Below are 72,089 nucleotides of genomic sequence, written 5' to 3'. Positions count from 1 at the left end.
GGTCGGGGTTTTAACATTACACACACCACCACAGTGGTTCACAACAAAAATTAATATCCTTCCAGACAGGGGCAACAGTCAGCCCCTGTGAGTCTAGTACTTCAGAGACTGGATTCCTTTAGCAGCTATGTCCACAAGGCAAGGTAAATGCCCTTAGAAACCACTTTACCTAAATGATATTTTCAAGTAGAAGTGCACATGAAGGCAGTGAGAGTTTCAAAGGGATAACAGCAGCCAGCAGCATGTAGTCCAAAACATCTGGAAACAACAGCTTAAAGCAATTTCTCAGTACTCCTCCCCTTTCTTCTACCATAGCATTGCCCTAAGCCTGGTCTGTTACAGCACAGATACATCCCACGAGATTTCTTTTCTCCCCTAGAGCTCCAGGATAGTTCAGAGATTTTCCTGTCCATGTAAGCAATAAAATTTGTGTTTAAGCAAGAATTTTCACATGGGAGAAGGGAAAAAAGCGGCCAGGTGGCAAGTGGTTCAGCAGTTCTAGGTACAGTCAAGGTATGCTGCTAGTCCTTCGGTTTCAGTTCACTTTTAATATTCAGATACCTATGTAGGGAGGGGTAGGTGAAGGCTCACACACAATAAGCAGAGATATAAAGCTTGGTGGCATAGTTTTATTGACAGTCTTCTCTGCAGCAAATCCAGCTTCAGCTATTCCTTCTTGTTCTAAGCATGCAGGCTGCAATTCTACCTGCCTTTAAGCCTCGATATGGCTTCGCACGCAGTCCTGCACGTGCCACCTCCAGTACACACTTGATTAGCAAATAAGCCAACTCACAGAGCTACTCCTTCCAAAAAACTGATCACTTTTTTTTCTTCCAGGTTAGTTTTTGGCAAGCGTAGTTCAAGCACCAGCATGGGACAGGGATGCACAGGAGAAGAGGGTAAAAGAGATTCGGGGAGCCCCAATTTAAACTGGCACAAGAAAGTATGGAATTGTATGTGAGCTTTCCATCTCTCTGCAATTCCAATGCAACTGTCCGTGGAACACATCATAAACTGGATCAAGGATACCAAGGATGTTTGCAGGGTACAAAGAGAGCTTACTCATTCAGTCTGGCCACAGGGAAGGTTGGAACAAATGCTGTCATTCTTCTTTCTGGATTTCAAATTTTCATGACAGAAAACATCATCTCATAGGAATAACTACAACACAAAGCTGACCCTGCAGGCAGCCTGCAATATTGATTTCAAAAGGACAGGGAAGCCACCTCCTCCAACACACACATATACACCTTATAGCCCCAGCCAGTGCAGAAGAGATAAAGAGGAGTCAGCAGGGGCTTGCACTGACTTGCACTACTTGCTAATAGTGACTGTCCATCACTACTAGCTAGGTCAAATAGACCAGGCTTTTGTTAACATCCTCTGGCTATAGGGAGAGCAGTTCACACTTCCCAGAGTTATTGTTTCAGGCACTCTGCCAGGCAGCCTCTTTACACCCTCCATTTTCAGAGATTTTCTTTGCAATGCTAATTGATAGAGACTTTGATTGTGAGTTTTGTTTTTAAGTGAGATTCCAGGAAAGAAGATGGCAATCTTTGCCTCCCCCTCCTCTTCCCCCTCTTCTGCTGGGACACATGGACTTGACCTAACGTAAGAGCTGATTTCTGCTACAGGTACAGTTTGACCATACACTAATCCAGGCAACAATACTGACCAGCCCTTGCTGCCCGTTTTCACTTGGTATCATCATGCTGTTGCATGTCAGTTCTAATCAAAACAACTGTTTGTGAGCTACTCAATCTTTTCTCTAAACTGTGTCAGTAAAATAGTATATATCCTCCCCCCCGCTCCCCCCGGTATTTTTTATTACTTTCACAAATACAGGAATGGGAAGAGTGTGGGGAAAGAAGCAGGAATACCCAAAGCAGCATGCTTAGCGAAACCAGCATCTCTTCAGTTCATAGATTGTCTTCAGGCTCCCACCAAAATCCATGGAATTTTGCTATACATTTCACTAGAGTTCAAATGTGGAAACCCACTGTGTCATCTGCCAATGCTCCTTTTATGCCAGAGTCGTGGTATAAGTGCATCTACAGAGGAATCCAAATCATATGTGGAATATGGTGAAGATAAAACAAAAATGAAAGATACGTATGTAAAGGACATTTAGGAGAGACAACACAATTGTTAGACAAGGACTAGCCACGGTGCTCTTTAAAATGGCTCTCAAATAAGGTTTGCATCTATCCTAGACCAGATCAGGGCATCGGGAGCTCCTCTCTCTCTCTCTAGAGCAGCCCTAATGTTAGGAGTTGCAAAGGTGACCCTAAAATCATGCTAGCATGAATGGGATGCCGAATTACCCAGTGCAGCATGGGCTCTGTCACCAGGCGCCTGCCTGGGGAGTATTAGGACAAGCGCAGCCCTTTAGAAACCCCTACGTCAAACATTTTCTAGGGCAGTACAATGCTACTGATGTTTAAGCAGAACTTTCATCCTGAAGGAGGCAAGATCAATTTCACTAGTTGGTCTTCAGACATTAACACCTCATAAAAAGGATGCTCATGCCCTGCTTATCTGGAGCGCATCTTTAATTTTCTTTTGGTACACATTTTGCAGCCCATTACTTACCAGTCAACACTGCTTTAATTATGGGCTTGGCAGTAAAAGGTGGCTCTTACATCACTGAAATAAAAATGCTACAAAGCAACCCTGGAGAATTGCAAAGAGATTTCATGTTCAAATGGAAAACTGTGGAATTCAGCAAAACAATGTGGATTCTCTTCCACAAAGATTTCTCCCTATGCACAGTAGTGTCATAGCCAGACCCGCCCAGGAACCCTCCAAAGAACATGAGCAGCCAAGTGATGGTTGTGCTCTCACCTGCTCTTCAGGGAAAGGAGCATTTACAGCAGCCTGTCTTGTTTTGAAAATAATTCAGTGGCCAGACATGCATGCTTCCATGATGTGTCAGGGCAAGCAGGATGGAGGCACGTTTTGCACCTTGAGCAAAAAGAGGGTGAAACTTATGATAATCCTTGCTTTCTAAGAGCATTCATTCCCCAGTCCAGAACCGGCTCTTGAGAGCTGTCACCTGCACCACTGAGCTTTCCCTTACAATAAATGCCTTTATGATGCCAAAGCATTGCTCTAGCCTTTTTCCCTACCTGAATGTTGTTTCTAACATTTGAAGGTGGAAGAAAAAAATATTGCTGAAAACACCACACACTTTTGAGACATACCAGTCTTGCTCTGACTCAGTTCCCATTAAAATCTATAGATTTCAAGGTGAAAAAGGCATCAGACCAGTTTCACATAACACTGAATAATCTCACACTTAGGTTTTTTCTCGTATTTAACCCTTAAAATAACTCATGGCACTGATTGTAACTATCTGAAATCTAGGGTAACTGTAAAAAAGGGTCATACTTGCTAAGACCAAATGCCTGTCCAGCCTGATATTTAACTCTTCAGCAATGGCCAAAAATGATACCTGTCTAAGGAAGGAAGGTATCTATAACTGGCTTAGTCAGCCACATACTGGTACTTTTACCTAGCAATGATGATGATGACCTCAGTCATTTTCAGTCCAGAGACCTCCTGATGTGGATAAGAGTTTCTAAGTATACAGAAAACACAACATGCGTCTATTTTGTGAATTTAGTCAGTCTTTTTCTCAACCTGTGTAAAATTTTAGCTTCCAAAGCATCCTCTGACTAGGACTTAACCATGTGTTACATGAAAGAAAGAACACTTTTATGTGTTCTTAACATGTTGCTTGCTAGAATCATTTGGTGCTTTCTGCCTCCCACACAAGAATGTGGAATGACCTTTGCTGGTTCCAGCGATTCATGCTGCCCATTTTTTCATCAAACCCCATCACTTTCCTCTTTCAGCCACCTCTTTTCCAGACTGAAGAATCCCATCTTACGGTAGCTGGTCCATGATTACTCGCCCTATGGTAACTGCTCCGTGCCTTTGATCATTCATGTTGCCCTCTTCAGAGCTTTGCCAGTTCTACTGTATCCCTTCTAGAGATAGGAAGACTAGAATGACTCTCAGAATTGAAGATGTAGAGGAATCACAGTGTTTTAAGTATTAAGATGATAATGGTTTTTTTTCTCCATTGCTTTCCTAATAGCTCCTAACATTTGCTTTGCTTTTTTGACCATCACTGAGCTTGCATTCTCACAGAACTATCTATCAAACTCCGAGTTCTCCTTTCTGAGTGTAACAGTAATCTATCACCTGAACCTGAAAATGGTTCCTTACTTCTATTGTCATTATGCTGCCTACTGGTAAGTTTTTGAGCCCTGTGACAATCTTGAAAGAAATTGTCATCCCTTTTAAAGAGAAGACTGCCTTAATTTTTAAAGGAAATAAGACCCCAGGTAAAACTGAAGCCAAAGTGTTTGCAAACTTTGTGTCTTTTATGAAATGGTAGCCCGATGGTGCCCAACACCATTCATTTTTCTTCTGGGCAGTAGAAAAAAAAGTCTTGGGAGATGGAAGTAGGATAGCACAGACTTGCTGGCAAGGTAGTGATTAGTGCTCCCGCTCTCATGCAATATGATGTCTCCTGCTCTGGTGGAGGGAAATTTCTCTTCTGTGGGACAGATCTGCCTCACACAGCCAGACAGAACACTGATCTAGAGTTTGGACAGGCTGAGCCTGAGCCTGTAAAGAGTTAGGATGACCACAGCGAAGGGCAAATCAGCAGAGCAGAGTCTGCACCAGTGCGGGAATGGGCTGGAGTAGGATTTCCACTTTTAATAAGCCTCATGCATAGATTGTCAGTATTCTTGACCCCTTTGAATGCCGAGTAGAAAAGCTGCACAGGAACCCATGCAGTAGCAAACCTGTGTTCACTAAAATCCTGTCTCAAGAAACAGCAAAAAATTGTGTATAAAACATCCTCCTGAAATCAAGCCTGGGCCTCCAGAGGATTACTGAGTGCAGCTCAGTCTGGCAAGCCCTTGCTTGTTCCAGCACCACTGAGACAAATACAATTCATTTAAATGTAGCAGTATTTTATGCCCAGTACGGTCAGGTTCCCAGTCTGCATTGCTTTATGGTAATCCTTTCCCTCGTACTCCCTCCTGCCTCCTTCCCTGTCTTCTTTCCTTTGTAAGAAAGTCTCCGTCATCATCCTCACCGGTGCCGTTTGTGTAACTGGCAGATGCCCCATGACTGATCAGCTCCAGAAACACTTGTGGACTCTCAGCACCTGAGAGGATCAGACCTCTGAACTGTAGATGTTTTCGGACAAGGACTATATCTTTTTCTTGTGCTGGCAGAATACAAACACACCCACATGATACTATAGAAATACAACAAATCGCAACATCATAGTCTGCCGAACTTGATTACGATAACTAGTCGCCTAAAGATGAGTGAATTTGGCCTTAAGGCTAGTCTGCTGGGACTGGAGACAAGTTGTCTGGAGTCTTCTCCTCCCTGTTCAAAGAACTATCACTCTAACCTCCCTTGTCAGTTCTATTCCTTCCCATCTCCCAAATAACATCCCCACCCATGTGGCTGTAATGAAATGTGCTTCCCACCCTTCTCACCCATCTGGTAGTGACCCCATTTCTTTGCTAGATATGCACTGGCTTTTTTGTACTGCAGCTAGCTTTTCCATCACAATATTCCTATTTCAGACATGTAGGAAAAAAAATACTCAGAGCTTGAAAACTGTGTCAATTGACATGACTTGTTCATTAACTGAGAAACACAATAAAGATGCATTAGCTGGTCCCAATAGACCCTCAAGAACAGTGAGCTAATTGGAAACCTTTCCTTTTTCCCAACACTGCACTTCTGTGTTTACTACCATGCATGTGAAGAACTTGGCAACCTAAGGCAGTGCCTTTCAAAACAGGAAGCAGAAATAAAGAGTTAGGAATTCCTTCAGAGAGAAACAAGAAGTGATACCAGATACTAAATACTATGTACTAAAATACACATGCACTGTCATCAAGTCGTTAAGGGACAGAACAAGGCATCAAAATGCTGATGGTTTGCTGGAGACTTACTCCTTCATCCTGTTTTAACCACTCAGTCTATAACGCTGTAAGATGCTGGTATGCAGAGTCATAGCCCCTTACCTTATGTAATACAGTTTTGAATAGTCTAAACTACTCAGGTTTTTCCATGACCAATATGAACAAGGCTGTCTGGTCACATGTAATTTTTCCCTGCAAGGTACGTTCAGTATTATTAAATAGCTTCCCCAAATGATGTAAAATATTTTTTCCCCACATACCTTTAAAGAAATCCTGCCAAATACCTGTAGCATATATCCAATTTTAAAAATTCCACCAAATACTTGTAGCATAAATCCAACCTTTATAAACTGAGATTTCAAACAGATGTTACTTGTTACTCTTTCATTTTTTTAAGCTACTTCACAATAAAAGAAAGCCATCAGAGATGTTCACAAAATATTTTTAGTAGGACTAAAGTTATTGACTTCCAGCAAACATCAGTAAAAACAAATACAAAACTGTAAAATGCACAACTGCGATCAAAACTGAAGCTCTCCGTGCAACCTGGACTTCAAACTGGTGAGCTTTGGCTGTCTATGTAGTAGGGCTTATTATTGCAATGTTGGCTGAAGCACATAACGATAAAAAAGTCTGTTTCATCCTTCTGTTCCTTTTTAGTAAGACAAAAAACCCACAGTGTTAGGATGAGCATATAGAAGTCTGACATAAATTTGTCTCAAATGCACAAACAGAATTTGTAGTAAAATCAGTGAGAAATTCATACCTTTATAGCTTATAGGTATTACTTCATTCTTAATCCTTGCAAAGAATAAAGTATTTGGCTGGGACCTTTATAGCTGACCATTTCCAAGACTTGAGTTATGCTCCTAATTGTGCTAAAAATGGGATAGAAGAGAATTCATTTTATCATACATCCAAGGAATCTATTTTCCTATGAGAAGGATACAGCAGAGATACGTGCAAAGGTTTATTTACTTCCAAGTCACAAAGGATATTCATTACAACAACGAGCAGAATTACTATACCCCATTGTTTCTTCTTATGCACATCTCATTACTCTTTAAATTGTTTTGTAAGTATGGGAATCTGCTGAAAATCTTGACCAATAACCTCAAAATTGTAATGCTTATCAAACTGCAACATGAAATATTTTTAAAGACCATACTTTTCCTTAGCTTCTCTAGTCTTAGAACTGAAAGATTAAAGTGATATAATTTTTAACTCCCCATTAAAAATGACAGAGGAACAGTCACATGTTAACTAGTTACATTAGGAATCAGACATTGCTTGCAGTAGTTTCATTACAGCATTGTGTCATTTAACCCTGATTAAAAAATGTTTTATTGATAATTTCATCTCCTTAGGTAACTTTCACTGAATGTATCTCATCTCTTTCATACCAGCTTCAAATCCAGTTTAGAGTTGGCTGCAGTTCATTTCCAAGTAACTTCCTAAAAGCAGCCCAATCCCTTAATCCTTACTTACACAGAAAGTTGCTGTTTACACAAGTCACATCACTGACTCCAGCAGGATGACTCATGCCATAAATGTTGGTCTGAATTTGACTAATCCCCCCTCCTTTTTTTTTTTATTTAAAGAATTTTAAAAGACACAGAAGAGCTAACATGTCTCTATCTAGTCTCTGGCATCTACCAAGAACACCAAACAAAAGAGGCAGACTACCTGGCAAATACCCTTTGTACTTCCCGATGAAAGTGAGATAGTCAATATCTCTAAGTTAGAGATAGCAAATGTTTTTAAACTGAAGGGGGAACAAGTTTTCTCCACTACTAGGTACAACAGAAACTTTAGTATTTGAAAAATCTAAGAGAGTGATTTACTGATAGAAAAAGTGTGTGAAATGAGCCAGCTATTCTCAGGGATTAGGCAGGAAGAATGCAGAGGTCTGTTTTATTGTTTTCAGCAGAACTAACCCATCTCAGTTTACATACCCAGTCACTATGGAGACCTCAGGACCCTATGGACACAACGTCAGTGAAAAAAACTTCTTTTTAAAACTAATGTAGTTGTCTTTGGAATCTCAAAGAGGATCATACATCCCATTTTCATGTTACTGTATGGTTAGTAACCTTACCTGTTGATCTTGTAACGAACATCTCTTTCAGTCTTAGATTCGTAAAAAGTACCTGTGGCTTTAATTATCAACCTAATCTGAAATCTAAACTAAGAGATGCAAGTGAAAGAAAAAATGTTTGCATGCAATTATGAGAGAATACACTTTTTTTCTTTCCAACTTATTTTTTAAGATTATGCTTTCTCTCTCTTTTCTATGGCCTTGACTACTATAAAAATAGACTAGTTTAGCAATCTGTGCAGCCTGAAGCAGGGTAAAGCTGGATTAGCTCATCTTTTTCAAATGCTTACAGAGCCCTGTCATCATGATGGCAGCTGTGCCGATTGCTAGCTACCAATATCTGTATGTTCTCTAGCATAGGAAAGGCCTGAGAAAGAACATGGAGCTGTGTTAATCCTGTCACAACAGAGATATGGGTTCCAAACTATAAATCTAAATTTGGCTTCTAGTAAGCGTGGCCAGAGCTGCCCAAGCTGGCTGTCTGCACTCTGCCTTGGTGATATTTTGGTGTGTAGTATGCTATTGAGAGCTGCCAACTTGTAACAGCATGCCAGGTCTTCATTTAGTCACTTTGTGGCACTGATTAATAGAAGAGGAAAGGAAAAAAGTAGAAATCTCAGCAGTTATGGTGAAGTAAAGCATGCAGAAGTAGTTTTATTTCCTGTACACTTGGCAAAGTAAATTGGTTCTGCATTTTTTCAATAATTAACATAACACTGTTGGGATTTGTGGTTTCTAATTTAGATTATACTTGTCAATAAATGCAATTCACTGACAAATAACATTTCCAGTGTTGAAGGTACAAAGGTAGCTAACCTGTTGGTCCAAAATATGAAGGCATAAATACAAACATTTTGCAAAACATGATAGAGCAAGCTTTTCAGCTAGAGTCTGGAAAATGACTCCCTCAAAATCAGTTGTTACGTACATACTAACAACACCTAAGAAACACAAGGAAGACTAACCGTTGAAAGGAGTGTTTTTTTCTGTCTTTTGACATCTTCGGAGTAAGAGAAAATACCCCTTGAAAAGTATGCTTTAAGTAAGCGCAAGTTACTGAGCTCAATTTGGAGAAGCAAGGTAATATTTAATGGCCTGTGCTGGCCAGACTAGATGGTGCTACAGGACTTCTGGCTTTAAATTATAAAACTGGAGCTATATTCAGCTTCTTAAATACTCCAAAGACTCCCCTCTTTGTCAAGAGAAACAGCCTTTTTTTGAAAAGTCAGGTCAAATACACTGCCCTGGATTAGAAAAGGAAGCGTGGAAAGTCCACCCCCACAAAAGGTCTGAGCAGGGAGTTGTCTTCATTAACTATTTCACTTTCCAAGTCCGAGGCTGTGGAGATGCCCAGGGCTGGTAGAGCTACCTGTGTCAACAAGGCTGGCAGCCAGCGGGGGCTGCTGCCACACATGAAGACCGACCCTTCTGGTGGGTGGCACGCCGGGCTAGCTGGTCTTGCGACCACGGTCTATCCAGGCCAGGAAGAATATCGCTTAATGTTAATAAAAAGGTAAATCGATTATCGTCGGTGAAAGAGGAGTAAGCCAGCTGCCCTCCCCTCTGCCCAAGATGACACAGCACGGGCAGTCTTCACTGGAGCGCGGCAGGAGGGATAACACGGCATCGTCTCCGACCTCACCTGGCTGCTTGTGGCCTCCAAGGCCAGTCTAAGAAGGCAGGCGTGCGCAGAGGCACACGAGCAGCCGAGGCGTGCGTCCCGCTCCAAGGCGCAGCGGGCAGGGGAAGGCTTTGACTCTCCGGGCCCAGCCGCGGGCCACTCGCCCCACGGCCGAGAGCAGCACCTTCCCTGCTCCTTCCACACCCCGCTGCCAGAGCGCAGCCCGGGTGCCCACAGCCCCTTCTTTCCCGTGTGCTGACTGCCCTCTCCAGTCAACCCGGCGCAGCAGCACACCCATCCTTTCCGCAAGTCGGTCGCTTTTTGCTTACGTTCTGACACAACTGCCTCGTCGTGCCCGCGGAAGGTCCTGGCGTGGGGGCAGAGCGCCTTGGGGGGGCAGTCCCAGGCACTTCCACCACAAAGCTCGGGCCATCTCAGGGTCTCAGGACAACCTTTGGACACGGATTTACAGGCAGGCAGAAGCGATTTGCGTAGAATGTTCTGAAGAGCAAGGAATTAAGTAACGGGCTACAAAAAAATGTGTTGAATTTTAGAAATTTCTGCCAGATGCCACGTCGTTGCAGGTGGAGCCACACACACACACACTTTTCTCCTGCATCAGCAAAAGCAACGCAGGCAGCTGTATCCTGCAGATGGTATTCCATGTAGCCAACCTCACAGGTTTTTTATAGATGGCCTCCCAGCAACTGTAGCAATTTCTTGCCAAACTGTCCGGTAATCTCCACAGAACACCCCAGCAAAAAAAAGCACAGTGCTTTGGGCAAGAATAGCTGGGAATGAAATACAGAGAGAGGGAAACAGAACGGTCTCAGGACAGAACAAAACTAACCCAAAGTCAATCCCCTTTTCTGCGGCACAGTGCTCATGCTGGGAAAATGTCAGGGCTTGCTGCATTAGTGAGTTGTTGAAGAAAACAGCTTTAGAGGCACATCATTAACACATAGTTAACAAAGCAGCTGTATTTAGCCTTCAGGCAAGGAGAGAGAACAGCACAGTCAACATTTCTCACTCTATTTATCCTCTACCCTGTCAAAGTCACTGTCAAGCAAACAGGTAGCAAAGCGCTAAGGAAAGCATGAGACACCTCCCCCCCCCATTTTTATCTGTGGGCGCCGCCCCCAAGGCCCTAGTGACTTCTACCGAGTCCAAAGTCCCCAAACGGCACAGAGTAGAAAATGCTGGATTTAATATGCTTTAAATCGGTAGTTTTTGAAAGGGAAGGTATTATGTATTATTCTAGGAGTGCCTCATAGATATACATATGTAATATAGGATTGCGTATATGCGTATTTTTTTTTTACTAGGAGTAGTTACAATCATTTATTTACTATAAAGCGTGGACCTCAACGTGCTTTATAACCAGTTAAATCTCACCAGCGCAGGAGAAATTAACTTAGACCCTTCTAGCACCTCTTTCAGTTTTGCCTTGAGGGTCATCCAAGGGCATGGCGCGTGCAGGCTGGGGCTTCCCCAGCTCAGCCCAGACCTTCCGGACCTCCAGGAAGCCTTCCCGGGGCTCCTCAGCCCTTTGGATTCCCTGTCCTCCCGAAGACCGAACCGCTCAGCGGCAGAAATGCCATCGCCTGTTTATTCCAGCCCAGCAGCGAGAACTACTGCTCATTTGCAATCCCCGGGTGGGCTGTGTCAGCGGTAGGGCGCACGCCTGCACCGGAGGCAGCGCTCCGCACCTCCCCTCGGAGTGCGCCTTTCAACCTCGCTTCCCCTCCCTTTGTCACCGCTCACCATTCGCGCCGCAAGAGAGCACTCTTGGCCTAACTGCGGCACCGCTCGCCTCCCGGCGGGGAAGGGGGGCGGCCTGGGGCGCTGCGCGCGGTTCAGGCGAGCGCCGAGGAACGAGCTCCGCGGCTGCCGGGGCGGGGGCGCCGCCCCGGAGCTGGAGCTGCGGAGCCGTTCACGGGCCGGAATGGGACCGCCGCGGGTTTGTTGGTACCGCAGCGCCGGCGGGGCTCGCAGGTAGCTCGGAAGCCGCAGGGGTTGCGGAATGGGCTTCCTTAATAGTCCCGGCGTCCACGGAAAAGCCACTTTCTGAAATAAACCGGGAGGAAAAGGGAACTAGAAAAGGCTGCTTTGGCTAGGTCAGCCTGCGAGGTAGCCGAAACAAATCCCTGAAGGAGGTTGAGAGAAAAAAATAAAGTACTTTAATTGGATTGCGAAGCGAAGCAAGGCTGCCGCACTGAAGGCGTACAGCGTCCCGGGTGTGATGACAGCAACCCAGGTGCTGTAGCTTGCGCGGGTTTGCGTTCCAGGTAGCTTGCGAAAGTGCCTTCGACACTGAGACCGCATTGTGCGTCCATAAAACTCGCGCTAGGACAGCTGTCAGTTATATCGATATAAGTAAGGCGCGTTTACGAGCGACGGCTTTAGTTACAGACTATATTAACTGGTAGTGCTGTTGGAAAACAGACTAGTTCAGTCACCATGTTGTCTTAATTTCTAAAAATGGACTTCAGCTAAAATAGGCCAGATTACTGGAGTGGGGAGATTAATGACAGGTTTGATATATCGGACAAGTTTATGAAGGTCGTCCATTGACTTCCACATGTTGTAGTCTTTCTTCTGTTTGCGCATAAGAACCACCGCTGAAAGAATGACGGTCAAGGCAGGCCAAACAGCTCACAAAACAGCTTTTGGACTGTTTCAAGAAACAAAATGAGCTTTAAGCAGATCCCCTGTTTAAATCCATCATCTTGCCACATCCCTGGCATAGGCAAATTTATATATAGTTAGAAACTGCAGCATTGATACCAGAGGAAAGATAAGCCAGTGTGAGCTTTGGCCCAGCTTAGTATTTACCTTACATCCCCAATGGACTCTGAAGTGTGCAGCTCGCTGACTCCCTGCTTCTCCTCTACAGTTTGTTAAAATAAAGGTAGACAGCGATAAGCACTGCAGACAACTCAGTGACAGGACAGATGCCTGAACACTGCGTGCATCTTTGGTCCTGGGCTTCGTGCTCAATTATCTTCTGTGCCCTGTTCAAAATAGAACAAAATCTGACATTCCCTTTTTTAAGGGACAGAAGAAGACAGACTGATACCCTAGTTATAGATAAGTAGTTATTCTTCCTTCTCAGTCTAGTCATTGCTTGAATCCTTCAGGTCAGTTACATCAGATTAACTTCTTCAGGACAGAGACAATATATTTTTTGCTGCTACCATGTGTAATAGGTAATGAGCTTACAACTTAAATGCCACTTAACATGCAGATGCACTCTTGGTACACAGATAGCAACCTTAAACTTATCACTTTGGTATCTCATATGTCAAGGAAGAGAAATTTCATACGTTTGAATCTTCTTAAGTAAGTGTGCTTTAGAAGGCTAGTGGTCTTGTTGAAGAATATGGGTCTTAGACAATGTTAATGGAATAAAAGAGTTGAAATACTACGAATAGATGAGCCCTAAACCATGTTTGACAGACGGGGGGAGGGGGGCAGGGGGAGCAAAAAGAAAGCTAATTTGAAGGTTAAATTGATAGTAATTCTACCTTGAAGTAAGCTAACTAATTTTTTTTTTTTTTAAGTGGGTAACACTTTGGCCTTCAACTATACCTTATAGTTATTTGGGAATATTTGGTACCTTCCTTAATTATTTAGTGGAAAACCACCACAAATGGGTATGCTACGGGTAAGTTATATTTGACTGTATAATTATTTGGCATCTCTCCTGTTGCCTCTCTCTCACTCTTCTGCTTAGTCCCTGTTAACAAGCTTTCCTGTAACCCAGTTGTTAATTACATTTAAAGAGCTCTTCTTTAAAGCTCATTACAACTAAGGGTGTGGGGTAATAAGTATGTAGAAGACTAGACAGGGTAAGACCGGTATGAAAGTTTAAAAATTCAACTTAGAATTTGGCATCTGTGTTGTTATAGTAAGAAAGGAAAAAAATTAAGATACTACTTTTGGAGACAGTTATTAGTCCATATGTAAACTTACATTTGTAACACCTCATAAAAGTGGTTCTTCTGTCAAACTGTTACTCAAGTAGTCTAATTCTCTCTTTAGGTTTGTTTGGTGGTTTTTTTTCCGCTCAGCTTCAAGTAAAGAACATTTTCTACCTTGCTACTAACTTATCCTGATCCTGTCCACATGAGAAATAACCTACTGAAGAAACTGCATAGTGCTGAGTTTTGCTGGGTTACAAAACTTAGTTTTTGTTATTTTAATTAACAAAAGAGCTGGAAAACACTTCCCTGTAACCAGATCTGTCACTTGCTGACTTCCTGCAAAGACAGGAAGACAGCAAGATTTTCTTGTGTATTTTACCATGCATCACATAGAAGATAAGACTTCATCTTTGCTCAGAGCATCTTTTGCTTTAGCAAGGTATTGAACTGATCCTAACAGAATATCCTGTGTAACTTTTTCTTTTTAAAAAAAGCTTCTATATGAAAAATTTTAGACCAAGTTTGACTAATCAAGTCATATTATATGTTCTGAATCTGTACACACAGTTGTTTTCATAGAACTAAACATATAAAAACTTAAGTAACTCATTAAGACCACTAAAAATACTTGTGTAAGTAAAAATACAGATTTTGCACACTTAACTAAGATTAACTTTACTGCTTTCGCTAAGCATTTGGCTTTTTTACTTAATCTAAGTGCTGAAAGTTTTGGAAACATGCAGTGGATATTCGAAATGGCAGGTCCAGGCATATTGCTTGAGTTACAGTTCCTCTAATTTTCTCAGTGGACTTCAGTTTCTTTTAAGACTATGCATGTGTTTGGTTCCACCCCACCCCCCCGCCAAGGTAAGAAACATGCCTCACCTTCTAGGTTAAAGTGAGATGTCACTTCTGTGCTTCCAGTTTTACATTTGCTGTATAACGCATCTTGGATACAACAGTCTTCTCCCTAATTTTCAACAAAATAAAACATGTTTTCTTTTTATTAGGTTCTGGGTATCCTGGTTGATTCACGTAGTAGAAGCCTTCTATGGTGTTAAGTTATGCCAGTAAGTCATTCCCTTCCCTCACCCCAACATAGTTTCTCTGAAAAGGATTTCTGATAAAAGTGATATAAGCTACAGACTTATTTTGGTGGTTCTCAGCAGCAATACTAGTTCAGAGGATACTGATAAAATTCTTGCTGCAGTGATACTTGCTATACTCCACAAGAGATTGCTGCAAATTCTGCTAGTGGTTACTGTTGTACAGGGTGGCAAAAGCAAGGAATGGCAACTTGCAGAACTGGCAGCAGCAAGGTTTGCCAGAGCTTGTCTGTCTGCCTCTGAACTCGCTGTTCACTGGGTGACATTGCGCTTTAGGAAGCAGAGGGAGCAATAGATAGTGTAGGAATAGTCCGATAACTTCAAGTGTTACAACTTCATCAGATCTTACCTCTTCAGAATTTTAAGACTGCTAATTACCTGCTTAAATGATTGCATCTATATTGTGAGAATACAATTGGACACTTCAATTTGGTATTATTTAAGATCTACTTGTATCTGCAGGTTTGTGGGATAAAACACTTTAATCAGACTATCAAAGTGAGGCCAACTAAGTCTTATGTTAGGATAACACATTATTTGGAAAGGTATGCTACCCAAACACATCATCCTTCTGTTCATTTGAATTTTGTTTGTAATAATTCAGAAGAATGTGGATATTGGTTTTCATGCTCTACAGAGTAGATGGCCAGTCTGTTTGCCATTGTAAAAATGGTGGTATTCCACTTCATTTAGTTCAGTTCACAGTTGTCTGTCACAGGCTTCTCAGGTAACATCTCTTGCAGGCAAAGGCATTTTGTTCCATGGAAAGCTATTTAAGGTGGTTCTCGAGATAATAGAATATGGATGAACATTTTCTGCCTTTGGAATGGGAGCTAGTAATAAATCCTTTTTGCCAGGCTCCAGTTTTAAATTATGTAACTTTAAAGTTAAAACTTTAACTCTGATTCTGCACATAGATAGGTATATAGGCTTAAGGTGATTTTTAAGTATGAGGGAACTTGATTACCAGTGAATGTACCAAATGGGTGTATTGTAGTCGAGCTAAGTAATGAAGTTTTACGAGTAGTCTTAAAGGCCATAAGAAAGAGAGAGCCCATCATCATCTCTTCAGGCATACTTCTCTAGATTACTAAACAGTCGTACTTTACTATGGGCACCAAACACCATATACTTTTTACTGATGTAAAAGTGATGTCTACTTATGAACGTCACAAAGGAGGCATGAGGACAAACTAGCGAGGAAGCAGATACAAATTTGTTAATCAGTAGTAGTACTGTCATTGGCTGTTGGCCTGCATTTCTGCATATGGTCTATTCAAGTAAGCTTGCTTTATATAAGCAGATAAATTTCTTAAGCCCTAGTTTTCCAGTTTCTGCGCTTATTTGGAAACACTGCAGCTGGGATTGTAAGAAAAGTTTTTCACAGCTGGTAAGATAATTTAAGAATGAACATTAAGAAATGTTGTGTTAATGCTTACTGCACAATCATTTTGTATGTGTAGAGGCTATGAACAATAAACAGCTGAACTGTTCTAGCAAAGGTCAGTAGAGGGAGCTCCCTTGTAAACGAATGAGTTGGAGCACAGTTATGCCTGACATAATTGTTTACTGGAAATGTGAAATCCATTGGTTTTGCTATCATGTTTTTACACTCGTTCTTTTCTCTGAAAATAAAGTAGTATTTCTCAACAACAATGAAGTGGAGGAAAAAGTGACATTTTCTGTAATATACAGTAAAACTCGCATATGCTAAGTTATAATTAGCTGACATAGGGAGGTCTCTGTTTCATAAATCAAGTCAGGTGTCTTCAGTCCCCTGTACCTGTATTTTTCTAGCCACAACTTCAGGTAGCAGTGCTTCTCCATCCTGCCTTGCACAGTCATTGTCAGGCCTCTTAGCCCTGCTAGCATACAGTCTACCTTCAGTGACATAACAGACTTCTGTCTTAAGATTAGTATTAAGCTACTCTTAATGTCTTGGTTCTTTGTACATAAACTTCTAAGATAAGTCATTTCAAATAGCATAGACTGAGATTACAATTTATATGTTATTGAGGAAATTGTATGCATGAAATCTCTGGAAGAGTTTTTGTTCTGTAGATAGCTTTAAATCCACTAAAATCACAAGAACTCGTATGTTTGGTTAGTACAGGAAATAAGTCTCAGTAGACTGAAATAAGTGATGCTAAGTTCAAATGTTCTATCAAGTCTGATGTATCAAGGATGGGTAGAAATATCTAACCTTACTTTAAGTATCACAGTATGGTCTTGCAGACTATAAAGGTTTTTGACACATTTTATGCTTTTGTTAATGTTACAGATCTAAAGGAATCACTGATCCATCAATTCAGTTTCAATGGTTCATTCAGACACTGTTATTTGGATATGCTTCCTTTGGTCTTCTGGTGTCTTACAAACCTTCAGCCAAGAAGCACTACTAGAAGACAGCGAAAGAAGTCACTTCTCACATTCTTCATCCTCATTTTTTGGAAAATGCCCTCACTTATATGTCTAGGTGGTGTAATTAGCTAAATTAGATTCCTGCTACATGAATCAGTACCCTTCTACCTAAGTAACTCTCCTCTTACTAAACAAGACCATTATAATTCACAGGGCCCTGTGGATAGTTCAGTAGAAATTCAGCCCTTTGGTCTTGGCACTGCCAAAGTTCAGTCCCATTATGCAGGAAGCCAAAAGTTGCTCCTCTGCAGTTTTTGATATAGACTGTATACTCTGATTATTATTGAAAAGTCCCTGACAACTGGTAGTAGTGGTTGATAAATTACTTTTCACATGAAGGAATTTTCTTCTACAACAGGGAGAGTTACTTCAGCCACAAGGCAACTTGCACCTGTTTTGTGATAGGATTTAAATTTAACTGTATTTTCTCTACATGACATTTTACTGGCTTTGTTGTTGTTAGAGCCTTGTCTTTGTACTTAGTTTTGTCAACTTATTTTATTCCACAAAGGACAGACCACTGTATTGCTGCAGGCACATTAAAAAGACCAAGTCTCAATTCAGGTTGAGGTGCAGTGATGACCTTGGATACATAAAGCACTTTAACTTGGTTTAATACATGTGCCTTAAATTTCATGCAGCATGACCTCATCTTTTGAATGAAGATCTTAATCTTTGAGTTAGTATAGCATAAAGTAGTAATCCTGGAGCTTTGAGGGCAGCTTTTTCAAAAAGTAATCTATTATCCAAGAAAAAAGAAAAAATCAATTAGCATTCCAAAACCTAGCTGAAAATTTTGTATTTTTGAATGAAATTAAATGTAGTGAGTAAACATATACCACTGTTTACCAGGTGCTGATGTCCTGAAATCTATGGTTGAGAGACCATCTTAAGCACCCCTCAGAGTACTTCCTGTATGTGTAGCGAGCCTTTTATCATACTGCCTTTTACTTTTGAATATTTGAACAAGAATTTAGCCTGTCTTGTTTTAGCACTTTTAAAATTAGTAACTATTTAAAATACTAACTATGGTGTGGGGAGAAGCTTTACCACGCCACCCGTGGTGCTATTGTTCTGAAAGAAAGGACATGAAAAGGTTGTTCTTGCTCTAACGAAGAGCTCCATGAGGCAGTAACAAATAAACTTATGTCTTGTGCAGTACCTACAGACTGTAACACTTCTGATGGAGAAGTCCTATTCAAGCACAGGTACATAAAGTTTTTGCTTTTCAGTGGGTACTAAAGCATGGAGAACTGAAGGGTTTGAAATGGTTGTTTGGTTTGGGTTTGGTTTTTTTCTTTGAAATGGCAAACTGATAACATTTTGTAGAGAAGTAGAAACTCATGGTTAGGGGCTAGAAATCCAGTAGGAATGTCAAGAGCCTGAGCTATGTTTAACTGTGTAACCTCTTATCTTAGTCTGTGACCCTGAAATACAGATTTTAAAAAAAGTGAAGATGCTGTTTTTCTTTTTAATTTATCCTGGAAATAAATGTCTATACAAGATACATAGGCATCATCTTTACACGAGTATCCGTATTTACACTTGGAACGTACAGGATCAGCTGGCTGTATGCTTTACAGAGTGAGTCCCACAGAAGCCTGGTATTTCTAACAGGGCAAGGTATTGATGTGACTTGTCTGTAAAAAAAAATAATTAAAATTCTTCATGGCACTAAAACATGTATAGGTATAAGATGAATTCTAATTGAATGATTAATAAGCATTAACTTAAGAATGTGAAGGGATAAAAGGAAAAACATTTTCATGATGGCATTCCTGTACAGAGGAAGAGGTGTAACGATAACACCAAGGCTAGTTAAAGACTCAGCAGGAAAGGTGGTAAAAGACTTTTTTTTTCTTCTTACTGGGCATTTTTGTCTGTTCCTGCTTCCCACTATTCACTTTCAATGAGTGAAGCTGTAAATAAGGTCAGAACTACTATGCTAGCTTCCCCTCCCACTGCCAGTCTGCAGAGTGAGCTCTTGTGATGCTCAACCATCACAGCTTTCACAGCCCTTCTGCCAGGGCTCTCCCATGGCTATAGATAAATCACAGCTCTGAGAAGTTAACCGCTTGCTGTTAGACTCGACTCAATTAGAAGGGCTTCCTTTTAGAGAGGCAATGGTAAAAGCTTCCTCAGTGCAGCCCAAGGAAGCTATAAAAGAAAAAAAATGTAGTCAATTTATAACTGCCTTAGTTAAAAAATATTTCCAAGTTAGAACAAGTTGTAGCCAGAAACTGGCATCAGCAGATTTTTTTGAAGCTTGTCTGGTTTTTTTTCTGTTGTTGTTAGTTTGGGGGTTTTTTTTAGCTTGACGGATCTCAGCAGCTTTCTGTTTGGAGGTTGTTGGGCTTTGCTTATCAAACTTTTTAGAAATGTAACTACATTGTATTCACCTACCTTCAAACATTTTCTCTTCTCTACCCTTGCTTGGCAGCAGTTTGGTTTTTCCATTTGTTTAAAAAAAAAAATGTATTTGCTCTCAGCCTCTGCCCCAGAGCTCTAAACATCACAGATGCCTGTTTTCTAATGTTTTTGAAGCCCAGGAGATTCCCAACTCAAAATCTGAGAAGCATAGGATAAGCAATGCTGACTAGCTTTTTGATGTAAAATAGCCTTGAGGAAAAGAAAGAAACCAGCAGAATGACAAGATTCAAAATAATACTGAGATACCATTTCTGAATATTTGTTTACAGTGTTCCTAACATCATAGCAAGATAAACATACCATAGTACTTTACAAAATTATTGGTTAAAAAAAGCCAGCAGAAGCATGAATCCAGGTCAGCAACTCACAAAGCTCATAGAGACATTAACATTCATGGCTAGTAGCAGGCTCTTCAGAAATAGCACTGGTTACACCAGGCATAAGCATTTCTCCAGGCTAATCTAATAGTAACAATAAAGGATGACTCTTTATCACATAGCACAACTCTTTCCACTGCAATCAAAATACTCTTTCCACAACAAAAGGGGAAAGCAACAGAAGTGTACACTTATGTTCTTATGGCAGCTCAAAGGCGAGGCTGAGTGTCAAACCATCTCCCACATCAACACCCAACCCACCAGGCCTGCCAAAAGAAAACACTTGCAAATGTTAGTACTTCACTGTAAAAAAAATGTTTCAAAATATTACTTCCCACCAAAAGGAAAACCAAATGAAACTTACAGGAGCACTTTTACTATAAAGAATACCACTAATTAAGGTAAATCACCAAGAAAGCTAAGCTGACATTAAGAAAGGTTTTTCAGGATGGATATTTCTGCCAGCTAGGCGGTTGACAGTACTGAAGAGAAATAAATACTGTTTAGCCATCCATTTCAAATTGAAAAAAAAAAACCTTTCTGTGAAAGCGCATGTGCAAAATTAGGTATACTTGATGCTAATAACGTAAAGTAGATGCCAAGAAAATTTTAAACAGTGCCTGTTTTTTCTAGGCATATACAAAAATAAAGCATTATTTATTTGACCTGCATTGGTGATCAAAAGAAATAATTTCATACACGTCACAAATAACCACATCGCTTACAACAGTGCTTTTATGCTGCGATTGCTTCGTAACCTTGTTGCAGGAGAAAACACAAAGAAACTACCCAGATCCAATTTCAGCTTTAAGTCATAATATATGGAATATATGGAAATTAATGTACTCCTGAAAGTAAGGCAAGTAATCCAGATCAGCATGTTTGGCAAATCACTGCTCGAATCAAGCTCTGTTGATGAGAAACTGTGTCAGGAAACGCAGCATCAGCTCAGAAACTTTGCTGAGCCTGAACAAAGGCAATGAGATGTCTCCTATCTGTTTCCAAGAACTATTTCTAAAGCCTTAAGGACTGTAGCTCCTTTTTGCAAGGGATTGATGAAAAACTTCTCTCAGTATCACAGAATGTTGTCTTGCTTTGCTTCTCTTCCATGCTGACCTAGATTTTTCTAAACACAACAGAAGACAACTGGGCCAGCCTTTGGAAATACCCAAGTGTTGGTTCATTAAGGACATTTAATTTGCCTGGGGACTAGGCAGCTGGTCTCCTGAACAGCAATAAAGCCCAGTTAAAGCTGGGGGAATGGCCTTGTTGACCATTGTAGAGTCTGCAGTAAGTTTGGCCACTATAAGCAAGGTCTTTGAAGTCCTACAGTCTGCTGCTTGTGGGCATTCTGGCACGATCTCTGAGGTAGGGGGGCAGAAATTGCAGACCTTCCAGAGAAATACAGTAGATTTTAGAGGAACATGTTACGGAAAGCAACTGATAGTTCACTGATTTTAAGGTTTCCCGGCAAATGACCTTTGCAAAGAAAAAAAGTAACTAATGCAGTAATTTTTCCATGAATGAGGGAATCTGAATTATATGTTTCTTCTGTATTTATACCTCATGTTTGAATAAAGAGAGCAGAACCTCCATTCACATTTTTTTAATTACAGTACTGTTGTGTATGAGCCCTCATTAATGAGGCTGTCAGTCTCACTTCACTATTTACAAGGCTATGCAGTTTAAAAAATCCTTTGCTTTTTTGCTTGTTAATTACAAGCTTGTACATTTTTACTCCTCTGCCTCCCAGCAGATCATCTCCACACAGAAACAGATATTTCTAGAGGTTTTTTTAATGACTCCACTCATTCGCGGACTTAATGAAAACTTTTGGTATATGGCCAGCAGCCTATACATTCCGTTCATTTTGTCAGCAACATGTTTATTCAGACTAGTGCTTGTATGGAAGGCCTGCATGACCAGCTCAAGAAATTGTCATGGTTTGTTGAAAGCAAAAGAAACAAAAAAAATACCCCTCAACATTTCCTTTGCTACTGCTTTTCAGAGGGGAGGCAGTAATAGGGCACAATGCGCACGCTGTACTAGGCCTTACAAGGCGCCTGCAACTACAAGCACAACTGGAGCACGTGCGTGACTGGGAAGGAGGAGGGGAGAGGGGGAAAGAGAGGTGTAAGGAATACTGTCGTATCGTTTGTCAGCGTTCCTCAAGACTGTTCTCTCAAAGCAAAACCTCTTAGGTGCCCCTTGAGGGAATAGACAGGGAGATCAATCTACCAAGTTTAGAAACCGCACAAGTTAAAATCTCCTCCTAAAGACACTCTAGACTTCTTATCAAAAGAAAAACCACACGCAAACACCACCCTTTCCCACAAATTTCAGAAGCGTGAAAGATTAAAAAGTTCACAGTTGGGAGGGGGAAAAAAAAAAAAAAGGGCAAATAAGAGTACCTGCATCTCGAAGAGCTTCCAGACAGCACCAGCAGCAGAGCTGAAACCCCTCACCAACATACCCTTCCCCCCTTGGGCCAGGGCAAGCTCCTCGCATTCTTTCTGTGGTGTGGGTGATCTAGCTCTGCCCCTTAAAGACTTGCATAAAACGTTGGGAGCACATGAAAGCAAAGGTTTGTAATAGAAAGAAACTCTGCAAACTTCAATAGCCTATACACGGCCGACTACTTAAACAAACAGCAAAGAAGGTGACAGGAGAACCGAGGCCATCAAATAAATGATTGGCAGGAATTACAGCCCAACCTTGGAGTCTTACAGTTTCCTTTTCTAATTACTAAACCACATGCCTAGGTCTGGATCTAGCAAAAGTTTGATACAGCATATCAAACGCACTTACCGCATTTTGGGATGGGAAGAAGGAACACGCATTTCTAAATCTTCTGGAAGGAGTAGGCTAGATGGCAAGGTGCTACTTGTGAGGACACGCCACCTGTATGGGGAGATGAACTTTTTCTGATACTACGTAAACATGTACTGGCAGAGGTTTAGATATTAATCCAGAGCTAACAGGACCTGGCTGAAGAAATTAAGGAATCAAATGTGGGATGAGATTTTATTTCAATAAAAGATACACCTTGTTTGCATCAGTCCTTGCAAGAAGTTGTGCTGTGTCCCTGACAAACCTTGTATTCACAGGACTGCTCCCAAAGCTAAGTAGCTTAGCTCCAGCGGAATTGTCTCGTTCAAAGCATCCTCTTCCACTGTAGACATGAACATGCATTTTAGCTGCTGGAATCTGCTGCACCCTGAAATTGAAGGACTGGGTTACCAAAGTTCACAATATTTCTGATGAGTATCTGAGATGCGATTCACCAAATATCATGGACTTAATTCACCCACACATGCCCAGCCCTGGATACCTCTGCACCCAGACTCTACACGTTACCCAGGAACACAGCCAGGTACAAGCAAGGTGGCATTTGTACCTGGCCCAGTAAGCGAAACAGAATCTCTTTCCAAGCCAGTAAGGAGAGATGCTTACCCAGCCACGCTGCTGAGCAGTCTGGCAGGCTCCCATCCCACTCCACAGGGCAAGAGCCGCAGTCCTGCCCAGCCGCGCTCACCTCCCTGGCAGCCCAGAGCTCAGCGTGCACGAATGACGTGGATTTCGTGTCCATGTCAATGACAGAGAAAGGGAAAAAATTAACAGTGATTTCAATGCAAGGCTGCTATCAGTACTATATGAGAGAATGACAAATCTTTCATTGCTGAGGTGGCATAGCACAATTTTAATTATTTTTCAGATAAATACAATGCTTAGTTTTACATTTTGCTGATTTAACAATTTGTGAAATTTTTACATAATCATTAAAGATATTTTTACTTCAAGGTACATAAGAACACTCTATATAAAAATACTTCTTTAAATGAAACATTTAAAACCACATTATTAGATCTTTGAAATGACACAGTCCTATTATATTTCATAATGCAAAAAGGTTAGCAGCAGAGATATTTCAGTATTCTTTCCAATTGCATACTTTCATTTAAATGTTTAATTTTTTTTTTTTTTTTCCCCATTGGAAGTATTTCATCTTAGCTTTAAAGCCAGTGGACTCACATAGAAGCAATATAGAATGGAAATCAACTCTGGTATCATTATATTCACATGTAAAGTGTTTACCACTGAAGAGTGATTTACAATTGATGTTTATACTTAATACAATAAAAATAAAACCAAACTGCATATATCATGTTTGACTTTTTAAGCAACTTCTAGACATCACTTTGCTGCCTTTTTTTTTTTGCCTTTTTTTTTTTGCCTTTTTTTGCCCCCAAAACACATTTTCAAAATCATACAGTGACTTTGAGCGCATTGATTTTTGGTTGCTTTATCTGCTACCTCTCTTGCACCAGTTTTGTGAAGACTAGCTAAATGCCATTCCCACTGATTAGGAAAGAAGTTATTAATGCTGTGAGCTTCTAAAAAAAATAATGCAGGACAATAAACCAATGACTCAGACAGCAGAAGCTGTTGGCCACTACTGAGAACATTGGTCATAAAGTACCCTTTTCTTGTCACGTAGATACCTGAGACATCCTCAAAATGTCCTGAAAGTTTTGCCAGAAGAGATGAGAGGATAATTAGACCCTTATTTATAGTGGTTTTACATTCCCAAATCTGTTCTTTGATTGTGTGGTTCACTGCTTGTTTCAAGGGAATTAGCATGTACAGAGTACGTAGTCTGTCACCACATATTTCTATACAGATTTCTTAAACTCTTCTGACTGTGAAGAAAGGAGTTGTGTCTGACAGTCTGTGATTTATAGGACATGTTCTGGAGACCAAGCCCTATACCCATCCTCCTGGATGGCAAGACGGGAAAGAAACTAACCGTTGGGGCATCAATAATTCTTAGTTCCATGTGCAAACCAACATGTTTCTTCCAAAAGTAGACCAGATCAGTGAACTTCTATTATTTGTCTACCATTTACAAGAGTCTCTTCTCTGTTCTTGCTCCTTCGTGAACCACAATAAGAAGGAACAAACAGATTATTTCCCAGAAAAAAATACTGCGGAGACAGCCAGAATGCTGCCCTCTTTGTCCCACCTTGCAGGCACAAGTTAAGTTATAGATATAGCTGGACATCCATCAGTAGCAGATACAATACAGATGAGATCTGCATAAGACTGGATATGAGGTTCATTCTGTTTAGTCCATAGGGACCGACCCTCTGTTGAGGTTGCTCTAACTCTTTGGATGATGCCCTTCCTAGCCTACAGATGGACTAGAGTTAAGAGAGGGCAGAGAAAGCTTTCACCTACCCCAGAGCATCTTCTCTTCCACATGTTACTTCTTGATTGTGCTTTAGAGACAAAGGTTTCCCACTGCAGAACCAGGAAAGGAAATGTACTGGCAAGCCCATTCCTAACTGCAGGGGAGGACTAAAGATGGAAGCTCAAATTATAAATTGTAATATGACAACAAAGGAGCATCACTATGGGCTTACAGCATTGTTCTCCCCAAAAAGCTGTAGTAAAAGTTGTTTTTCATGGACACTTAGTAACAGCTCACCTAGCTCTGCACATGAGAACTGGAATGATTTGATCCTATGCAGCCCATGGAGACGCTCACTCTGACCTTGCTGGATTTTCAGATGGGCTCTCCTAGGGCACTGCTAATACATCATATTTATTTTATATACTTAATTACCAACTTGATATGCTAGAGGCAGGATTATGACCTCTCATTAAAATACCTACACTCAAAATTGGGGTCAACCCTGGTTAAATTTAACCAAGTGGAATAGTATATATTGGCTCTGTTGCACCTGGCCTTAAATTGAATTTTGCCCAAATGGAAAGGCGACTGTTGTACGCATGCGCAGAAGTGGGCCTGAATTTCTCTTACATTTCTTGCCATCCTACTCTGTTACCTTATTAGTTGGTCTCTGCCTGTAGTGATGAATATGGTATTTAGGTCAATGTGTTCTTTGTTAATTGCATTAGCCATGTGCCTAAGACTTAGGCTTCCTCTTCTCCCAGCGCTGACTTTGGCTATTAACATGTGGTCTTTAAATATATTTCACTCTTAACAGTGTACTTAATCTGTCAGGTGAGATGGATAGAGTCTGTTTTAGGCAGACTAAGATGATCAGTGGAATGCTAATTACAAAATTCACATGGGTGGAAAGACCCCTTTTTATAAAGAAACACAAGCCATTTTATATGCTACTTTTCGTACTGAGTCCCCAAAAGCAGAGGGAAGAATTACATTTGTTTTCTGCATATGAGGTCTAATTATAATCAGAATACTTTTTTTTTTTTTAATTTCTGCAACACCTTTTTGAACCTTACTTTATAAATAGGATCATTTTCCCTTGGAAAAAAAAATACAATATTGGTTTTTATCTTCCCAGGGTTTTTTGTTTTGTTTTGTTTAAATTGCATTTTATTAGCCTAATTTTTCATCACATAATAGCAAAGATTAGAAAAGAAGTGTGTTCAAACCCGCACTCGCACACATGTATATATCTCCTGAAGCAGATTCAGCAAATGAAGAACTGCTTCTGGCTTGGAAATGGAAAATTCTATACTAGTAGTATGGCAAAATCCAGCAGAAGGAGATGCATTACTTTAACTAGGGGCATGAAAATCAAGAGGCCTTTGAGAGGTCTCTATTCAGATTTAAAGAAGAATGCCTTCTCCCTGTTTATTTATTGAACACCATTGGATCCTACATACTAGCCAAAATCCAGACAGCCAGCTGATAATGAATTATTGAATTCCAACACCAGCAGAGACTAGAAGTTTCCCTTAGCTAAGCTAAAGTTTTGAGTATAACTTTATTCCCAAGGACATTGACTACATTTTCAGCAGGAAATAAATATCCCGAAACTATTCGCTAACTGTTCAGCTTTGAAATATAATATTTGTTCTGAATGCCTCAAGATTAGGGCTCTGTAAAATACTTGTCAGAGGACCTCATCCCCTTCCCTTGTGCTGTGCCCATCACCGCTCCGTCCAGGCGGCTGTGGGGTAGCGTTCCAGGAGCGCGTTCCTCAGCTGGGCTGTGTGGATCTTGTCTCTGGTCTCCACGGTGCAGGTGACCTGGGAAAAGAATTAGGAACATTCCTGACGGCATGGCAGCAATCACAGACAAAGGCATTTCCAACGAAATCCTAAAATACACTCATAAAACCAAAATGATCAGTTCAACGTAAACACTCTGGACCTTACTTCCCCTGTATGCGCAGGCAAGAAAACTGACATTGCAGACATCTGGGGCTCTTCCAGCCCTTCTGCACAGTCTTAACAACTTCCAACAGCCCTATATTTTATTGCCTTCAAAGGCTGAAGAAGATAGGCTGATCCTCTGCTGGCTGCTGGGCAAGTACTTGTCTACCATTGGCCTCCCTGAAGTCATCCATTAGCAGCTTCTCTTGTCCCTTCCCTGGGGTATATATGTAGTGCTGCTGCCACCTCACCCATCTCTGACTCTTACCTCACCCCATTTCCCATGTTTCTGGGCAGTGTTTGTTCTATCCTTCAAACTTTTTGTATTCTCCTCCTCTTCTCTCTCATGGAATTATCCCCCAGTCCTTTATCATCTCTGCAGTATTCTGGCTGGTTTCATCTACTCGCACACCTTCTTGTTTTACTCTGATTTTTTGTTTGGTCATTGATTAATTTCTAGTTTTCTGTTACAGTTGTTCTTCTGCTAAACCAAACTAAACACAGGCAAACTTAGTCTTGAGAGTTTTCTTTTTATTCTTCACTTGCCTCCACAAGTATTATTGACAATACTGTCACGTAGCCACTGAAGACAGTAACTTCAATGTCATTTTTTCAATTCCTCTTTAATCCCTCTTTTCTATATACTCACATCTCTACTGCATCATTTAAAAATCTGGGCACTACCAATGGTGAGGCACCAATGGGAAGGTGCAGAAGGAAAATTATACTTCACAATTTTAGACTACTAACTTCCATCACCACTGATGCTGCTGGAATTATCACTGATGTTGAAAGTGCCACGTGGAAAAAAGACCTCACAGAAACATGGAAATCTAGTGAGGAAAGGATCCAAGGTGAGTCACAGTGCAACAACAGAGAAGTTACTGTAACAGGCAAATCCACAGTGAATAGAGGAAAAACTGGTCATGGTGACCTTAAGGCGTGCTACTAGAGACAGATGCCCTGTATAATGTTCCTGTCAGAGCTGCTTCCTTTACAGGAGGCAACAAGGGGGAAAAAAAATTGTCTCTACTCAAGTATGTTTATGAGGACATTTCTAAATAAGAACTTTGTGAATTCGTGTTTCTGGGAATGAGCTTAAAATAACAATAAACCTTTAGCAAAACTGTTGAACAAGAAGAGAAATCACTTAACTCCAGGTTATTCTAAACAGCCATGAGCTCACTTAATTAGAAAACTGACTATAGCTTCTTAAATATCCATCATGAAATAAGCCACATATCTGATCTGTTTCAGTAATTCTTTGCCTCTTATCCTGAACACAGTTCTATTCTTATTTGGTTCTTTGGAACACAAATTAGGTGCTAATTTCTTTCTCCTCTGAAAAAGTGGGATTTAGTCTCGAGAAGGACAGTCACAGAAGACAATTCATAATTAGGGAAGAGGAGAGAACACAAAGATTGGGAAAAGTATCTAAAGGATATCTAGGCACCAAAGCACCAAATAACCATTATCCATTTCATGGCTCATATAAAATCCCTAAAGCTTTGTGGTCATATCTCCAAGAGCACATATTCATCTCTCGCTGAATCTGTAATTCAAAAAAGCAAACTTTTTCCCCTTCCACAGGAATCATGCCTTTTTTGTCCTGAGCAAATCAATTGCTGCACTTGGAACCAGTCTGGACTTGCCAGGTTCAGCTTTGAATATTTGGCAGCAAGCAGTTGCTCTGCCCTGGGAGCAAGCATGGGAAAGCATTTTGATTTATAGAGCTAACTATCCTCCTCTCTGCCCTTTTCTTTCTGCTAATGATTGAAGCCAGACAGACTTGGATAGATTGGAGCCAGAGAGCTTGTAAACAGTTTGGATAAATACTGTGGGTTTGTTCTGTGCATGCACGGCATCCAACACGTGATATGGCCATTAATATGCTGTAGTGTATTATAAAAGTAATAACAGCAGCAGCAATAATATACAACTCCAGAAATGTACCTGATTTTTTACACTTGTCAAATAGAGGAAGATAGAACATTAGCTCACAGTAGGAGTGAAAGAGAATCACCATACACTTTAGTGCAGCTACAGATCTAAACAGCAACGAAGGCAAGAATTTGCTTTCTTGCTCAGATTAAGCCAATTTACACTGCAGTTTTATGTTCACAGAACTCCTTTCTCTCATTCGCTTCACCTGGTAAGTGTGACTTCCATGAGTGTCCAACAGGGCAATCCTCATATTCATGGGGACGTATATGAGGATTACACTTATCTAGGATGAACAGCCACCCAGGTACTACTAGCTACAGGAGGTTGCATACCTACTGATGAACTAAGAGTAAGTGCTCCAAACTGATCTTATTTAAGAACAAATGACAAAACCTATTGCCTGATGTTTCTTATACTCCAGACAAGATAACCCACAACAACTAGAGAAACCTTTGCTTTAAATTTGTTTCAAACCCATAAACCCTCAGTACCAGACATAGGCTTTTTGATCCAGCAGAGCTCTCCTTGACTGCAGGACCAAGTTTGCACAGTAGACATTTTTTTCTGTGTATCAAAAAACTCCACAAAACCCAACAACAGCAACAAAACCCCCCAAATTTTATGTATTTCTCTCCTGCATATTATATCCTTGCTGGATTAAAAAAAAAGAAAAATTATCTGGTCCTGTAAGACAGTTAAAATAACCAGCCATATGGATTTTTTTACTGCATTTAGAGTTCCGCTCTCTGTGGCAGGTAATCTAAAGATTGATTCCAGCCTAAGAGTTTAGTTAGCCTGTTGGGGTTTTTTTGTGGCAGGCCTACAAGTAATGGAAGACAGAACAGTCTTCACTGAATATGGATGTCTTATGGGTTTTATTTAATAACTAGAAATAATTGAGAAAGCAGGACAAAGGCTGAAAAAAAGATAAAGGATAAAATTTATCACAAGTTACTACTCTGTGCAAAACCAAAATCCAGATGCATAAATTAAAATATTCATAGGAATTAATTCCATTTCAAAGAGAGGAAAGTTTATCACTTCACAAGATGGAGGAAATTTGCAAATTTCTGTGCTGAATAATTTGGGCAACAGGGTGGGCACCTTTGCTCCCTTTTAACTGCAAGTATCACATGTGGGCACTTAGCCTTTTAGACCATATTTTCCTAGATATTAAAAATTATTCTGGCATGCCTCTCAACTCCCTGATGCCCGATATCTGTAGATTGTGTGTGTAAATAAAGATATTGGGTGGACATGCCGAGCCGGCGCTAGAGAACAGAGGAAATGTGAGCAGCATTGCTCAATCAAAAGATTTCAGTCTTGTGCTTTTCCAGGTTCCATGTCAAGATAGATCATAACCAGCTAGTGCAATTCCTCTTATGTCCCTGACTGATCCACTGAGCCTTTGTATCCTACTTCTTTAGTCCTAGAAACCACATCCATCTTCTTCTAAGCTATTGGTCTCAAAGGATTCACAAAACTTAATACTCATGATACACCATGATCAGCAACAGTATAGGTTTGTTTACAGGAAAAAAATCACTGGATTTAGAACTGAAATCTTTATTCATACACACTGGTTTCAGTTCTATAAATAAAGCAAGACTTTTCATTTCTATTAAAAAAAATCAACAACTGGGCAATTTTCTGAATTATTCAGTAAACACTCAGTGTAGGTTACTGCACATTACAGATTATTTGGCAATAGCACTTCAGTTTATGGTTTGGGGATCAGCTGCCAGATGGTCCCCAAGGTCAGTGCAATGCAATGCACGAGAAGGAGCGTAACAGCTGCCACAGATGTCACTTGGTTATGCAACCTGAGCCCTTATCTTTTGGCATATTCTTGCATTCGGGTCGGCGAGCACAAGCACAAATAAGTTACCATCGTGTTACACAAATCAGATAATAATCCAACAGGTCAACTCTTAGCCTCCCTGGAGTCAGGTTCTTACTTCTGCAACTGGGGCAGGCTATTCTGTACTGCATTAATCTGCTGTGGAATGCCATTAAAGAAAATGACCAAATTCTTTTGGAGGGCCTCAGAAGAAATGTATTGTTGAACTTCCCACTCCAAGTGTCTCCATTTTGCAGATGGGGAACTGACACACAGAAACCGTGCCTTGCCCATGGTTGTGCAGGAAATGCTTTCGGAATGATAGCATCCTTCTTGTAGCTGGACAGCTGCATGCTCCTCTGTATTCTTTTCACAGGACAATAACATGGAATATGTTGGCAACTGAGGACTCTAATACAAAATATTCTCCTCCAGTCTTCTACAAAATGCAAGGTGGCCCAAAGGAATTTGCTCAAATTGAACAGAACAGACTAAAATAATTTAGTGAGTTATAGCCTGAGGTGAATAAACTGTATGGAAAAAACAGGTATTACACTACACAAAACGAGCCAGGAAACCCAACACCACTGGGACAATGTGTAATGTTATTGTAAAGAAAAAGCAACATTTGATTTATGAATTAGTATTTTGTTGCACAGTCAGAGGGAGAAGTAATGTGATGGATGTTCTTTTACAACTGGTCTCCTCTGGGTTATTTAAAACCGCAGCAGAGTTAAGCTCCTGAGAGGTTTGAAGTGAACAGACCAGACAACCCCATAATGTCAAACAGGACCGAGGTCAGAGGGAAAACTGCCACTGCAGCTGCTTCTCTGCAAAGCTGCTGGAGCACCTTGAGACCTTGCAGGCCCTCACTGCTCTGTTCCAGGACCCTCCTGTACCTGCCAGTCTGATTATGTTGCAGGTGCAGTGATGAGGAGAAGATTTTTCTAGAAACTTGATGAGCTCAAAGATATTTTTTTTTTGGCTGAGTTGCCTGAGTCCAAATATGAGACACCTATTAAGCAGGCAACTGCTGTTCTATAGCAGAGCCTTACATGGCTTCATAGCAAAGATAGTTCTTACCTTATTAAGGTAAGAACCTTATTGATTTTGCTCAATGACTTCTTTCTAAGTCAATAGTAATATGAAATTAAAGGGATTCAAATGGTTATAAAGAGGTTTACAGATGGAAGCAATTTAAGTGATAAATTGTCCTACATTGAATCTGAGGAATACTACTGATAAAGAACAGGGAAAGTTCAAAGCAGCAAGTTGTAGCTTCTTCCCATGAACTGGGTAATCCTTTAGACCTCTATATCCAGTTAGCTGGTGATTTTTTTCCTTAGCTTTGATCTTTATTTTTGTCTAGATATTCCTGGTCATGTAACCTGCTTCAATAGCTGTAAAATTGAAGCCTACCAGACTGGTTATTTGCAGGATTTGCTAAGAGTTATCTATTTCAATAGTGGGACTTTGGAATCCATTTCCTAGCTGCACAGGTAAGAGTGAATTTGGGTGTAGCCCTCTGCAAGACAGATATCCAGTACGAGCCACAAGGAAAGAGAAACTGAACTGGAGATATAAGCAGGCAGCATCCAAAAGAAAGTCCCATATTGTTCCAAAGAACGTGACCAGCCGATTCCACTGCACAAGGCACTTCATTAAGAAATCAGCTGAATCTAATGTAGCCATAATCTTTTTTTTTAATTAAAAAAAACCTCTTATTTTTACCAGTAGTCTTCCAAAAGTTATTTGTTCCAGAAGTGTAGTTTGAACATAAAGCTTCCTTTTAGAAAGTCCTTACTACTCCATGCAACCAGACTATCAGCAGGGATCTTCCCATGGAGCATTCCAAGCATGCACCAGATGAATAAACACTAACCCAGCAAGGCATTTCACTAGAAGGAAAAAAAAAATGCTCTATCTTCCTGATAAGCAGTGACTAGAAGCCGAGTTTCTCTCCTTTGGAAATGAAGGGGTAAATCTAAACGGATGATTAAATACTGAGATGACAATCTTGACAGGGCTGATTTAGTGTTTCAAATAAGCCACTACACTTGCTGCTCTGTTCTGTCAAACACTTCATCTATATCCACAATCAAAAGTATGTATTAAAGTTGGAGTGGAGCAGATATAGCTGTAATGTCTTTCTTAATATTACCACCAGTTCAACACACAATAATTTTTGGTTCTTGATCCAGATTTAAATGCGTGCTTAATTTAATGTGCTGTGATTTACACTGATGAAAATGATACTAAGTTCTTTGCAGGTCTGCTTTAGTAGCAAATGCTTAAAAATGCTTTGCTGACACAAGGCTTTGGTCCTTACAAGCAACAAAGAAAAAAAGCAAAACATCCCCCCCGCATATTAGCTTTACTATGAAAATGTGTACATTTTTCTATATCTGGTTAGAGCAAATTCATTGTGATGCTTAAAGATAAATTCAATATTCTACCGTTTTTTTATTATCCTTGTTTTAGTTTTCACAGAAAAGCTTCACGATTCACTAGGTGTCACCAGATAGAGCTGCCTCCAAAGTCACTGAGGTCTATAAATCTGGATCACTACTTTGTACTTCACATCTAATTATCCAATAGCCTCTCCCAGGCTAGTTAAAAGCCATCATACAAATCCAACATCTGAATAAATTACTCAGGGATGCAAACTCCTCCCTTCAACCCTCTTGTACAACACTGTCAGATTCTTGAAGTGGACAGCCAGTGAAAATGCATTGTGTTTAAAGTGCAGACAATAGTACATGGCACTTTTTCATTCAGGCACTGTATTTACTAGAGATTCTGATAAAATTGCCTCATTGGGGGAGGTTGCAAGAGCAATTGAAAATTGTTCTAACATTCTCAGTCAAAAACCAGGAGTGGATATTGTTTAATTTACGTAGTAGCATTGATAAAAATTACAAGCCTTACTTCATAAAAATCACATTGAAAGCTTTAAAAGAGTTACAGGGTTTGTCGAATCTAGCCTTCAGTAAAAAGGTTTTTCAGAGCTAAGTTAGTCACTGAATCAGAGGGATTTGTCTACCCGTGCAGTGTCATGTCATCTTCAAGTTGCTCAAAATCATAAGCTGGTCTATCGTTATAGCAAACTGCAGAATAATGTAGTTTTAGTCCTAGACACTTGAGAAAACTGCTAATATTACGTTCTGAAAGATGTTCGTGAACTTTATTGTAGTCCTTTGCTACAGTCATCTTTAAACTAACCTATTCTTTACATACACAAGTGAAAATACTGAGCAGGTTTTTGCATCCAGGTGGGAAACTACATTTAAACGCCAAAATGGAAGAACTTGCTTACTCAATAGCATTACTGAATTCCAGTTATGAGCCTGTTTAGCAAAGATCCCTAATTTGTCTTCCACCGGTGATTTCACAAACTAAGTCAGGTTGGACTCGGACAGCCGTAGCATGGAATCAGTGGAACCACACCTTTGCCAAACCAGTTGAAATAAGAGATATGCCATGATACAAATGATCCTTTTAAGAGATGCCATTAACTGATAACACCTCCTCACTGTTACTATATCAAATACTCAACAAAGGAATAATGACTTTGCTCTGTGCTCTTTGTGGATAAGGTACAAAACTGAGGCCCTAGTTAAAAACGAGGATTCCTTAGGAGTAAGGGTGTTCTCCACATTGCTTTAAGGCAAATTGATCTCGGGTAATTACAGCCAGCATACACAGCTGGCTCTTCAAGTTCTGGACGGATGCTGCAGCTTGCTCACCACCTCTGGCACACCACCACACACGTAAGGAAGGTTTGCAATAGTAACAGCTGGAGTATTTCACCCATGGTGTCGCAATAGCAGGTAAAACAGGTCCTGTATAATTTATATGCCTGCTAAGTGTTCGGTGAGGCAAGATGCTGCATAACACAGAAGAAATTATCTATCACATTGCTCCCCAAATCACTGAGCACACTCTATTGGACTTCTTCAACATAGTCATATAGAGACATAGGAAAACAGAATAAACTAGGGGAGGCCAGTACTGCTAGAGAAACTGAAATCACATCTCATCTTACCTCGACAGTGAAGAGCTCAGATGTCACAAATGTGTGTTCTTGTTTGATATCCAAAACTCTAAATCAAATAAGGGATAAATTAGATAGAACAATCCTTTGTCATTCTAAAATAGTTTCAGTAAGCATTTGGACAGTAATCATCTTTGCTGCTTTCTGTATTAGACCTTTGTTCTATGCTGCAAAAGTGCTTGCACATTGGAACAAAAATGAAGGAAATAAAAGTTTTTTCTGAAATATAGTGAGAAAAAAACCGTTTGATTAATTAGTTACTTACAGACTTGCCTTCATAGGACATTTGGAAACATGTCCAAACCTTTAATAATCTTTGTGCTATTCTGTGATTATATTTCCTTACTACTAGTCTGATTTACCTTGCTTCTTCCCGAGCCAAAATCTCCAGTAGCTTTGAAATGTCTCCTGGGCTGTCAGAAAGCACAAGGGAAAATCTGCACACTCTGTTATCGAGGGTCACGGCACGAGCTATGCACTGTTGCAGCAAATGTAATTCCAAGTTTCCACTGCATATGACAATCGCCACTCTGAAAACAGAAAGAAAAATAGGATTTTCGATTAGCACTTGTCTGTGCAAAGGAACTGTAAATCACAGATGCTGTATTCAATATCAGCTTAAGATCTGCTAGGACCACCATTTGATAAATATGTACTACGTATCAGAAGGTCTCCCAGCTCTCAGCATCAGTTGTGGGCAGGCAGTGGGAGCATAGAAGCTGGCTGCATTTGTTGGTCTGAAAACTTGTTTTCATTTTGCATGTGCTGGAGATTTTAGTCCTGTTAGAGATAATTAGCTGGAGAATTCTAGGTCTGTTTCAAATTTTTAAAATGTGACATCATTTTCCCCTGGAAATTCTGAGTCTCAGCCTCTTAATGGTTAGATAACATGTATGTTCAAGGCTTTCTGTAACCATTAATTACATCCATCTCAACCTTGCAAAATGAGTACAGAAATGTTTGAAGAGGAAGTGAAGAGCCACATGATAATTCTCTTTCTGCAGAGCCAACCCTGACCCCTTTAAACCCAAGCCTGTGCATTTTCCCTTTTATTTTAGCTGTACTGAACTGAAATTTGTTGCTGCTTTAAGTACTCTGTCAGCTTCTTCTGAAGAACTGCCTCAGCAGTATTTTAGCATACAATGCCATGCATTGGAAATTTTATTTTGTCTTGAGTGCATGTATGTTTAAATACATTCTGGGTTATGTCCTGAGCCAAGGCTCAATCCGCTTAAGTACTGAGTACTCAAGCCCAGATGCAAGAAGGCACTTACTTACCCACATGTTTAATGCTAAGCACAAGGGTAATCCCATTGACTATCTGGGCAGGAGTTCTCAGGGCCAGGAAGCAGGTGTCACTGAGTGACGGCAGAAGACAGCCTAGCTCCTGTCCTACCACAGACAGGGCTGATTTCCACAAGTGGAATGAGAGAAGGCAACAGGCTGACAAAAGCAGGATGCTCTCCTGGCAGATGTGACCATGCCTCGTGGAGCTGTACGTAACTGCCCTTCCCCCAACCATTTGAGAATACAGGAAAATGACAAGATTTGTCAGGTCTCCAGGCTGACACGTGTCTTGTTCAACATGGTCTTCTGACCTGTGAGTGGTCCCTTCAGCCTGAAGTAGATGCCACAGATAAGCCCATTGCCAGTTCAGGGGCAGGAGCTGCCTTGTCACTCATGAAACAAATAGCTTCTCTCTGTTTCCTGGGACCAAGGCACTCAATGCCATGCTTTTGCCACAGTTCCCTGTTTGCAATAGCTGCTGTACCTTTTACCCTTCAACTCAGGCAGCTTTCCTGCAACCAGCGCTGCAAGTCCAATGGCCCCTTCTGCATCAACTGTGGCTCGTTCATACTCCAGCAATCTCAGCATTGAAATGAGGATGTCCTCCTCCCTGAAGGCAAAAGAGTTGTGTCAAAACAAAATGAAAGATTTACTAGAAGAGGAAGACAATACATTTATGTATAACTGGATTCCTTCCATCCTCCCAGGTTCATATGACCCCAAAGCAGTGTTGCAGAAAGCTGTGCTGATAGGGGGTGAATGCACATCTCAGTCTTGTTATCAAGTGAAAGACAAGATGGCATTTTTCACTAGAACCATTGTGCCAGCTAAGTCCTAGTGGCAAGTATATTCTACCAACTTGGCCCTTCTGTGATGATTTAGAAGAGTTTTGTCAAAGGCTGCCTTCAAGTGTTGTAGAACACAACAAGGACAAGTTTTACTCCCAGAGTGTGACCAGGTACTAGCAGCAGGTGAAGTTTTGGCCAAAGGGGTCAGTCTGGATGATGCTCTGAGTCATATGATTTAGTTTTAGGTAGTCCTGCGAGGAGCAGGGAGTTGGACTCGATGGTCCTTTATGGGTGTTTTCCAACTTGAGGTATTCTATGATTCTGTGATATGTGGGATTGGGTTCAGTGTCTTCAGTGCCCCTCTCAGAAGGAAAGACACCCCACCACTACCTACCATGCTCTCACAGTGTGTGCACAATGGCAACTCCTGCCAAACTGCTTTCCACTGTAAATTAAGAACCATCATACCCTGGTGGTACAGCACATTTTTCATTTTTCATATACAACAATGTTCACTCAGTATTATTCATTTCACTGCTTTTCTTCACCTACCTCACAGCAACAACTTTATCCACAAGTTTCCCAGTCAGCTGCAAAGAATTGCTGCCAAAGCAAAGCCCACTCACATCTGCAGATTTCAAAAAGACACAAATATGAAGCTGGCTGCTTTGGACAAGTTCAACACTTTTTAGAATCCTGACTGTTTGGTGCCCTTAATGAGTGCAGCACACTGTTGTTATATGAACTCAAGTTGCTTGATTTTTTTATATGACAACAATGCATTTGATAATGAAAGACCAAATCTCCCAGGAAGATTTTGCCATTTTGGTCTCCTTTAAGAAAATTATGATTCCTCACTGGCATAGTTGCACTGCGAGAGTGACCCTGCAGCCCAGCGCTTTTCACTCTTCAGCAAGGTTTGAAGGAGAGAAGAACCAAACGTGGCACTGGGTTTGTTAGCTACAACAGGACACTTCGGAAAGGAGTGCAGAGACAGGCAGAGCTTGCCAAAGAGTTAAGAAGTTGTTTGTTTTATAAAACTCCAATTTAACCCAAAGCTTCCAGAGATTTGAACATCAGGTAAACAGGATATTCTTAAATTGCTTAACAGCTGAGGGGTTTTGAGCAAAGGATGTGGGAACAACTGTATCATTTATAAACGCTGTTGTTCTGACAACAGTTTTGTGAGTAAATATTTAAGCGCTGTATTTTCCTGCCTTTTCACAAACAGCCTTTTAACATGAGAGTCTTCCTGTTGACTTCACTGGTTAAGATGCTGCTTGTGAACACAATGGTCAGATAAATACTCTTGTATTTCTAAGTATTTACCTGAACATTTCACATGCACAGGGTGGTGGTTGGGAAAACATGTCAGAAGTTGCTCCTAAAGCATGAATTAAATTTTGACTCTTCAGAGGTTTCATTTAAAGTCTGTTTGAACTGAATTAATGAGAAAATAATATGGTTGGAGAAATCAAAGAAAACCTTTGTTTTACCTCCAAAAGAATAATCCATTTTCTTACCTCCATAAAAGTGGTGATTGCTGCAAGCCTGGTCTTCAATTGGGTGGCCAGCCTTTAAGGATTGTTGCAATACAGGGAAACTTTCAGATTCAACCCCCTGGGGAAAAGTGTTGTCACTTTTTTATTGATTCAGTTATAACAGAAGTCACCACCAAAGTGGACACCAAAAAAAGCTACACAGTTTCCTTTTAGAATTAACAATTGATTTCAAATTGCATAATAACTGTGCTATCACTAAATTTATCCTGTGGCTTATTTAGGGCCAAACTTCTCCAGTAAGAAATTATTTCAAAACACAGAACTGGATTTCATTTGCTTTGGAAGAGTCTTCCCACCCTTTTTCTTAAATGCAGCCAAGCAGCCAAGGGACAGGAGACTTCCCAGGCTCTTAGTGGCTCTTCTCCTAGGTGAAGCCCACAGGATCAGATAGTCCCTGTCCCCAGCATATGTATATCACTAGATACCAGCGCCTTTTGAAAACAGCTGTGGTGAAAGCCATCAAAATGCAACACTTCATAGGTGAAAGGAAACTTACAATTACAGAAATACGTGGGTTGAGGTGTTTGAGTGCAGCAGCTGACCCTGCCAGCAAGCCACAGTGGCCTCCTGCAGGGAAAATCACTGCATCCAGCTTTGGCACCTGCTCGTACACCTCCAGCCCCACAGTTCCCAGGCCCGACAGGTAGACAGCACTATCCTCCCTGCGGGAAGGAAGGGCACAGCTCAGCAGGGTTCTCAGTTGTCAACACAATAATAGTTCAATCTACTACTGTAAAGACATCGTTCAGCAGGAGAAGATACGTGCAAGAGTAAATCACCAGCACGAGGGCAGAAGGCGATACAACAGGACACTGCCATCAGACAGACCATCACGTGCTGTGTAAAATGTGACGGGAGAAAACTTGCGCCGTTCACAAACTCCCCAAATAGCTTTCAGGGTGAAGAGCACATATCTCTGTTGTTACCAGTATCAGGTGTTTACAGAGCTGGTAAGACAGAAGTAAGTTTTCTATTGCTGTCACTACCTTATGCTTCATAAATTTTAAATGTGGCAGTCCAAACTAAAAGCAAAGACTCAGAAGGATATCTCCTTCACTATACTTATAAGCGGAATTTAGTGTTTGTGATAAATGGGAATTTTCATGAAATTTAAGCACTGCGTTCAACCTCACAAATACCAAACATTGCTACAGAGTTAAGTCTTTCCACAATCCAGGGCCAATATCTGATACCTTCACATTACTCTGGAAGGGTAGGAGAAGCATTTAGTCATGCCAAAATACTCACTGGTAAAACACTTTCAGGCAAAGGTAATTTAATGAGCAGAATAGGGTCAAACAGAGACAAAAGACTGAAAAGAACAGTCCACTGTACAGTCACACAATTGACTTGGATCTATTTCTGAAGCTGGTTTGCATTTTATTTAAAAGTTAGCAAAGATGTAAATGTAGAATGATATATGAACGAAAAATATGAGACCTCTGTATGCCTGTATGTTCTGCTTTTTCTGGCAAACAGATACACAAACAGAATTATAGCTCCAATGACTTCACTTGATTTACTTGACCCAGGACGTTTGGGTACGAGGAAGCTATGCTTTTGTTACTGTTAGACATGCACAGAGAGGCTCAGCAGAGGGGTACAGAATGCCTGCAAGGTGGAGACCAAGGCCCTGTTGCGAAGTTACATAGCAAAACACAGCAAATTCCTCAGGACAAGAGTCTATATAACTACACAAGAAAGGATGAGAGGAATGAACTTTCACTCCTGTAGCATAGCTAAAGATGAAGGCAAGAAATCATAGCGGGATGGATAACTGAACCCTTAAATTTATTGTCTTTATCAAGATACTGAAGGACCTCTCCCCTCATTCTTATATGTGACAAAAATATATCCCTGGTCTCCTAAACAATTCTTCTGGAGCCTTATTCGCAAATAAGATTGAGAACTGAGTTTGTGGAGTTCCCCCTGCCATGGTTACATGGGAAACCATGGGGACCTGCAAAAATGAATGAGGACCTGGGATATCCAATTTATGAGTAAAACTTCTCTAAAAATTTCTGTCTGAAGGAGACTGCTCTGGGCAGGGAGATTTATTAGCAGTTTGAATGAATGTTTCAGATAATCATATTTTCCTTGCTAACATCTAGTTAGAACACCAGTTCACTGATCAGCCTTCAGCTTTTTATAATAAAACCAGTTACTTTATTTGCACTGTGACTGATTACTTTTGTTTTGTGAAAGTGAACATATCTCTTTCAGTAGCATATCCCATTGAAGGAAAATCAAGGAAAAGGGCAGATAAAACTAAAGACTGTAGATTTAAATAAGCATTTTTTAGTCAGAGCTAGAAATTTGGCCATTTGCCTTCTAAAAGGTACGATACATCAGCAATCCAAGACGGGCTGTCAGGCTTCAGTTTCCCAAATTTTGATGTGGCAGCTAGCAGGTTCTGTACCCTTGTTCTCCAAATAAAGGGCTTGAAAGCTATTGGCTGTCCTTCCTAGAGTAAGAGACTAACCAGATCACAAATGAACGAGGATCAGGTCTGATCAGTATTTGGACATGGAGTTACATGAGAAAAAAAATGGACTCTCAATGAAGGAAGGTGTATAATTCAATCTGTAGCACCCTTACTTCTCTGATTCACAAATCAATCTTTCTCACATCATCCTAGAGGTACTGTGTTACTTTTTCACAATCTTCACATTGCATTTATAATGAAGTCCTGAACACCTATAGTTATTAAAAATCCCATGTTAGCTAAGCAGCAATTATATAGACTTCATGGTTGAATTCCAACTTGAAAAATCACATTTCCTTCCTGGAATTTCACAGGAAGTTGCAGTTGGATAAAAAGTTTCCTTCCTCTAATTGAACTCTTGCATGATCGTTTTCATAACACAGTATTTTAATTGAACTCAAGAAATGGGAAGAACTAACATTGACACACCCAACTACAGGACATTACTTGTGCAGGTAAAACCAGTCAGGCACGTAATGTCTACTTCAGGAAGGAATGAATGAATTGTTGGTTAAGGAGATCCAGAGACCAAATTGCTAGAGATTTTATGCAAGCTAGAATTAAACTGAAGTACAATGACATTTCAGAAGTTCCATTCTAAAGCACAGGAGATTAGCTGATGTTTTACAGACAACTTTGGTGAGTGATGATGAATGTGTGTCAGACACACATTGAAGATGACTGGCTATCTATATATACATACATCTCTCCGGGAAAGCTCTTCCAGTCTACACCAAAAAAAATACATTTCAGGCATCCCATTATGAAAAGACTCACAACCGTAGTGGGGTTTTGGGTTTTTTTTTTTGTTTGTTCCCCCAAAGTGTGAAAATTGCATCTGTGAGGTTTTAATTAAACATAGTAACAGATTGAATAACTCTGTTTCTTGTAACCTGAAATATAATAAATCGGAGTGCTTTGATATTATTAATGGTAACATGTACATTTAGAGTTCCTCAATGCTAGATGCTGAAGTCCTTCGCAGGCGTTGACCCTGGAGCTTCATGAACCTGGAGAATATCTACCTTATGTAACATAAATAATTATTTGGGGAGGAGGGGAAGATTAAACATGAAATTACAATAAAATAATTTAGTTCTTATGCGCAAACGTGATAGCTGATGCAAGCCAGCTGGGAGTTAACACATTGATTGAAAAATGGCTGACAGAAATTTGGAAATCACAAGGTTATGGAAAGCTGTAGTTTTCGGAGAGACCCTAAATGGGTTTAAAATTCAGTGGGATCTAGGGCACCTCATTCCTTTGGGTTTCTTTGAAAGTCTCAATCTGGGACAAAGTTGTGCCCCTGGTGAAAGAGAAGGCACACCAAGCAGCCCTGGGGGTCACTTGCTGTCAGCAAGTGCAGTTGAAGAGTACAGTTTTTAATATTGTCTTCCCGATAAACCAACTGGGAAAGAAGTGAGGACTTTCACCATTCTGCTCATTCTGGGATCCTCTTTCCAAGCAACATTACTCATTATTACTACATTTAATGCAGTAGAGCCTAGGAGCCAAAGGGGAACAGGCACTCACTGCAGTAGATACCATACAAACACGAAGTGGTGATTAAAGCCTGCACAGAGGCAGCGATGGGGAGGGAGAATAACATTCCAGCTCAGTGCATCAGAGGGACATCCGCCTACCTCATGCTAATGACTCACCCCTCTGCGCTTTTGGAAATCTTACTTGAAAAAAGGTAAGAGAAAAAAAAGAAAAGGGAAGGGAAAGCCAGAAGAGACTGCAGAGAAAAAAGGAAAAAAAGGAAAATGGATCAGTTCTAAATATTTTTGCCTGTCTTAGCTTATTCTAATCATGTTTTTATTAGATCAGGCTTGTTCAATGACCTCAAATAGTTCAAACTAAAATTTATACTGATCCTTAGTTACTTTAAATATGTGTGAAGTAGCCTCCTCTTCATCTTTTTTCAAGGCAGAATCGCAGTTGTGTCAGTCACACCAGATAGATAGGCAAAAATTTTACAGCATTAACTTTCTCTTGCTTTACACTATGCCACTGAATCCTTTGCATTAAAGATTAGCTTTTACCCATTTTAGTCCAAACAGAGAGACCAAAAACGAAAGCTAGCCTTAATGCTTTCTGACAGCATTCATAAAGAGTTAACATATATCCATTACCATACCAGCCCATAAAATTCCTAATCAGGAAGTTTGCCTAATTTGGGGAAGAGTGTTTCATTTTGGTTTACATCCCCAACTGTTATAAAAGGATTCATGATTTGTGCCTGGGAATATATAACTGTCCATACTCCAGGTAATAGGAACATTTTGGTGACCTGTGATCAAATTTTAATGAAACTAACTGTTTTTGCAGAACTGTGCAAGTATCTAATCTAATCTTTCTAATCAGCCTCACTTTCCACTTACTCTTCGAGGTAGAGGTAAGCATTTTCCTGTGCCAACCTTCTTGCGTGCGTCTGGGAATCCTTAGCTGTAGTGCCATAGGATATAACCATGGCACCGTACTCACGGCACATTTTCACTCTGGCCGGGGACGTGCTGGTTGACATGATGACAAACACTGGAATACGGAGCTCTGAGGCGTGGTAAGCAACAGCCATGGAAAAGTTACTGTCTGAAGCCACGATCACCCCCTTTCTTTGCTGATCCTAAAAAACAGGGTTGCTTATTGCACATTTTACATTGTCACAAAGTTGTCCCATATGATCCTGGATCATTCTAACAGTCTGACTTCCTTCCTTTCCTCTACTAGCTGATCATATTATGATATTATAATACAGTATATGCATGCCTGGTGTGATCTCGGGACGTACACACAGAGCTAAGACAGCACAAGATCAACCCCTGTTCCTGCACTCCTCTGGGTTCACTTCTTGTTCCATTGGAATTAGCTGCAAAAGCTGATCCCAGAAGAGCCGCTATCTGACCCCTCAGAGCCGATATCTGGTCCCTCTTCCCTGCCTGTGTGAAATTATTTCATTTCAGGTTCCCCTTCAATAGAAGGATTTATTCATATTATTACAAAAGTGCGGGAATAACCACTGTTTCTGAGTTGCTGTATCATGCCAATTATAATTATTATTGCTGCAGACACTCAATAACCTCCTACGACAAATGATAAACAAGCTATTCACGTAATGATACTGCAATTAATTACAAAATCAATTGGTGATCTAGATCCTTCTCATCACCCATTGTAACTCGATTTCATCATCACTTAAAAGTTGGTGGTTTCAACACATCAGAACCATAGTAAGCATACAAACACTGTCACATAAATGCCACAGAAAAATGCCAATGTTTACATTTTGCAAGCTTTTCTTTCAAATATTTTTAAGTATGTCACCAGCAGATTGGCCAAGCATAAAGAAAGTAGTAAAGTATTTTACATTCAGATACTCACAGACCTATCTATGTTGTTCAGCACAGTGGTTCAAAAGGCAAGAAACACTGTGATTCCATGGACATTACAGGTAAAATTATTTTTAATTCTGCCCCATTTTGGTGAAGCAGAACTAATCTATTTATTTTTGAACACTGACATTTTGTTATACCTGAGGCAATGATGTCAGAAGGTAAAGTACACCTCGTTCCTTCACAGATCCTGTGTACTGGAGGAACTCTTTCTTTAGGTAGATGTCCATTCCATACTGCTTGGATAGCCTAGAATACTGGAGTATAGAAAAGTTATTATGGGGATGTATCTAAAATTAAGGAAAATCTTCCACATCCCATCAGGTCCCTGGTGAGGCATGCATTCAACTGCTATGTATGAGCTCTAAAAAGTAAATTTCATAATCTGTTTCCCTAGAAATACATGACAGTGTGTTGTTACCTGCTAGATTCTTCTGGCTTATGGAAGTCATTTTCAAACTTGCAGCACTGAAATATGTACCCCATGCCATTATGAATTCTGAAAATAGCACTTGTTTTGGTCTTACTGTTCAAATACAGATATTAAAATAAGCATTTACAATTATTTCAAAAGCCACCCCGTGGTCTGATATTTTAGCACTTGCAGAACTGGATATTAAATACCCCCAAAATAAGGTCATCTCCTAATAGATACAAAAGCAGTTAGAGAATTCCTCTTTGAGTCCCAGTATGACTCTGCTATCATTTCTGCCACTGATTATTGTCCATTTTGCCTCCTAAGGTCAGTACGACATTAGTAAAGACATTTCTTATTTGAAGAATGATGGAAATAATAAAAAATATTTGCCCGGATTGCAAGTGTAAGCAGCAGCTGTTTGAAAACGCGCAGTGTTTGGAATGGAAAGGATGCCTGAGCTGAGAGGAATTAGCAAGCATAGTACATGTGATGCATTGTCCAAGTGCATGATTTTTTTATTTTTTTTTTTAAATGGCAAAGCTTTATCAATTTTTATAGTAAGACATGCACAGCATGCATCGCCATATTAATTTCCCATTACCACATTATCTAGAACAAGAGTTTTAAACAAGATAACTTATGAAATAGAGCTGTGGTAAGCCTGTGGGTTCCAGTTCCCTAGGCCTATTGCGTCTCTATTTCCTAATTGGCTCTATTTTGTCCATTGTCTGCCAAAGCAAATAAGGACCTGGAGATTTAGGGGATCAAGCACTCATTTATAAGTCACAAAGAGAGATAGATTAAAAGACAGCATGACAATATATTTTAAATATTTATCTCAAAAAGTATCTGGCAGTCTCATGCATATGGTATATAGTATACTTAGTAATATGCACGGACATATTTTTCAGACTGTGGGACTTTCAAAGTGAATTTATATAAACTAAATATATCTGAAACAGATACTTCTTATAAGGTACACAATTAAACTAAACATGCCAGATGAATGTTTCAAGGTTTTTTAGTGGATTTACAAGCATATGTTAAGTTCCTCACCCATAGGTGGGGCCAGATTCTCTATTTTGCTTCTGAAAATCCTGCAATAGGAGCTACCACTTGCTGCTCCTTTGCAAATCTGGCTGCAGAACTGAAAGAATGGAAAGCACTTAGTACACTAAGAGAGTAATAGTTTCTATCCTAAACAGCCTAATCAATGCCTATGCAAAACAGAACAAGAACACTAGACAAGAAACAGTACTTCACTGGTTCTTCACATACTGTACTAGTTGTATCATTTGGGGGTTTGTAGAGAATCTTGGATTCTAGAGTGAACAATGAGAAAAAGGATTTAAGGAGATAAATCCTGTGACTTTTTAAAGTTGCTAAGTCTCCTACATTTAAAAATATGTGTCATTAAGTCACTCTTTACCACAGAGGTGGTACACTTCAGATTATTATTATTTTTCTTTAATTTGATACTCAATATTTTAACTCCTCAGGTTATCCTTTTCTGCTTTCTTTAACTGAGGCTTTTTTCATGTAGCCTAAGTATAGCAATTACTTCTAACAAAGGAGGTGTCAGTGCTATTTTCAGCTGTACTGACCTGATGCGTGACCTTGTAAGACTCATTGAACCAGACTGTAAGTTTTCCCTTTTGTCACTGTGATCTTATCTAAGGATTACAGATACTGTTTCTAATGTACAACACACAGCACAGCCTCCATTTGGCATCCACAAAGCTAACACAAAACAACCCTTAAAGTTCTACATCAGTAGCCAAACCAAGTGCCCAATTTAATGCTAATTCCTTGTTTTCCTATACTTACTACCTCTATAACATCTGTTACATTAATTCATGATGCCATATCTCAGCTCCAGGCAAACTCCTGCAGAAGGATCCAGGACAGTCCACCCATGGTCTTACCTGCAGATTAGAAATCACCCTGCAAAGTGTTTCTCCGTTCAATTAACTGAATGGGTTATAGTCATGCTTCCTTTTTTAATCCAAACAAATGTCCTTGAAAGGGGCTCTTAGCTTTCAGTAATGAGTTAAGATAAAGGTTATCTGTGTTTTTCTTGACACCACCCTGTGCTTTCAATGCTTTCCTTTTGAATCAGTGCATGAAACATATACTAATGACTTCTGTGGGGACATTACTTTGAATAGCAACAGTCATGGGCTATTCTCACACTAAAACAAGTGGGGATATAGGTTTTCCACTATTCTGATCATCCCAAAAGCATAGTTCATAAAAAGAGACTGAAGAAAGCCTGTTTAGCTTGGCACAGTAAGTGCAGCAAGGGGATACAACCATGTTGCATAAAGCTGCCAGGGACACCCAAGAGAAAAGAGCTATTTAAGTGGAGGGGCAAAGCTGCCTGAGAACAAATGGTGTGAATTGGCCAAAGAGAGCTTAACTACTCGTGAGCAGGAGCACGATCAGTTTACGAAACATTTCGTATTACACGGGTGCCTGCAGGAGCAGAAGACGGACGGACTCAGTAGTGCAGTCCTGCCTTTCCCTGCATCAGGATGTGTTGAGAGCAAGGACACGGCTCAGGGGATGGGGCTGAGATAGACTTCAGTAGTCTGGCAGAAGTGCACGACGCCATGAGCTGCAGGGAAGGGATGATCCAGGCTATCAAAGGGTACGGAGCTAGCTAGTTCTGCTTTCCAGATTAAGCCCAGACACTCTCCCTCTCCCTGCCCACAGACGTACCTTTGCACAGCAAGATTAAACCCATCTAACAAACCTGACCAGAGCTGTCAATTACAGAGAAGTGTACCTGCAATATAAATGCAAATCTTCTCTTCCTGGGACAGTGTCTCCACAAAAGCAGAAGATTGACACTTCTGTCTAGAGCACCGATTGTGCTCTCAGGTGTGACAGTCTGAGAGTTTTGGTGACAAACAATGCAACATGCAGAGTTTGGTACACTCCCTCTGTTCACCCAGGCCCCGGCTCCCTGACCACCTGTGCTGCACAGGTGTTTGCTCACTCCCCCTCCTGCCTTCCCAAGCAAGCCAACTTATCCACTCTGAAAGGAAATCCAGGTACGGCTGGCAGGATGGCTTACTCCCGAGTCACTCTGAACAGGCAGTATATGAATGCAAAATGCATCCAGTTTGACCCCCTGCACTCCAGCCAACACTACCCCGCAAGTTTTTTGTGCCACCTTACAGCCCCAAACAGTCTTGTATCGTGCCCTTTGTCATGAGACGCACTTCTTCAGTAGTATGCTGAAGTTATTTTGGGAACTCTAAGTTAAAAAGAAAACACCAAAAGTAATTCTGGATCAGCAGGCACCATCTGGGAACCAGGAGAACTGCTATACCTTGCAGACCCAACCACTTTGCTCCAGGGACTGTTATCCCCAAGCAGTGGCTCAGACACCAAGGTCCTTTCCCTGCACAGGCCAGAAAGACAATCCACAGCCAGTGAGGCTGGCAGGGTGCCCTGGGTCAGCAACAGGGAGGGATTCATCGAGAGAGTGGTTTGGGGCTGCTGCTATGAATTGCTATTTGGCAAAGACGCTCTTTTCACCCACTGTAGCGAAAAGAGGAGATTAGCCACAGAGTGCCTACAATAGCCTCATGAAGAGCTCCCAACACTAGAAATACACTACAAATTAACTAGCTTGCCGCTGTACTTCTCTTATGCTTAGCAAATGCTTGTGCATTTATGGGAGTGTCTCAGTCATTTTCATACCTAGACTGATCAATAGGTGCCTATGTCTGTGTATCTTAATGTCCTTGTTTTGTTGAAGATGCACGTGGCAGAACCACCTGGTTGCAGAAGATATCCAGCCTTGCCAGGCTGGCCAGCCTAGGAGGAAAATCTGTACCTTCAAACTCTCCAAATACGTGGGCTGGTTCCAAACCAGGCTCTTCCACAAGACTGCTTACCCAAACAGCTGATAGTCTGCCATCTCCAACTCAGGTTCCTTGTAGCGAGAGTTTTTCACCAGGAGCATATCATCACAGTGCATTAAGTCTATGCCTAATGTGGTTTATCCTTTGTTTACAGGTCACTGCAATCTTTGAGGATTTAGGTTAATGTAAACAGGTAAGACGAAAATGCTTATTGACAGTTAACAACAACTAATATGAGCATGGGTCATCTTACACAGATCTATCTGCTGCAACTCACACATACTCTTCATTCATTTCTGATCAACTTTTATAAAGAAAATAAAAGAAATACTGAGAGAATGCAAAGCCATATAATCTCCCTACCATGCAGGGGGTTTTCTGAACACCGCACTGGATTTTGAAAGCTGCTGCACTAATATCTTCAAATCGAATCAGCTTGTTAGAGCTTGACAGGCTGGTCCTACTGCTTGACTGAGGGATGCGGGAAAGGGCATCCCTAAGTAACTCCTCATTACGGCTCACTATCTTCATTTCCCAGGTCTTCACATCCCCGTTCAGGTAATCCTCCTCACCAAAATCTTTCAGTCTCTCAGGGTTGATAGAAGGTGGCTTCTGCCCAATAAGGCCATTTCTTATTGGCTCATCTTTACAACAGCGAAGATCACAAAGTGCTGGGGCATCTTGTTTCTTTATTTTATTGTCATCCCTAAAAACAAATAAAAGAAACTTGTCAAGAAAGCTTCGATGATTAAAGGCTTGACATTTAGCATTTAAGAAGGATGCACATCTCAGCTGCTCTTTGCAAGCCTCGGACGGGCAGAGTGAATTACTACTGTCATATTACCTTATCTTGTAGGTGGACTGAAAACTACTGTAACCAGCCAGCTTTTAGGAAAGCCACAGATAACCTGGCATGTGGACAAACTGGGAAACTGTCATACCCAAGAAAATAAGAAAGATATAATCTATGCTGTCTGGGCAGCCAGACCTTCCTTGGTACTCAGTCTCAATTGGCAATGATCCCAGTTCAGTGCTTCCAGAAACTTTGGGATAACTGGAATTGCATTTGCTGTACGCATGTTTTTCAAAAAAGGGAAATAGCTGCTGCAGAGCACTCCCTGATACTATTAATAGCAGTAACAAATGTCATTACATTGTACACAAGAGGTGTGCTTCTCTGCTCTTGCGTACTTGCAGACCTTACTCTTGACAGTTGTCAACTGCCTTGTGATAGGAAGGAAATTACTTTGATAAGGGATAACAATTATATCCTACTACAGAGCTAAAGAACTAGGTCTGCTGATCTGCAGTTTAACACTTCATAGATAAAAACACCTGTAGATAAGATGACACTGTGATGCCACACAAACCTCCTTCCCCAAGGAACTTCAGAGACATAACACTTTGCTACAAAAATTTGCTGGTATTCCTACCTTAGATTGTCTTATTCTATGGCCCACACCGTTCAGGAGTTCACAAGGGATAATATACTACAGCGTAGGATTTTGCAGCCCTACTAACAAATAAATGGAAAACTTCCAGGAATTTGGAGAGTAACGTGGAGGAAAAGAAGCATTAAGCAGAAGACCAGTAATTTGGAAAAGAGCTGATACCACCCCCAGTCTGTGGCTATGATTACACAGATAGTATAAGCCCCTCTACATGAAGGACTCAACATTAATCTATTTGGAAGAAAGGGTTTTCTAAAAAATTTACATGTTAAATAATGCCAGAGATTCCAGCATCATCTCCAACAAACCACATTTACCATTTTCACAAAATAATTTGGATTTAAGTTATGCAGGTATTCATCAGCAAGGCTGGCTAAAGCAAATGCCTCCCTAGTTTTACAGCAGCAATCACCACTGTAATAAGCATTGTAATAATTTCCAAAAAGAATTCTAAAATATTTAGAAACAGCTGCTTTTGGCAGTGTCATCCATTTTCTTCGTGGTCCTGTAATCTGTGCCAGTAGATCTGCTTCCTATTGCACTTCCAATTGTTCCGCTGAGGACTTCACATAACAATGTGGGCAGCATAAGAGGCTTTGTTACTTGAATCAAGTGATCTATCAGTAGCATCAGTCATTCTGTATATCTTCACAGGAGACAAAAAAGGGCAGTTTTTGTAGCAAGGTCTTCTCTCTCCAAAATTAATGGGTTCAACAGTAATTTTCTAAGGTAAATACATAAAGTATTTACTTGTTTATGTTAACACTTGTGATTTAAAATATTTTCCCAATAGCATATCTTAAAGTTGATACACCCAAACAGCAGGCATTCCATTTTCAAATTAAATAGCTTATCAAGTAGCTCTCTTCTATACTTTTCTGCATTTCTGCTCCTTTGGGGTTAGAGGGTTGGAACACTTCATGAAAATGTTAAGCTTCCAGTGTTAGTTCTCATGCATATTAGTTAGCTTAATGCAAAGATGGCAATCAGATCAGACTGTCTCCCCATGAACTTGTTATGGCACAGCCCACAGCTCCCGGAACCAAATAGGACTGTTGAATAAACAACAGCTATCATCACATACGAAGCCACATCTCTGTCAGTTCATTCCCTACTCCCCCCCGCCAAAAAAACCCAACACATTTTCCATATCACAGTAGCCCATAACCACTCTAAAAAGAGAAGAACATATACATCTTATCTCTAAATATATTATCTAAAATTTTTAGCAAACATTAGGAATGAATTCTATTCCTTACATTGGCAATGGGTTAAAAGGGTATATGTAAGGTAAAATATATAGGTAGATCAAAAACTTGTGATTTTTCTAGGTCAAAAATTCTTTTTACTGACTGGCATTTGAGATAGGAGATACATTCACACTTTTTCCTTGCATCTATTGCAATCAACTACAAAAATCCATAAAAATCCCAGCCAAAGATGACCACAAAAAGTCCACTGATGAACCAGGATTCTGCTAGAAATCTACAGGGTAACACCCCACCACACTAGTGCCATTAAATATGTTCTTTTTTGCAAACAGAAAGACCAAAACGGGATACTGATTTTTGGCCCTACTCTTGTATTTCCTTTTTTTTTTTTTCCCCAGATTCTCAGTCCTTGATGTGCAGCACTGCTCTCATGAACAGTAAATATCTGCTCAGGACCCTGATGCAGACACGACCTTATGACCACTGGTAAAAAAAAGAACAAAAGTGAAACAGATTTAAAATATATGTAGGCTTTTCGACCTTGAGACAGGTTTAAAGCACATCTGAAACCTTACCATGTCAACATTTAATATGAAAACTGTCATCCATTTGCATCTGAAAGGTCAGCAACCTTATAACCAAAGGAATATCATCATGGTATTGTATATGTATGTATTATGTGTATTTATTTCAGATTAATTTTTATTCTCCTTCTATCTACATATTTTTAGTTTACATTAATGGCATTTTTCCCTATTGAACCCATCTGGGTGTGCCACAGACCCAGTGAGAGCTCTCAAACTCCCAAGGTAAACAGTCGGTTTAGGTTTGAAAATCCATCACAAAGAGGCAACTAATAACCCTGTTGGGTCATATGCATTTCTCTCCTCAAATGCAGTTTGTATGCTTGGTGTAGAACACCTCTGTATGGATTTCTTTTGCAGGAACAGTCAAAACAGGCAGCAAAGCATGCAAATGTTCACAAAAAGACAGCACGTGACTTCTCATGCACAGTTACAAAGTATGGCCCCTGTTCCAGAGGTCGTGCCCACCAGATGAAAATCTGAGCCAACATAAATACAAACCCCAGCATTATAAAACATTATTCCTTTCAAATGAATCACTTTTCCTTTTTTGGAGTTTGTCTCGGAAAGTTCTCATGAAAAAAGTCTGTTTATTTCCAGCCATAAAACAAATATACAGCTAGCAAGCTTTGTTACGTGGTTATAAATTATGGTGTTTTACCTTTAAAGTTATTAGTAAAAGCAAACATGGAAATAAAGTTTATAAACCTACTTTTTCAAGAACAGCTGCTCAGCATAACTGCAAAAAATAAAAGAGAAGATCCATATGCAGACATTCCATGAATAATTAAGGAACTGGAAAAAATATCATTTAAGCAGATAGCTTTACATAGTTTGAAGTCTTAAAGCCAATGCAAAGAAAGTGTGTGCCGAGATGTACTCTTAGAATGATAAAAAGCAACAACTTGGAATGAATAATTTTTCTGTTTCCAGTTTGTTTTGTTGAATATACTGATAATTTTCATCAAGTTAAATAGCACTGTGGAAATATGTTTGGAAAAATAGTAATATTAATACACCAAGAGATTAATAAAACCAACAAAAATAATTTGGGGAAGATAAAATACAGTAGTAGCACATACTATACTTGAAGACCACAATTATTGCCTTTATTACAGGGAGAAAGAAACGCCTATGCAGTTATCCTGCAATGATGGGACAATTATGTGTCCCCGTCAGATGAAGCACATGCAAATTGGCTTCCTCAGGATCCATGTGGTAACAGACTAAACAGATTAAACTGATATAGTGGATTATCTTCAGCTTCTAAAACTGAAGGAGCAAAAAATCTACAAAGTCATGGATGCCCAGGAAATAGCCAACTGGGAAGGAAATAGCCAACTGGGAAGGAAATAGTCAACTGTTTCTCCCAGTATAAATGTTAAGGGCATATCATGTGAAAGTATCGGGTAGAAAATTTAGAAGTTCCCTTCTTCCAAAAATAATTAGCTCGCAGAACTCACTGCCAAAGGATGCTATGAAAGGCAATATAAACAGGTTCCTAAAAAAATTGTGCAACTATATTGAGGTAGGTCTAATAATGACTAATAAGTACTTTGTTCAAGAAGCCCCTAACACTTACTTGGCAGGCTCCATGAGAGCAAATGAGAGAAAGCATCTTACATGGCTTTTATTTTTCTCCAAGCTCCTGTTACTGGCCACCACTACAGAGAAGACACAGAGGTAGACAACTCTTTGGTCTCACCCAATGTTGCCATTTTTATTTGCAGACGTACCCGATGTCAGCTTTTGGCCCATTTGGCAGCTTTTACACCTCTTACAAAATGAGTCACAAAAACGCATTTTGAGGCAGAAATGAAGCTGGAATTAGGGACATGGGTTCCTATGTTACTCTGCTGCTTCACAGATAGAAATTCAAGTGCCACAAAAGGAAACAAAGACATTTTAGTACAAGACTGAAAACTCAGCATTTCTTTGTCATTTCCACAGCAGTCTTTGTCATCTGCATTCACGATGATACACACTTACCAGGAAGAAGGACCAACAGTACGGTACAAGTTCTGTATTGTATTTTAGCATCCTTAGGGGTCTATGCCATGACAAGAATTTCAAACGCGAATGCCTAACTTGGACCAGTCAATGGCACAGGGCAATCTGGCTAGTGTTAAGCTTAAATACCACCCCAATGAATTGGGGCTAGCCTGCAATTAACCCATCAACACACATGAACATATATGCACATGTACTCTATACATTTTTATTTCATTCTTTTTTCATGTTTTGGGGGTAGGGGTTTCTTAAGCTTGTGTCTATATGCTGCCATCACCTTCAGGCTGCCTGAACACCTTCCTGGAGCACACTAAGCAACAAACATTGGGAAGACAAAGTTTTAGACATACTTGTCTTCTGCTTTCTGGATAAATGGGCTCAGATTTTATGCCTGGAAGTTGAGAATATTTATTACAGCAAAAAGGGACCCTTTAAAAGTCACTTTACCTCATTCTTCAAAGTGCTGAGCAGAGACAGGTCATGTACCGGGAGGGGTGAGGTAAGCAGCCTGCTGCAGGTAGCAGTCTGCTCGGCTTATGACTGAGATGTGACTAGGACCTCCTCAGAAAGGAGTGAGAAAGAGGTAATCCCAGGATATGACAGAGAGGGCCCTTTCCCTCATCCAAATCCCTCTTTTACCCAGAATCTACCCAGCTCTATTAATCCTTCTTATTCCATGTCCCCAGCCCCGTCTCCTCTGACCCTTCCAGATGCCTGAGACTTCCACAGCCCTCTGATACCTTCCCGATTTGTTGCAGTCCTCTTTCCTAATAGCTCCGAAGCACTCCTGTTCCATCCCAACTCCTTTTGGCAGTGTAAAACCCTGTGAGCTCCCCTACTTCTGCAAAATCCCCACCAACCCCACCCAATCCTCTTCTACTCCCCCCCGCCCCCAATCACACCCAAATGCTGTGATAGCAGCAATTCATAAAAGCATCTCAGCAGCTTCTGCAAGCGGGTCTTTATGAAAGAGAAATGATAGAAAAATTGAGGCGTGCTGAAATACAAATGACAAGCATCATAACGGATGTCATCTTCACTGGTAGTAATTCTAGGTTACTGCACTGTATAGTGTCTGAGTGTGCTCCACAGGACTACAGGGTGACAAGTAAAATCCCCCAGGCATGGGGAGGGAACACGCTAGATGTCTCTTTGACAATACAATTAAAACAGATTGAAGACAATGCTACACTCAAACATTGCTTTCTCAAATTACCAGTATTTTGTCCAACACTGGTACTTGGAAATGCCCATTTGAGACTGTATCACTCCCAATTAGTGGCAACGACAGGATGGAAATTTAAAATGCATCTCTGACATTTAGATACCCAAACCCTACGCAAAGTGATTGTTCTTAAATTGCACAGGGATCACCAACATCTTCCCCTAAACACTTTCACTACTGAAAGATAAATTCAGTAAATATTAGCTCAACTTTATTGATAGAAACTGGGGCACAGACAGATCGAGCGACTTGCCTAAGACTCCTGCAGGAAGTTCGTAGCAGGGCTACTTATCAGAGTGTCTTAAAGACAAAGAGATCAGGGCTTAGTTACTAGCCTGTATGACACAAATGTTAGGGGATGTATGCACTGTGACCATCCAGCATAGATAGGTACATAATAACCAAGACTTGAGATTGAGCAGGCATTTATAACTCTCCTCACCATACACAGATCTGACAAAATTGTGTGATGTTACACCAACAACAAACATGAAGAAAGCTCAGGCTCATGCAGGGAACAACCAAACTGCATTATCACTTCTGATAAAATATCTCTTTATTTTCAGCAAGTCAGATTTACAAAAGCCTGAGCCTAGCACTCTATCTGCCTTCATCTGTGGTCATATTCTGTTGCCAGTCTTCTGTAAGCCTACTGAAACGTCATTGCTTACTGCTGGCAATGGCAACTGGGTGTCAGCTGCTAAATAGATAACATGAGAAAAACTAATCTGAAAGCAAGAAGAACTCAGAAGGTCACTCCTCTTGGTTACCTCTGGTTCAACACCTTCCAAGTGTCCCTCAAACAGATCCATCTCTTTAAGCAGTTCTTACAGGACTTTCACAGCTGTGAATGTCAAATGATCACTATCAAACACTGCATAAAGTTTGGCAGTTAAAACTTTTCAAGCAATTAAACTTTTTTCCTCTGTAAGTTAAATGCATTCTGAGTTTAGAGGTTCTCTGGTGATTAACACATATCCATAATTCACTTGTAATAAAGAACAAATAGCAAACTAGAGGAAAGAATGGTCCTGCAATGAAAGGACTGGTTTAAAATTCTCAGTTCGCTGCAGAACATGTCACATCATGTACGACTTTGGGCAAACCATTTTTTCAATGCAGAACTGGAATCTTGTCTTCCCCTTTGGTGTTCCATGAGGGTTTATTAACAGCATTAAGACCACTGAAACAATGTTTTAAATATTACCAACTGCGACTATTGGCAGGATGAGAATTGCCTATTGTTTATACCACATCTGGCAACACCAGGTTGTGATCTTGCTAGTGGTGTCCAGATAATAAAATTGGGGGAGAAAACAACTATGGAAAAGGTTAAGAGCATGGTTGTGCAAACACAACCATGCCATATGGGTGCACACCCCCCCAACTGGTGCTATGCAAGGGTGCTAGATGTCTTCTCTGCACCATCCAAGCCTGAAAACAGGAATCCAAGACCATAAGCACGATAACAAAGAAAAGCACAGAACACCTATAATAACAGGATCTGATACAGGCTATCTCAAGACAAATTTTCAGCAGCCCGTTGGCCTGCCTAGGATTATTACTAATACTGTGCTTATGAAGAAATAAAAAAAGTGAACTCCACAGCCTTAAAGCATTCAAATCTCCACTGCTTCTACTGGATGACTCCAAAAGCAACTCATACCCACAGAACCCTGGGAGAAACTGGAAAATTACAAACAATTTCCTTTTTTTTTTTTTTTAGAAAGTAAGGAAAGGAAAAAGAAAGCATTACCTATACAGCACAGCGACTAAATAAACAACGAGGTGAAGCAAAACTCCAACTACGACACCATAAGGAGGCAGGAGGGGTCCAGGGGTTGTCATGTCCATGGGCCTGGCCCTGGGTGGACCCCGAGGGCTGACCATGACCCCTGAGGGGGAGAAAGGAGCACTCTAGCTCTAAGTCAGACAGCAATACTCTCCAACCTTTGCCAGAAAGGATCGTAGTCTTCATCTTCCCTGGTGCGGTCCCTGGGACTTCTGTTTTTTAACACCCTGGAGTAGAGAATCTGTGCTGCAAAATTCATTGTAATTCCTGGTGCAAAGCAAAGTTGGGACACTGCGGGCAGGGGACACACTTGCCTGTGAGAAGTGCCAGCCCTGCAATGGCTGGGTGGGAAACAGCGGGTGACGTGCTGTAAGCAGCTCTCCGACACTGGCTGGGGGAGGGAAGTGCCTTTGAGAGAGATGGCTGCTGCTATTTAAAGAGATTATTTCAGAGGCCAACCTGTCCTTGTCAATTTGAGTCAGGGCCTGGATTATGCTTGGGTGACGCTCTGTTAGCAGGACACTTGAAGCTTTAGTTACTTACTGCTTAGCTGTAGAGCATGATCTAGACCCACTGTAGGGCCTGCGATTTAACAGCATACACTTGGGTAGGCAGAGGTGGCAAGAAAGGGATGCCTCTCTTCTGGTGGTTGTCACCCGCAGGGATCCTCTTCAAGGCAGCACCAAGGGACACAGGTCTTCGTGTCTGAGGCACAGAGGAGAAAGATTGGGTCTTCTCTTGGCACAAGTCCTTGCAGCAGAAAAACAGAGATATCCAGATCATACAGATAGAAAAGAAAAGATCATCTAAGGAAGAGAATACAGCAACAGATATAGAAAAAAAACCCCATCTAAATCTGTTCTTCATTGCCCTGAGAGAGCATTAGCAAAGGCAGTGCCACATTTCCAGATGCAATGGAGATGGGAGCAGGGGCTCCTTCAGTGGTTCCTCTCCTCTGGCATACAGCCCTGATGGAGCACAGGCTCCAGGCTGCTCTGGGACTGACCTGGTGTCCCCTTCCAAAATCTAACCCAAGCTGTGACCTAACCCTCCCCACCATGAGAAATATTATAATCTGCTTTATATGGGAGAGTCAGAATATATGATCAAATAGTTTTCTGGGATCTTTAGGAAACTCTGAGCTGTGCTGCTGGAGCCTTCCCTACACTGGCGTGGCAGACAGGTGCATGCTCCCCTGACTTCATCAGGACAGATGAAGCTCCAGCTCACCGTTTTTTCCTGTCTCTCCCACCCAAAACCCCTTGGTAGTGCACTGGATGTGCAGGTTGTGGAGGTGGCATGTGCTACACATGGCCACAACCCAGGAGCACGCTGCTGCCAGGAGTGAAGAGACAAAAAGGCAGTTGGCTGCTGCTAACACTTGCAGCTCTAAGCCAGAGTGAAGTTCAGGCCAACTTCACTGGTGCCCTGAAGCACAGAGAGAAGGTGGGTGGAGTTATTACTTTGCTCATAACACGTCTGAAGTGCAGCGGTGGGCAGGAAAGGGAACTTAAAAGTAGTGAAAATAGCAATGCCTAGCTTTCAGGTGGGTGTCTGTGAGCCCAGACTGATGCGCTCGTCTTGACATGAGTTCAGCTCCTCACAAAATGAGGCCCTGATCTGTGATCGGTACTTGTCAACCACACAAAACTAGTAAAAGGATTTTGGGGACCATTTGGCCAAGCAGTTGGAAACAATTTCACCAAGCTCTTTCAGGACAGAAGTACATGAAGCACTGAATTGCTGTCCTTCTAGAACACTCCCAAACAAGCAGCCCACTAGGGAAAAAGGATATTTGGAAATTTCTGCTGTAAATTTAGACCTACGTCAAACATTCATTCAAAGCCCTTATCTAAGTGTCTGCTGGAAACACTGGCTGTGCTGTGTCTTAGAAGGTACTGCATCACTGTTAGTTGCTGTAAGTTAACTGACTATTTTCTGAGCTGCTTATTTCCTTAATGAGAGAGAAATGGTTAAACACATGCTATTATTACATGTGTCTTCCTTTCATTCTTGTCTGTCAGACTTCATTGTCCCTACTAGGTTCTTATGTTTTGTCTGCCACTTCACATATCCACCTTCACTATCCGTGCATGCAGAGAGGATCGCCATACAGCAGTCCTGCTTTCTCTTTCTAGAGCAATTGGATTTTGTCACCTTTCACAGGCACTGTTTTTTTAGTATCTGTGTGTCTTCTCTAAGACATCTCTCTTTGTTGTTACTTGAATCCTTTGAATAACATAGCCACCTTCATCTAGGAAGTTAATCTGATCTCCTACTTCTTCCTAATATCCTTCTCCAGGAGATTCCTATGTGTTTCCTTTGTCTTTACTAATGCAATTATTAGCAGGAGTTGGCATATCAGCTGCTGCTGTCCAAGAACCAGAACTCTCCAGCAGAAGGCAATGCCCCCATAAAAGACATGGTTTAGGGACAGTCTCAGAGCAAAATACTTATTCTGGGGATGAACTTAAATACATATTTTATGTTTTTTGATTCAAGGTTTAATACAATTGAACTAGATTAACCCATAGTTTAACAGCTATTACAAAAACCATATGACGGAACTTACAGCTCCTTTCTGATTTCATTGCGTTTTCAGACATTTTTTCCAAGTAGAGCGCTGTGGTTGTTAAAGGAGCTTTATAACTGACAAAGTGGATGCAAACAACGAAAGACACAGCAGCAGGGTATCCGTCGCACAGCCTCCTTCCCACTGCTACCAAGAGCATCTAGTCAGGTGTGCGGAGGGAATCCAACCACTGTTACCTATGGTGCTGTCTACTTAATTTACATCAAAAAGCACACTGATCATGGTAGACCAGTTATACATTTGAATTAGTTGGCTATAAAGGCTACATCCTATTAGTGATTTCCCTGATAACATCTTCTGTCATTCCTTTTTCAAACTGCGTGCCTCTGAATCAACTGTCAGCAAGGGGTTGTTATCTGCTGCATTTGAAGTTCCCAGGACGCCCTCATTTCTCTCTGGTTTTGCACGTAATTAGCAAAAAACTTCTCTAGCATATCGCCTTTTAGTAACTGATCAGGCAAACCTTTCACATATAATCTCACTCTTAGCTCTTAGCTAACAGACTGAAATATGTTTGTTTCATTATATTTATTAATCTTGAATAGAATCAAGCCAATCACTACCAGCAGACCAAAACATATGGAAAATTAACAAGTTACCTAAGTATCTAGGGACTGGTCCACTAACTGCTTGAAGATTTAAAAATATGCATCATAAGACTAACCAAAGAACTGACATGTGAACAACAAACTAGCTGTCCTGTGATAGGATGGGGTTGACTCTTTTGTGCCTTTTGCATTGATTTGATCTGAGCTCTAGCCTATTTGGAGACCCGTTATCTAACTTCCAAATAAGCCAAACTCTTCAAATAACCATTTTTCTACTTCTCTTAAACCATGACCTGGAATAATTTAATATAGCCACTTCCAAACCTGTTCACAGTGCTTCAAAAAACACTACAACCACTGCAGGAAGGAAAAACTACCTTTCATCTTTGACTTTTTTGTTTTATGTAAGAGAGTGCACGTGCAAGAGAGGGCAAGAGCAAGTAGGTAAGATGTAAGTTGTAATTACATTGCCGGTATTGTCAAGTGAAACCCAACACAATTGCCATGAAACTGTCAAGGATGACACTAAGTTACAGGTCTTCCCCAGATCACATTCCTTTTCAAATCTAAAGTTTCTTACCTCCTCCCAGCTGCTTTTTGGTGGGTCCTAAGGGAAGAGAGCCAGTGCCTCAGTGCTGTGTATCTTTCCAAAGGTTTCATTTACAAGTTCTATACTGCCACCAGTGACACTTCTTGTGTTTGTGCAAGGAAATAATCATTCATATCTGCACAACTTTAGGCATACCTAATTGAGACCTCAGTAAAACTAGCCTCTATCAGGGGCACTATATACATCTGAAATGTCATTTCTTGAGAAGTGTTTTTATCCACATTATACCATATTATTATCTTTTACTTAGATAGTTTTGAGTAGAAAACCACCAAATACCAGTTTAATCAAGGGACAGAATTGAAATTCAGTGCTCATGTGCTAGTGTGTAGGATCAACAATTAGGAGTGGAAAGAAGTGGAAAATCCAAGTCTCAGAATAACAGTTTTACACTCATCAGGTTGTATATGACTGCCTGCCTTACTCCCTCAGTCACTGACACAAAAGCCATTACAAGATAGCATAACGTGGAAAGTAACAGCTGCTTCTTTTCCTAGAAAGCCTTCTAAACAAGTTTATGCTGCTTTTTCCCAAAGCGAAAAATAAAATGGGACCATTTTGCCATGAAGATGGAAAACAGTGCTTCATTCTCTTGTAACCAGAGAAAATTCAGTTTGGACAGCACTGGGAGAAATAGCTATTACCATTGTAAATAAAGACTTCATTGAATTACAGTACTTGAAAGATGGTTTTGAAGAATTAGCCAAGTTTTTCCCCACACTAAATAAAATTAATAACATTTCCAACCTCAGTGAGAACAGCATGGGTGGGAAGCAATAGTCTATCCAAAGCAGATAATTCTTTGTAGAATTTGGTCAGCTGCAGAAAGATAGAGGGTGGAGACAGTCTGCAGTTAAGCCAAGAAAAACAATAGAAGTTCTTCAGAGAATAACAACACAGAAAACCAAGGTGATAATTTAGGATTATGCAATGCATTGATGCAAACATGGTGGTAAACCACTGTAATAATCAGTATGGATAAATAAATATAAACAATTCAAAAAGAATCACCAATTAAAAAAAGAAGAAAAAAAACAAATAGACAACAAAAAGCTTCACATTTCCATCTAATTTTGCATACTAATTTTACTTCCATCTCAGTTTCTGCATAAATCAATATTTATAAAGCAGACCAGGGTTTCAGCCCCCAGTGTTTCTATGTCAGATAGCAGCTGACCCATGGCAGTGAAATGTCATGTTCCTGTTTGTTATCTTTAGGGACCTGAGAAAAGACTGATAAGGTAGACTGAAATCGGTGGAAACAGATCTAGCTTTCTCAAGCTATATTTTGTAGTGGCTGAGAGAAAGGACAGGCATCAATTCAAAGAACATACGTGCTGGCACAAGAGGCTAGAGGGAAGCCCGAGTGTGCTTTGTGTAAAGTTACTATGCAGGACAGAGTGTATCTGCTTATCACATAGACATTTTGCTGAAAGGATGAGATATTTCTCAAGACAAAGAGCAAAACTTTACACGTCCAAAAATTGTCTCCTGAAAATTGTATTTATATCCATCAGAGGTCTAATTCTAAGATGCTGAACCAATACATTTCAACAGCTGAGCAAAAACTGGGAACTCCAGCACAAAGCTTGTGCTTTGCCGTTACAAAAAAAAAATGCACGCTCTCTACTATTGAGACTAAATAACTGATAAGAACCAGCAAAACATTTTGCATTGCTATTTGGGATATTTAGGTCAGTTGGACTAGATGAATTCTAAAGGCCCCTTCCAACCCAAACTATTCCATGATTCTACATCGTGCTTTTCTCAAATCGAAGTTGTAGGATAACATTTTTAATATATGCAGAGGCAGTAAATTAGCATTGCAGATGCATGAAAGTATCCAATAATCTATTCAAATATGCTTAACGAAATGACATTAATTAGCAAAGGCTGTATCTAGACATCTTTGGGTCACAGGAGACACCTTATGTTATCACTGACTCCAGGCTTCTTGTCCTTCTGGGTCTAAAGCTTTGGTCACGCGGCTGTGTTCACGTTAAAGGAAAGGTGCGCTGGCTGAAGCCCATACAGCGAATCCCTGAAGAGACTTTTAGTTTGTCTGCACAGAGCACAGCGACTGTGATCAACAGCTTCACCTTCCACTATTTCAGACGGTGTTAGAACATCAGAGTGGCACCATATAATTTCAAAGTATTACTATAGTCATTACCTTTATTTTCACTAACAAAAATCACTAAGCATTCAAACGAGAAGCGGCTGTGAGCCGAAACACAGATAGCTTTTTACAGACTTACTCAAAGCTATTCTGATTTGCCGCAGTCTGTGGATTAACTACTGCATGATGCTTTCAGAGGCTCAAAAAGCCTTTGAAGGTGTTTGCGATGTCACTGCTTAGATATCCAACAGCAGTGAAGAACAGGTGATGGTTTCTGCCGAAATAAACAAACACTTTGCCGGGGTGCCATACGCCAGCCCCTCTCGGCATCAGCACTTACGTGAACTCCCCTGCTTCCCCGCCAGCCTAAACAAGCTCAAGGTCAAGTACGTAACAGTTCAGGGCCTGTTCCTTTGGCCTAGACTCTCAGCGATCCAAATCCTCTTCCCTCCCCCCCCGCCGTGTCTAATTAAAACACTGAACTCTCGGTTGCAGTTCACGCTGTGCTGGAGATCAGCTCACCCGGACTGCACCCAGCCTGGCCCTCAGCTCTACCGAGTGCCATCGTGGGAAGGGCAAAACGAAGGAGCCGCCTGAGCCGAAGAGAGGGTCCTGGGTAACCTGGTGGCCACGCAGACAGCAATCCATCACCTCACCGGTGGGCCACCCGTGAGGCAGCTCCCCGGCTGCCGGGTGAGGTTTACCCGCTGTAGCCGGCCGGCTCCCTGCGCTGCTGCCCCTGCCCTTCTGCTGGGCCGCTCCCCACCGCCTCGCCTGCTCCCTGCCCGGGCCTGCGCTCTCCTTCCACCGACTCCATCGAGGCTGCGCGGCCCAGTCCCTCCCGGTGGTTGTTTCCTGGTCTCGGTACCGAACGCCAGCAGAGCACTTTCCGCACCCTGGACTGGTGTAGTTTCTTCTTCTGAGTTCGGACCAGAGGGTCTCGTCCTATCAGCTTCTCCTAATTCACTTTCCTAACGATAGTTTAAAGAAAAGAGATTACCTCAGAATTATTTATAGCATCCTGATGATTCACATGACTTCTCTATCCTCACTTCTGATGCTTCTCATTCCCTGAACACATGCAATGACCCCTCCGTTCCCCTTCCACGTTTTTTTTATCCTCTAATCTTCCATTTCCTCTTTTCTCAACGTTAATTAGAAGAGACCTTAGATAGTCACCGCTGTGAAACAAAATCATCCCTTTGTTATTGTCCAGATGACAAGAAGTAGTATCCAAGAAGGAAAAAACAGCAAGCACTTACAGAAATAAAAATACAAAAATGACACAGATTAATATCTGAATTAAGAAATAATATTTCTGTTATTCTTACAATGAGTTCCAGTGGTGGGTCTGAATTAAAGAACAGTTAGGACAGATAACTTAAAGCGTTTTACTACATCTGGACAGAGTATTGTAACAGATCTTTTAATATACTTAGAGCCAACTGGTGTCTTAAAGCAAGGTAGTATGTCCTAAAATCTGGCATTAGAAACAGTATCCATGCTATCCAGATTTCCTGCAACAACTTTGTTTCAGATGATAATTCTTGCTCTTAATGGTTTCATCCTTAACACTAACTAGAATATCCATGCAGATGCAGCAAACTAATAGCAGGTGTAACCACCATCAGCCTCCCCCTGTAACACATATGGAACTGATCACACTTCAAGGATCTCATTAGAAAAAAATTCAAAATAAGGGGTGGAGGACAAGAATCCAGAGTCCACATCTGTTTTCTAACAATCTGAATTAATGCCCTGCCTCCAGAGCTTGTGGTGCATGCTAATCTTGTTAGTCTATTCATTTGTTTATACTCTCACAAGGTTTTTCATGCCTTGAATCAACTTTTAATAGAAATTTTTTCATGGGCACTTCTCTTCCCATTCATGATTACACAGTTTCCCTATGGCAACTACCACAAATTCTCCTATTAAATAGTGGCATTATGAAAGTATTTAAGTTGTCTTTTAATGCAGTTTTGCAGCTGGAATTAAGGAGGTGAGAAGCCAGTACCATACAGTAATAGCTAGCTGTACTGTTTGGGAATCTTGTTGGACAGGATCCACCGTGTGATTAACTATGCAGACAGCACGATGAAAAAATTCATACACATGCTTGTTCAGTTTCTGCCTAGAAGCATGTGTTGGAAGCATGCTTGAAGAAAAATTGTAGCTAAAGATGTGAGGGATCTATAATAACAGGAAATACTACCATCCTGCTACAGTATTATATTTCCTCCAGCATACATATTTTAAAAGGAGTCTTAACCTGGGATTTTTACTACACTGGCTGTAAAATAATACACATACTGTAAATTTTCAGAGAAATGGCAGTGCAGTGATTAGCTTGGCTTCCCTCTCTGGCAGGTCATTCTTTCCCTTGCATCTGTTCGTGACCTTGTGGTAATTAAGAGGAAAGGAGAATAGGCTGACTAGTAATCGAAAATGGGATTTATTTCCAGCTGTTTCTCTGTTTCATTAGGTATCTCCGCAAGTCCCTCATATGGTAAATATTACCTATATTCAAAGGCTTCATATACATGGCTGATGCATTGCCTAATGGAGAAAGGTACACAGATGTTAAGTAACACAGACCTCTGCTTTACTGCTGTTTGTCATGACTTGTGTTCAGCAAGGTGCTATTCAACAGATGAAGAGCTTCTTGGATATTAGCCGCTCCTTCACAGAATGAAAATGTTGGTCCAGTTTCAAGTAATTATCTCATTTAATTGGTGTGGTTTGCAATATTGATCTGCTAAAGACACTAGCTGAGTAATTCTAATTTGGGAATAATCAAGTACTTCCCCATGAGTATTATTTTCTAGACTATTATCTGCCATGGACTCACAGATCTTTTTCACATTTTTATGTGACTCAAATGGGAGGACGTAAAGTTACAACAGCAAAGGGACACAGCCTTCTGTAATAGAAAATATAGCACATATTATCAGATCACCATGCGTGCAATACAAGACTGGGAGTCAAGAGTCTATTCCTGAGTCACTAATTTAGCTGGGAATATAGTTAATCCACCTTTGTTAGGACAACGTTTTTCCTTTCTCTAAAATGGGCAGGCACACCACATACCATATTTCATAGGGCTTTCTGAGGCATGGCCAGGCTTCATAAAATGCATGAAATCTGTCAAATGAAAGGATCTAACAACTGGTTAAAAATACAAAACAAACTACATCATTCACTAATATTCTGTGTGACCCACCTTTTCCTTTAGCTTTCTGATTCAGTTTCCTCACAGATGATTGCTCAGGAATCTGAAGCCACAGATGCAAAACAGCCTGAAGCCATCGGACGCTTACCTAATGCTGGCAAACAGAATCCAGCCTAGTGTGTTGGCCCCAAGATGACACAAGAGAGTCAATTCCTGTAGCTGACTCACTGTTGGCTTTAGGCGTAGTACAAAATGTATTGTTTTGAAGAAGGCTGGATCAGAGTTGTCTGCTCCATGACACATACATTTCTTAACTTCTTCAGGGAGGGTACAATTAGAGACAGAGCTGATCTTGACAGTACCTCAATACCATCAACCATGTGATCTATTTTTTTTAACAGTGTCAAAGATTATGCCTTTATGACAACAGCAGGAGAACTTCACGCTTTTTGATGTCCCCTGCAAATCAAGGTAATAAAACACTACTACAAGTTGATATATAACAGACTGGAGAGGGGATTGCACTGGCACAGAACCTGAAGGTATTCACACATTGAAGGCTGAAGCCCACAAGACCTGTAACACCAACTGAGGCTGTCCCATGAACAACAGAGACGTGGAGGCTCAGTGGAGGCTGTCAGGGATGTGGTGCTAAGAGTCACTACTATCAAAAGCTTTAAATGTCAATGCCTACTTCATTCTGGTGAAATTACCACTGCAAGAGGCCTTTCATCTGTTCACTGAACAGATACGCTGGTTGCAGAGCAAGCTTGTGCTTCCCTTAGAAGCAGTGCACAAGCTGCATACTTGCTCTGTGGAAGTCAACCTCTCCAGGTGACAAAATTCTGCTTCCACATCTACCCAACTACTGTTTCAATCCAGCAGCCAGAAACTGAGTAAATTGAGTGAAAATAATTGACCTCTTCTAAAAGGATCATGAACCAAGCCTCATTTTACATAAGGTGTTCAGCAGCCTCCAGGCAGCGAGAACTTCTGGTCATGAGCAGCTATAGCAGCTGTTAAGCTTGTGACGAGAGCCCAAGGAATCTCCACAGTCCCTAATGGACACAAATCCTCTCCCAGGGGCAGGTAGGCATGACACACAAACCTTGCACTGATTTCATCATCCACCAGTGTTAAATCCAGGATAGAGATTACTCTCTTTCAGTTCCTTCTCTTCGGTGTAAGGCGCTTTCCTCTCCCTACAAGGATGGGTTTTCTACCATATTTTTGTTCCCTGAAGTAATCTCCACTTAATTTTCTCTCTGTCTCACTTAAAGTCCCAAGGGACTGCAGTACAGTGCACTCCAGTTTTTGCCAAGTGTATGCTCAGCTATATCCTCTGTCAACCCATACTGCAGGATTTCAAGCCCAATAACAAGTATGATCTTTTTCACATGGCACATAGTCCTAACACACGCCCTTTGTTTATTCTGTTCCTTCTCCCTACACGCTCAGTGGGATCACTGTGCACTTATTTATTACTTTTGCCAAGCATTTGACTAGTCAAAGAAAGAGATACAGAAAGATTGTACAAAAAACCCCCATTCCCCAAATAGACTTAATCCTTATGTTTGCTCTCCCTTTCACCAGACGCCTGCTGGCAAAAATTCACATCCCCATTCACTGGTATGCTTTTTTTGGCTGCTGGTATCTTGGGAACATCTCAACAGCTGGATTTCGTGCAAACCTATATTCATATGATCTCATGATATTCTCATATATGGACATTTCCAAGCTGAATGCACTGAAGAATGTTTTCTCTGATGGTAATCAGTTACTTTTCAGAAGACAAACAGGCTTGTAACGTATTCTTTCTCTTGCTCTCCAATGTTCCGTCTTGCACTGAAAAATCTACTTTGCAATTTGATGATTTCTGTCACACACCCTGGATTTTTTGTACTTCATGTTGCCAGTTAAGTTGTCTTAATCTGTAGCTTCATTCTGAGTATTTATAAGTAACAAAAGTCATCTTGGTTAATTATCTAAGACCATCGAAATTCTCAGGACAGCTAGTCCTACTGAAAACCAGAATACTACTTGGCAGAAGTATTCTTTCTGGCTGCATTTCCCTGCAGTGGAAAGAGCTTCTCTCTCATTATAGAAGCAACCCCTGGAGTACGATACTAGAGAAAACCCTCGCTATTTTGTTTAGTTCTCCATGGCTATCAGACCAGCACCTCACCATGGTCAAACATAACACAATATGTAAAAATAAGAAGCAAGTCCCTTGGAGGGACTGAACTGTTCCAGGAGCCTGAGAACAATTCAAGAACCACCTCATGGAAATGTGCTGTAAAGGGGGTGAGTGACCTTGGCAGAGGTGGTCTGGAATCGAAATTGTGTTATTTTTTACAGTGTGTTGAAGGGAAAACTGATTCAATGAATGTTCATTGCTTTTTAATCGTATGGTATAGAGGGTGGCAGAGAGCATGCAGAAAAGCATTCACGAACAGGCTCCCTTTGCAATACAGAGAATGCATCGGGTGATTTTGCTTAAGAAAGGACAAGGGTAAAGGACAAACACATTCAAAAAACAGCAGCCAACTATTCATAAATATTCTTCTGCCCCTCAGCCTCCTCTCTCCAAAGCGCAGACAACATGTAGATAATCTCTCACTTCAAAAATCATAGCCTACCACGTCAGCATCTCATATTCAAACACAGAATAAAACAGAGTGGACTCACTGTTACCTGTCGCAGTTCCTCTCTAAAGACCCGTTTATAACAAAATTAAAATTCATATAATTTTTCACAGCAGAAATGATCAGATTTATCCTCAAAACAAGAATTTGTAAAAAATTGCAGTACTTCTACATAGTGATTTAAGCCAAAACACCCAGAAAAACACCATCACTCTAATTCTCATATCCAATTTAATTCTTATTTCACAAAAATTTTAGCTTACTAGCAACAGCCCTGAAGGCTCAATGCACACTGAGGTTGTTCTGTTTTGCTCAGTGCCTCAATGAAGTTACCAGCTAAATTTCAATCACAGAATCTTTATTACTGAGGCTATTTTGCCTTGTAATTGAGCTTACAATCTAACTTGATTTGGAAGTCACTGAGGATGACTGTACTTTGAACTCTCCAATAGCATCCCTACAGGGTCACTTTCAGATATTGAAATATAATATAGTAATAATAGCATAAAATAGTTTCAAATAACTTGATTTTCTGACTGCTAGAGAGGAAGTAAAGACTAAGAAAATCTGTTCTAGTTTGCAGGTTTTTATTTTCAATAGTTAGAACACTGTTTATCCTGGACAATGGCCTTCAGGATTAAGTAGGACACCTTAATGGCCTTTCACCTTTTACTTGCAATAGTTTGAAAAAAGGTAACTCAACTTAAATGAATATGAGGAACAATACCAGGAAGGAGACACCTTAAGTCTTTGAACACCAGCCTAGTGGGGTCAAAGACTGACACTTACCCAGTCAGCACCCATGAACCCTCAAGACAAACAATTAATATTTAACTAAGATCCTGCTAAAAATCACACACATTGTCAGAATACCATTAGCAGCACTATTTTTTGCATGTGATGTTACCAAGTCTAACCTATTTCAAAAACCTGCCAAACTGAAAAGAGCTCAGACGGCTCCTCAGGAACCCCTATGGTGCCCTCCAAACAGAAAGCACCACAGACAGTTGCCACCTCCCACAACACTGCCATACTTCATACTGCCCAGAAAAGATGTTTCAGCAGTCTTCAAAATGAACAAATAATGGAAAAAGCCCTGTAAGCTCACAAAATCTAAAGATAGTGTTTTCCAGTGTTTCTGCTTTCCCCGCCCTAGATGAAGACCTACAGGGAAAGAAACATCAAGCACCCCTTCCTCCTCTTTTCTCCCTTCCTTTTCTTGCCCCATTTGCTGTATTTATAGGATCCAAAGCTCTTCAGCACATTCCAGTTGTAGTCCGTGTAAATAAATACAAGGGTAAAAAAAAACAACCAACCTTTGGGGAGCTTGGACCACTGCCAGCCTGCCTGGGTAACTGGACTTTGCGTGGAGCTGGAAGGGTGTTTTTTAAAAGGAGGGAAGCAGAAGAGAACAGCTCAAGAATCTTGGCTCAGCCTGGGCATATTTCCTCCTAACTCTGGCTAAACCTCAGCACAAACGGCTGGACGGAGGAGTCGATGCGAAGCTGGGGAGGGAGGCTGCAGGGCTCTCCACCAGGACTACAGCAGAGCTTGGAGAGGCTGAAACCATGCTTTTCCTTTGGGCACTGGCATTTATTTTAGTCCTGCAGGAGCAAGATCTTTTAGGTAAGTGACTCTGAGGTTGCAAAGCAGAAACTATAGCTTAAACGTAGCCTGGTCAAAGCCTTTGCATGGGGCGGGAGGGGGAGGCAAAGTATTGCTGACTCTATGGGTTTTGTATGAAGGTGACACAGGTATGTGTCAAAATTCTGTGGGAATATTGTTTTTAACAGGAAAAACTTCATTTTTGTGCTATTAAAGTCCACTCTGGAGGCATATAGCTTTGATAGAGATTTTTCACTTCTCACAGGAGATACTATCACTGTATTTTCAGAAATTTAGAACTGCATTCAGGTGCTGCAGCCAGTGACCTGTGTTTCCGTAATTACTCTTCTGGCAGCCTTATTAAAATACACAGTAATCTACTCAGAAATGAGACTGAAGTTCAAGGTGAATAGAGAAAGATTTTCATTTATTCAAACTGTTAAGGTTTGCTGGTTACAGCACTGCATTTTTTTCTCTTCTGCTTTGGATTACTTATTCCTGAGATTTTGAGGCACATAACACCTCCTACAAATGCCTTAGGAGTATGAAGTATAAACACAGAACATCTGATAAGCTTGCATCTGAATTTTACTTTCATTAACAACAGATTAGTGCTGGAATAACCTCTAATCACATTGTAGCTGACAGTGTGACTGAAACCTATTCAGTCTGGCTAGATCAAGGGTTTATAGTCCCTGTGTAACCACAAACCTGGCTTCCCAGCCTGTTTGTATTACGTGTTTTCTGCTAGCTGATGCTTAGCTTTATTTTCCCTCTGCACTTCTTGACAACACACGTTTGTATTTCATGGCAGGGTAGTAAGTTTGCATTACAATCAAAACATTTCCTGAAAAACTGTTAGTCCCTTCTGCCCCCAAGTCCTAGTCACTCTTCCTTGACCTGACTCCCTCCCACCCGACTGGCTTTGTAGTGTTTATCAGTGTGATGAACTGAAATATCAATACCCCAGCAAGGGCACTCTAACTTGTTTTCATTCCACAAGTACTCACTATCGCCTTGTGAGTTTTGCGAGCTTCACAAAAAACCTGTGAAATTAAAGAAGAAAAAAAAAAAAAGGCTGGAAAAATGTTTTTGTTTATTCCCCCAAAGTATGGTTTTAAGCTGAAATCATTAGCAAACTCAGATAAAATCCAGCTAAATAGAATACTACCTGAATAATAACTGCAGTGGAGACTAGTACCCAATATCATGCCAGCTGGTAGCTACTCAGTCAGGGAATCATTTTCACTGTCTCAATGGTGTACTTCATATAGGATGGGAAATTTTGCGTCTGTCATGGCCAGGGGAGCACCTGCTTAAAGTACCAGCTTAAAGTACCAGCTTAAAAAAGTCATCCCTACTTTCCCTTTGCTACCTTTGAGTTAGGGAATCTAACTTTTGATTTGCTTACAGATCCTCCCTCCCAATCCCCATGGATTCCTCTTAAAAACAGTTCAGTGTTGGCCACAGTAGAGTTTATGTTTTAATTCAGCCATTAATATGACTAATCTCATATTCATAGAGCTCAGCCTTCAAATAGCTCAAGAGGAGAGGCTGGCGCGGGAGCCCTTTTGGATGCAACCATGTGCTCTTGCCTAATGGCCGCAGTTTCTAGTTCCTTGCTGTTGTTGCTGGGTAAGTTTGTGGGATGCTGCTCAAATGTAGCCTGGGGCACAGGAGCATTCAATACCTGCCCCATTTAAACATGTTTCCATTCTTACAAAAACCTCCAGGCAAATCGCTCTGAGGGGTGCAGCACCCCAACAGCAAAGTCTTTGCTGCATGTTT

General features: G+C 40.8%; 2 protein-coding genes across 2 annotated transcripts; one reads left to right on the top strand and one right to left on the bottom strand.

The window, feature by feature from the left end:
- Positions 1-12,532: 12,532 nt before the first annotated feature.
- TMEM254 (transmembrane protein 254) lies at positions 12,533-17,286 on the top strand. Its single transcript, XM_010567926.1, has 4 exons — positions 12,533-12,580; positions 13,249-13,352; positions 14,622-14,681; positions 16,999-17,286. Exons 1-4 carry the CDS (start codon positions 12,533-12,535, stop codon positions 17,117-17,119), a joined length of 333 nt encoding a protein of 110 aa, XP_010566228.1. The 3' UTR covers positions 17,120-17,286.
- Positions 17,287-26,671: 9,385 nt separating this feature from the next.
- LOC104831989 (serine racemase-like) lies at positions 26,672-57,325 on the bottom strand. The gene is made up of 11 exons (XM_010567925.1): positions 57,171-57,325; positions 49,103-49,445; positions 44,587-44,703; positions 43,439-43,680; positions 39,066-39,231; positions 38,531-38,627; positions 37,560-37,635; positions 36,704-36,829; positions 35,295-35,462; positions 34,924-34,981; positions 26,672-26,968 (listed from the first exon to the last, which is right to left on the bottom strand). Exons 1-11 carry the CDS (start codon positions 57,269-57,271, stop codon positions 26,870-26,872), a joined length of 1,593 nt encoding a protein of 530 aa, XP_010566227.1. The 5' UTR covers positions 57,272-57,325; the 3' UTR covers positions 26,672-26,869.
- Positions 57,326-72,089: the final 14,764 nt, after the last annotated feature.

This window comes from Haliaeetus leucocephalus, unplaced genomic scaffold (genome assembly GCF_000737465.1).
Source record: "Haliaeetus leucocephalus isolate CR32 unplaced genomic scaffold, Haliaeetus_leucocephalus-4.0 Scaffold229, whole genome shotgun sequence".
Lineage (NCBI taxonomy): Eukaryota > Metazoa > Chordata > Aves > Accipitriformes > Accipitridae > Haliaeetus > Haliaeetus leucocephalus.
Note: the sequence above shows the minus strand (reverse complement) of the source record. Positions and strands in the feature narration are given on the sequence as shown.

Bases quoted from the DNA above. Each gene is read 5' to 3' on its own strand.
- LOC104831989 (XM_010567925.1), bottom strand. From the start codon at position 57,271: ATGAATTTTGCAGCACAGATTCTCTACTCCAGGGTGTTAAAAAACAGA. The intron at 49,446-57,170 runs GTTGGAGAGTAT...ATTTGTTTTTAG, and splicing joins TACGATCCTTTCTGGCAAAG to GGATGACAATAAAATAAAGA. The intron at 44,704-49,102 runs GTAGGGAGATTA...TCTATACTCCAG, and splicing joins TTCAGAAAACCCCCTGCATG to TATTCTAGGCTATCCAAGCA.
- TMEM254 (XM_010567926.1), top strand. From the start codon at position 12,533: ATGGACTCTGAAGTGTGCAGCTCGCTGACTCCCTGCTTCTCCTCTACA. The intron at 12,581-13,248 runs GTTTGTTAAAAT...TTTTTTTTTAAG, and splicing joins CTCCCTGCTTCTCCTCTACA to TGGGTAACACTTTGGCCTTC. The intron at 14,682-16,998 runs GTAAGTCATTCC...TTAATGTTACAG, and splicing joins TATGGTGTTAAGTTATGCCA to ATCTAAAGGAATCACTGATC.